The sequence below is a fragment of the Lethenteron reissneri genome, chromosome 61 (genome assembly GCF_015708825.2).
Source record: "Lethenteron reissneri isolate LAM-NWPU_2019-01 chromosome 61, ASM1570882v1, whole genome shotgun sequence".
In the NCBI taxonomy this organism is placed as follows: Eukaryota; Metazoa; Chordata; class Hyperoartia; order Petromyzontiformes; family Petromyzontidae; genus Lethenteron; species Lethenteron reissneri.
Genome location: NC_083839.1, coordinates 9,877,566 through 9,949,198, shown reverse-complemented (window position 1 = coordinate 9,949,198; position 71,633 = coordinate 9,877,566). Strand labels below are relative to the sequence as shown.

Genomic DNA, 71,633 nt, shown 5'->3' with positions numbered 1-71,633 from the left:
CTCTTGAATCATTGAGTTTCTTACCGAATTCGAAAAAAGTCTCCTCTTGTTATTTTGGTTGCCGATTCCCTGGGCTAGACAATAAATACTGGACAGTTTATACATGTGTAATGAGATAATGACATCTACTGGTTGGTAAAGGGTAGCACGGGTACAGGCACCATTATAAACATTATCCAATCCTCAAAGGGGAAGATACCGAGGCCAAAGGTGAAGGGTAGAGCTGGCCGAGAAACTCCGAGAACTGGCTAGAAAGTTCCACGCGAGGGCGTGGCCGGATGCGGAGCCTAGCCGCGCCTGCGAGAATATAAGCGGAGGCGGAGGAGGACTCGAGGTCAGTGTGTGAAGTCTTGGGTCCGGACTGCGCCGCTGCTCGCAGTCATCTCTCTCCGTCGTTCGGCCACGTGGCGGATCTCCTGCGGAGCTCCACCGCCCTCCCCGGCACGCCGTCAGCCAGCGACGAGACCGGGAGCGGACGGAACCAGCCGTGTGTTCAACCGTCTGTGTAGTCTGTAGATTGTGGGGAGCGGTAGTGTAGCGGTTAGCGCGCTGCACTACAAACCTGGCGACCTGGGTTCGATTCCCGCTCACGGCAAACATCAGTATCAATTATCTGAACCGGTCCTGGGCCTCCCCTAGGTCGACTCAGCCTCAAATGAGTACCTGGTGCGGTGTGTAAACATCGCCGCTAGGGAGACAAAGGCGGTCGGGCGTGGTGCTGGCCACCCACCCCCTCGTGTACCGTTCCGGCCTTCATAGGTGCTCGCTAACAGCACTTGCCCCTACAGTCTGTTAAGGCTACACGGGGGATATTTTTATTTGTAGTCTGTAGAACGTAACATCTAAGTGTGTACCTGGAGAGGACGCCGATAATGTTGGCCTGTGCCGTGCCGTATGTGGAATAAAGAAGAGTACCCTCTACACGACGTGTCATGGAAGTCGCTCATTACACATGCGCTGGGGTCCATAATCCTGCCAGGTGGCATCCGTGGGGGGGTTTTAATGTTTGAGTGGAGTTACATTACACGTCTAAAAGTTGGGTTGCTTGGTGATTGAGCAACACGTTTGCCACTTGGCCACTTGGCGTAGAGAGCAGTGGGTTGACAGGTCGACGCTACGAGCCACTCGTCTGCCTGGACAGCCCTTGTCGGCCACTGCTGACAACACCTTGCCCCACTGTGTGTGTGTGAAGCGTCGACACTACCAGCCACTCGTGTGCCTGGAATGAAGGCCCTTGTCGGCCACTGCTGACAGCACTTGCCCCACTGTCTGTGTGTGTGTGTGAAGGTTACTATCAACCACACCTCTGAGGCTCTACTTCTTGCTGGCCATCTCTCTCTTGGCGTTGGTCTGGCTGCAAATGTGGATACATTTTAAGCACCCAGGATTCAAAGGCAAGTTGACAACAGAAACACATTAGGTTAATGCTTATTTACTGTTCAGATTTGTATTCCAGCATTCCCAAATAAGCTGCTGTTTAATCTTGAAGCTAAGTTAGTAACATTAATTGGTATGAATGTATTTCAGTTGACTGAACATCCACATCAGTGAAAACTAATTTTAGTAACCCCAAAGGGTAGATTAAGTGACTACCATTAAACTTGATTTGAAGCTTTCGTGACTGCAGGAATTACTCTTTGGTTCTTTAGATAAAGTCACGTAGAAAGAAAATAAATTAAATTATAGAATACGACGTTTCGATTGCAACACAAGCACCCGTCATCAGGTAGAACTAAATTTGAGAGAGAGACAAAACACAGACACGGAGACACAGACAGACACACAAGCAGAGAAAGACAACACAGACACACAGAAACACACAACATAGACACACAGAGACCCAATGCCTCTGTGTCGAGGCATTGGGCCCCATCCCCCTCCCTCTCTCTATTTAAGGCCTCGACACAGAGGCATTGGGTCTCTGTGTGTCTATGTTGTGTGTCTCTGTGTGTGTGTCTCCGTGTCTGTGTTTTGTGTCTCTCTCAAATGTTTGTTCTACCTGATGATGGTTGCTTGTGTTGCAATCGAAAAGTCGTATTCTATTATTTAATTCATTTTCTTTCTACGTGACTTCACCAAAAGAACCAACGGGTGACTACCATTATTTAAAGTCAAAAGTGGTTGTTCTATGCTAAAACGTGTGTGCACGTACGCATGCACGTGGTACATAATGCTGTAATCGTCTAACTTATCCCGCACCTCACTAAATCTCGAGATTATTTCACAAGCCCCCCCCCCCACCCTCTTTGGATGTTTGATGGATTCGTTTTTTCGGGAAGAGTTTTTCACGTCAGAGAAAACTGAAGCGTGTACCTCGAGCAGTGATGGGCCACCTAGACTAGCTAAGGACCACACGAGCGGCCCTCCCTCACCTCAGTAGGCCGCAAGCTCGACATCGCGCTTGTACACTCATCGTGACCCCACGCATCACCCCTAGACACACCGAGACCAGGCCACCACGAGGAGGGGGGATCGCTCACCACTGGTGTAGTGTATAGCGCAGTGTAATGTGCATAAAGTGTAGTAATAGGTTTTTACCCTTTCAACTGGTACAAAAACTGACACCTTTATACAAGGCATCATGTTTGCAATAACCACAACACAAGCAGTCAAAATGCAAACAAAAAGAAACAACTATGATGATGATAATGATATGCACTGTCCTTGAAGTAGATTGGTCCACACCCGAGACAGCTTTTCTTAGAGCCTAGTCTCCATTGGTGTTGGACCAGATGACGCCAAAAGGCGTACAACTCAAAGACATACTCTGATAGTGCACTGTCTTTGAGTTGTACGCCTTTTGGCGTCATCTGGTCCAACACCAATGGAGACTAGGCTCTAAGAAAAGCTGTCTCGGGTGTGGACCAATCAACTTCAAGGACAGTGTCTAGTGTAGAGCAGTGATGGGCAACCTACACTAGTCATTGGGCCACACACGCAGTCCTCCCTCACCTCAGTGGGCCGCAAGCTTAACACCGTGCCTGTGCACTCATCATGATGCCATCACCCCTAGACACACCGAGACCAGGCCACAACCAGGAGGGGCTCCGCGGGACGCAGGTCGCCCAACACCACTGCCCCGGAGGGGTTGGGGCAGCACAGTGGCAACACTCGTGCCTCACGGCAAGAATTTCCTGGGTTCGATTCTTGGTTTCGGCACCTTTCTGGTGTGGAACTTGTACGTTCTCCCCCATTTTCTATACTGCAGGGTTCTCCCAGTTTCCCCCCTGTAACTAAAAACAAACATACAATGTCAATCTCGGTTTAAATTATAAAAATTACCCACAAATTACTCGCAAATAAATCATTGCTTGCTAACTAGCAAGCTAATGCTCATCGCCAAGCCTGGTGTTGAGTTACCTTGTATGTATGTATGTTGAACTTCTTTCGCACTGTACATAGCCAGTCAGGGATTTGCCATCTTAGACGTTTCGTGACGTGACAGGGCCCAATATAATGCGAGTTCAATCGCAGAACCTACACGAGCGAACTCCGGTCATCCTCATAGCATCTTTTGGCTAGCTATCAAACAAAGTTGGTCACCGCATCACGCGCTTTTGGATGCACTTCTGCGGCCGTCTGGAACACTCTTCCGATATTAGGAAGCCACTGGAGCTATGCGCTCTTAAATCATATAGATTGAAAACAGCTTTTTGTATTAAATTTGTTTTCCTTCCCCCGCACCTCCGATTAGCACGGTTGGTTACGTACGGTGTGAAATAAGTTCAACATACATACTTTTTAAACTAAACAATTTTTTATTTTACCAGGTATAGCCTACTGAGCTATATAGCTCTCTTTCAGAAGCAACCTGGCCACAATTGCTAGCCCAATGAATTGCTTAACATCATGTGGAAGTTTCGATTTAAAGCTTTCGTGACTGCAGGGATTCATCTTCTTGGTTTTTTCGGTAAAGTACGTGACTTTACCGAAAAAACCAAGAAGATCATGTGGAAGTTTATAGCAGTCAAATACTTTAAAGGCATGTTTGTAAATGTGGAGAGAAAAACCGGAGGACTTGGAGAAAAATCCACGCAAGCACGGGGAGAACAAACATGCAAACTTAAAATATGCAACAGGCGGCAGGGTCGTGATCGAACCTATGACCTCCTGTATACCAGGCAAGGTATTTAACATCTCGCCAATTACAAATGCGAGCCTCCGCCCACTGCTTGAATACATAGGATTATACAACATCGCTCAAAGTTGTATTAACGTGAACGCACGCTTCATGAAGCATGTGCTATCAGAAGGGGGTGGGGGGGATTTGTGTCGAGATCCAAACGTGCTGATGTCGTTTAACGGTAGGTCGGGACACATAGGGCACCCGAGGCTGGAGTTTGGCTCTGCGTTGTTTATGGGAAGTTGACACTGTTAGGGTTCGGTGAAATATGTTAATGCGTGATCTCCAAGGCTGTAAAACGATATGGTTGCGGTCTAAATTCAGCCGCCGAATTTTTGTTTGATGGGGGACTGCACATTTCAGAATAAGGCCTGCTTGTTATTGAGTCTCTTTGTGTAGGGATCGACGACTCCATATCAGTATCCATGTAAATTTAGCAGAGTAACCATAGTCACATACCAGGGTTTTTTTTGTAATCTTTCTGGAAATAAATTGTAATTTATTTCAATCCTTCGTCAGTCCAATCCTGGATGAAGGCCATGTCACACCTTGTCAGTCATGCAGTTTTTTTTACCAATTTTTACCATGCTGGTCAGTGCTACTTGGTGAAGTGGGTTCCAGGAAAGGTGCAGATGTCACTCTGGATTCGTGTTCGCTGGAACTAAGAGTCACTCAGGTTGCCAGGTCCATAGCGTGTTAACTGTCGCTCCCCACAATTGTAGGTAGTATACAGTACCTCGGTTAATGTTTTTAATCTATTTCATGAAAACTATTGTTCACCGAAATAACTGTTAATTGAATTCACTTATAAGTTGAAACGGAGAGCCGTTTCCACTGCCAAAACAGAAACCGTATTGTAAACAAAGCCAGTCAAGGTCTAAACGCTCAAAGGTGGCCGTCGCTGATTGGCTAAAGGTGTGTGTCAGCCCCACTTACGAGCACTCAAATTGGCTGAAATTGGCGTCGTCGTGCATAACGTAAACATTACTGTTAATCACAAAGTTAACGTTAGTCGAAACCATGGAGTCTCTATGGGAGGCGAAACGTTAACCACAAAACCCTAAACTGATAAAACTGTTAACCGAGGGACTACTGTCCAATATACTGTGGGAAATCTTGACTTAAAGCTTTCGTGACTGCAGGAATTCATATTCCTTGGGTCTGTCGGTAAAAATCACGTTGATAGGTTCAAATAAAATAACAAAAAACTAAGACATTTTGATCGCAACACAAGCGGTGGTCATCAGGAAAAAGGGGTTAGCCTCTAAAGGCAAACTGTTTATAAAGGTGTAATACGAGAGTTCACCGCCGATCGCCGATCAGTGGGATAGGCTCCGCCGCTTGGGGCCATCACCCATTCAGAGGGATGAGCCGAAGTTAGGGGCGGAGCTTAAAGGCTCTGGGGAAGTAACCATCTTGAAGGGTCGTGAGAGGGCGTGGCTGTAGGCGGGGCTTGGTGACGTAGGCTCTCCGTTTCAACTTATAAGTGAGTGTGTGGAGTCAGAGAGCGGGACCACGTCGCGGGTCTCTGGAACGCCAGCGGCCACGTGGCGGGCCGGAGGCTTTCTCCCAGCGAGCCGTCTTGTCAGCGGCACGCAGGAGAGGTTGTGAGCGAGCTGGCGCGAGAGAACACTTAACCGCGCGGGGACAGGAGTGCAGCCGTGTCAGAGAGTGCGCGGAGCTGTCCAGCTGTGAAGGAGTGAATAAACAATAAAGAAGACACAAGTTCCAGATTGTAGTCGCAGTGGTTTATTTCAAGGTTTGAAATGGGCATAGCCCAAATGTCATCAGCATGGGCGGGGCAGCTAATGTTAATGGAAGTGATGGTACTCGTAGAGGGCAACCACGGCGCTGGTGGTGGATTTCCACCAATAAAGGGCTGCCAGGTCTAAAATGGAAACATAGCCAGTTATGACTTAAACTGGTTGGTAGAGAAATCTGAAACAGGGTAGGACCAATACCTCGGCCGTGGCTGATCATTGTTTTAATGCGGTGGGCTCATACTAAATTTATTTTTCTAAGACGAAGGTACTTTGCAAATCCACTGGCTATCAACAAAGATTCGTTCATGAAGTCATCCATATATACAGACATAGACACAATTTCAACCGAGAAGATGGGTACAAACTCAGCAATCACTGGAAGGATGTTATAAACCAGTTTAAGTCATAACTGGTTATAATGTTTTCATTTTAGACCTGGCAGCCCTTTAATTGGTGGAAGCCCACCACTGGGACCATCACTGTCCACTACTACCATCACCACTCGCAGTAGCCCTTTATTGGTGGAAGCCCACTCCCAGTGCCGTCGTGGACCTCTACGAGTACCATCACCTCTCGCAGCAACCTCAACCGTCAACAGTGTGAGTGTGTAAAGCGAAGTGCAATTATTACTTGGCAGCCCTTTAATTGGTGGAAACCCACCACCAGTGCCGTGGTTGCCCTCTACGAGTACCATCACTTAGATTAACATTAGCTGCCCCGCCCATGCTGATGACACTTGGGCTACGCCCATTTAAAACCTTTATAAACAGTTTTCTTTTAGAGGCTAATGCCCTTTTCCTAATGACGACCGCTTGTGTTGCGATCGAAACGTTGTAGTTTTTTGTTATTTTCTTTGAACCTATCTACGTGACTTTACCGAAAGACCCAAAGAATATGCATGATCAGGTGCACCAGCCATTCTATGTCATTCTTAAGTAATATTCAACTGAAGTTATGATTTTGTTTTTGTTTCAGATCAGTGGACGGATACCAGTGACACTGAAGGGTATGTATGATGTTAAATGTGCTGTGTATATTCACAAGATTGGTTCAGAGACTGGGGTTGAAAGTTGGCCAGGCCATGGGGAGCTTGTTATGAGCGTGAGTACATGTTGCATCTGTTGTGGAGATTTGCCTAATGCTGTTATGACATCTAAACATAATTAAGTCACGTTTTACCCCAGAAACTCTGGCAAACAATAGAGCCACAGATAATTTTCTGAAAGGTCCTGGAATTGACGTCATAGAGCAGATTTCATTTGAGGTTCCGTCTTTCATAACCACTAGGATGCACGGACCGGGAAGTGGTTCACCCTCAGTCTTGCTGCTGAATATGTTCTCTGAGTGTAAAGCCACTTGTTATCTATTTATTTGCATTCATCTTATTTTAAATCTGGATTGAAAACGAATTTCTTTAGAACTATTTTTGTGTTTAGTTTGTTGTCCTTCCCCCGCACCTCCAATTAGCATGGTTGGCTATGGAGGGTGCAAAATAAGTTAAACTTAAATACATAGACTCACACAGAGACCCATAGACTCACATAGAGACCCAGAGTTTGGTGTCCTTCCCACGCACCTCCAATGAGCATGGTTGGCTCTTTAGAGTGCAAAAGAAGCTCAACATACATACATTCACCAGGAGTCTCAATACTTTTTCAAGAGGGGTCCTGCCAAGTTTTCGGAATAGGAGGGCGACATTGCTTTGTCTATATTCGAGTGAGTAACCTGCAGGTAATTTTTCAGCTTCAGGATGCTCGGCCATGTGTTTTTTTTAGCTATGAGAGGAAACCGGAGAACCCCGAGGAAACCCATACAGAACAGGGGGAGAGCATACACACTCCACACACAACCGAGACCCCACATGCTGTGAGGCACAAGTGTTGGCACTGTGACACCCTACCACCCAGATTTGTATGACTAATTTATGGTCAGGCTGTGACAACCTTACTATGCGTGAAACTGTACATAATTCAGAAGCCCCTAATTTTAATCTTGGATGTCCACTGTCATTTCAGTACGGTAATCCAATAGTCCTACAGCCACCTCATTTATGCCCAGCCCTGATGTATACCCAGCCCTGATGTATACCCAGCCCTGATCTATGCCCAACCCTCTTCATTTTAAGTAAAAACCAAATCCTGCCCAGCTGCTTTTGTAATCTATTGCCTGAGGGTTGTAATTTATAACAATGATTTACAGTCATATGTCAAAACATTGTAAATTAAGGCCTGCTCATGCCATGTTGTTTGCGGTTGTTGTTTGAACATACTTCAGTGCAGATTGTTGACGGGGGATGGAGAGTTGGAGTGCCTGGCACCAGTTTAGATATCACTCTTCACTGCTGTTAACTGTGGCTCAGAGGTCGCAATCGGGTACCCGATACCCGTACCCTACCCGATACCCGGCTACCCATACCCGGCCAGGTACGGGTACGGGTACCCGTTTGCGACCCTGGTGCGGCTGGGTACGGGTAAGGAATCAAAACCCGTTTGCGACCTCTGCTGTGGCTGGAATTCAAACCCAGATTGCTCGGCTCTTTGCACAATTTTCTAACCGCTGCACCACCACTCCATCCAGTTGTAATTATGTACGTATGTTGAACTTCCTTTGTGCCGTACGTAGCCAACCGTGCCACGAAAATTCACAGCAACGTGGTGTGAAAAATACGAGTCCCTTTCACGGGCGACCCTGTGTTTTTAACAATACAGTAACGTCAGGAACACCGTTGGTGTGACGTCAACATTAAGAGCCTTAGCATCAGATTATGGGGCATTACAAGAGATGTGCTAAATCTGTCGATGGCGACTTAAATGCCCAACGCAAACTTTTCCGGTTGCATGTTAGACGTGACGGCATACGCTGGCGGCACCTATGGCACGTCTGGCATCTGTGGGTTGCTCGCAGCCCCGGCCAAATCTGTAGCTACGATGCCACATGCTGAAATAAACCCATTCCTGCTGCGGAGGGAGCTGGTAGGAACGTTTTGTTGCTCGGTCAATGGCCAGGGTCAACGGCGGCGTGGTGTATTCCGCAAATATGGCCGACTGTGAGGGCGGGCACAAGCCGGCGTGAGTAGGTTAAACGTTGAGTTTTATAAGGGCACCACGGGGTGACCACACTTTTGCTATTCACTCTTTTTTTAGCCCCACCCCCTCCCAATACGTTCCATTCATTGACTACCACATTCAGATAAGCCCCTCCCTCCCTCCTCCCCCCTTAACTTGTATTTAAGAACTTGTATCTTGGAATCTTTGCCTCACTTGATACAGCAAATCTAGCTGTGACGGTCCCACCTGATGATGGAGACTTGTGTTGCCTCCGAAACGTCGTGATTTATTATTTTATTTAATTTCTATTATTATTTTTTTAATTTTATTTTTTTACCTACGTGACTTTATCGAAAAAACCTAAGAGGATGTTTTATTCATTTACCCTGTGTGTGCTGGGCATTGTGTGGTCACTACATTCACAATAATCCATAATAGAGCTTTTGGGTTAGATCGCGCAAATATATAAATGTGTCGTTAAAACCCGCCACCACCCGACACAGTCAACTAGTAATGGTTGTCACGTAAACCGAACATTTGAATTCGTCACTAGTACAGCACACCGGTGTGTTGGAGAGCCAAGCCACAACATTTACAATCTGAGTACGACGTTTCGCCAATAATTACAACTAGCTTCATCAGGCGACAGCCAGATTTGTGGACAAGTCCACCTGTTTCGTTCCTTATATAGAGGCGTAGATGTGTTGACTACCCTTCTGCGCTCTTGCACAATGTGGGGGTGGGGGGGCAGGATTACTGATGCAACGTACATTATGCGTGTACATTGTGTAAGCCCTTTGAACTTGTACTTCCTGTCTATTGTGTTTATTAAAATAGCCCTACCAACGGTAATCCCTATTGAAGTACGCTGCTCTTTGTAGGCATGCATTTCAATAATGTGTTATTTGATGATTCGCTTCCACGCAACATTAAGACGGTAGCTATCCGAACGACACTCAATTGATTTTGATAATGTTGAAGTTTCGTGCAAAACTAGCTACTACTGGCCAAGACTAATTAGAGAATCTATCGAAATTGAAAGAAATCAAAATAACTTTAACTAACCCAAAAACCTCTTATGGATGATATTGGTCGCGAAAGCCTACGTATTAAACTGATTCACAATAATGTTAAAATATAATTGATTCTCGAATTGAATCAACACTTGACTTGGGCAGCAGGGTGGCAGCGCAGCGGTAACACTCGTGTCTCACATCAGGAGGGGTCAGGGTTTGATACCCGACTCTGGTACAGTTCTGCGTGGAGTTTTTTTTTATGTTCTCCCCCTGTTTGCCGTGAAATGTATTTGGGTGCAACAATTTGTTTCCCACCGCTAAAAAGAAAACGCACACGCAATAAACTAAACCAAACTATTGTTCGTTTACCAGGCAAGGCCCACTGAGCTATATAGCTCTTTTTCAGAAGCGACCAGGCCACAAATGATAGCCCAAAAATTGGCTTATGTGGAAATGTATAGCCGACAAATACTGTGTTACTAGATGTGGAGAGAAAAACCAGAACACCCAGAGAAAAATCCACGTGACCACAGGGAGAACATGCAAACTCAAAATATACAGTCGTCAGACTTGAGATTGAATCCGCAACCTCCTGTATACCAGGTGTGGTCGTTAACATCCGGCGACCATGGCACCCCAATGTAACCGGTAGTGGCCAAACATCCCAATGCCGAAATTTACATGAAAATTACTCGATTGAGATGGTACAGGATCCTCCTGATTTCCTCAACAAAATCTCATCACGGTGGAGCGTGTTAATGGTTGCAGGCCTAGTGCAGGGATTGTTGTTGTTGATGGTTGCTGCTGCTGCTGTGTGTGTGTGTCCTGGACGCTCTGCAGCTGGGCGGGGGCACAGCCCAAGCTGCTGAGCCTCCCGGAGCTGTGCCGCAGTCTGGCCGAGTGCTGGGAGAGCCTCACAGCCTATTGCGTCGACCTCGCGCTCTACCGAGCCCAGCACCCCGACCGGGTGGGCGCACGGCACGCACGGCACACACGGCACATAGAACTCCGTGTTTAATTGTACGCACGGTCAGTGTTATAAAATGTACGAAAGCATTGTTAAACTCATTTATAAAAATAACTATTGTTCATTTGCATGCGACACTGTAATAAATTCTGTATAGTAAATAAAACAGAACACTTCCCTTAAGTGGAATGGCTCACTGTCATTGTGCACCACACGCAATGCTGAGAATCATTACATCTCGCGGAAGATCGCTCCACCAAACAAAATAGTTCCGCGGTTCGGGTCGTAAGTACGACCGGACGTTGCAAGTCGGATGGTTGAATATAATAACGTCTTATTGCGGATTCGTTTGTAAGTGCGGATGTTCGTAAGTATGGATGTTCGTATCTCGGGGACTGTGTATCTGGAAACTCCAGTTCTTAGCACAGCACAGCCGGTTCTCGGCTCCTCCCTTCAAGGAATTCACAGAGTACGCGTGGTGCAAAGTGGGATACGTCCATCACATGTCAGAGGAACATCTCGCAGCAGTTCAGTGTTGCTTCGAATGGACTTGTTTAAAACAGGATGTCTTTTGCTCTTGCATGGTCATTTTAATGTATGTGTAGCGGTTCCGATATCACTTACCACTGACGCTAGCCGTGACGGGGAATCAAACTTCGGCTTGCTGGTAAAAATACTCACTCGACGTTATGGACACGGCATGCATGACACGGACAGGCTCTCTGATTGGTACTTAATGGGCTTGAAAGGCGATTGGTTAGAAGCAGGGAATTGAAGGGAATTGGAGGAAAAATACAAAATGTAGAAAGCAGGAAACAGAAATGATTAACAGGGTGGATGGTTGGAATCCGTTAGGTAAAGTGGAAGGTGATTGGCTGGGGGGAAAACGGAAGGTCAAGGAACCTTCAGGAAATGGGCTTTAGGGATATATATAAAGGGGAAGCGAGGAGAGTTCAGGACGCTTGGAGTGGAGAGAATCCTTGAAGACCACGTGTGTCTCATGCTGAAAGAAATAAAGATTACTGTGTTGGATGTCACTACATATGTAATATGTATGTATGTTAAACTTCTTTAGCACTGTACGTAACCAACCGTGCTAATCGGAGGTGCGGGGGAAGGACAACAAACTAAACACAAAAAGCAGTTTTTAAGAAATTCGTTTTCAAATTAGATGATTTAAAAGTGCATCGCTCAAGTGGCCTCCTAATATTGGAAGGAAGAGTGTTCCAGATGGCCGCAGAAGCTCATCTGGAATTGTGCGATGCCAGTGACTGTCTTTGTTCGATGGCTAGCCAAAAGCCGCTGCGCCAATGGCCGGAGTTTAAGTGATGGTTTATGCTCCGTGACCAGATTAGCGAGGTATTGTGGTTCATTTCTGGCAAGCACTTTGTGTGTAATGAGCACGACCTTACAATGTATTCATTCTGCAACCGGTAGCCAATGCAGCGAGCATTGGACAGACACAGTTGAACTTTGCGTGTGGTCTTTACAGAGGAAACTAGTGCTTGCTTTTTTGCAGAAAAGGCACAACTTAGGCCCCGAGAGTTTCTACGGGCGTGTCTCGCTTCACGAGCGAGATGCGTTCCACCAAAGTTGCTCAGGGGAAGCAAAAACCTATAAACCGATCGTCATTTTTCCATCAACTCCCTCCTATGTTAAAGACTGGCACTGCAATTCATCCCCGAAATTTTCCACTGTTGAACAATTTATTTCACGCGTTAAATACAAATTATATTTTTTATTAAGTCATAAAACATCAAATGTAGCACTTACCACACGTGAAGAACCACAGTGCAGGATCCCCTCTGTACAGTCTTAACGGACTGTTGGGGCAAGTGCGGTTAGCGAGCACCTGTGAAGGCCGGCACGGCACATGAGGGGGTGGGTGACCAGCACCACGCACGGCTGCCTTTGTCTCCCTCGTGGTGATGTTTACACACAGCATCAGGTGCTCATTTGAGTCAACCTAGGGGGGAGGCCCAACACTGGATCAGATAATAGTCGGTGGTGTCGACCGTGGGCGGGAATTGAACTCGGGTTACCGGGTTTGTATCGCCGTGCGCTAACCGTTATACCACCACTCCCTACACCTTGCCACCCCTCCCCCAACCTACCTAGCAACTCACCCATTATAGTGCTACCACGAGGCTCTCCTCCCCCACACGGCCAATCTCGTGGGCACACAGCACAGCTGGGTAACAAACAGCCTCGGCCCTGCCGTGTGCCCCCTGCCGCGACTGGACGCATATTTTTGATCGGCCTCCTGCTTGCTAAGTGAACATTTTGCTTGTTTTGCAAACAAATTTGCTCTAAATTCGCATTTTCTCGTCATAGCGAATTCTCGTAGAAAGAGCGCTTGGTTGAGCGAGACGCGCCTGCATTATTTTTGCATGTGGAAGCGAATTGGTTCACTTTGAAAACACCTGAGAGGCATTACACTACAGAGTGGACATTTGCAGTAATCAAAATGCTTGACCGATATTTACCTTGCATTTTTGTCATTGCAGTTCTGTGCCCGCGTGTGTGTCTGCTGCCTGGGATTTGCCATCGTGGGCCACTATGTCCCAGGCATCATGATTGCGTACATCATCGGTGAGACCCTCGCAAGCCCACAGTGGCCACATGCAAAACAGATGACGCCGAGGTACAGATGGGCACACTGCCAAGCATTATCATGTGTTCTCTTGTCTTTCCTGCTTGCATTCCTACATTCCTCTGTCTTATTTCTCTTCACGTAAAAAAATATACATTTTGCTGTCTTCTCAATGTCACCTCTCTGGTGTCTGTGTGCATGTCACCCTCTCCCTCTGGTTCATGACTCAGGCACCATTCTTCGTGGAGTTTGTATGTTCTCTCTGTGCTGTGTGGGTTTCCTCCAGGTTCCATGGTTTCCTCCCACAGATAAAACCACACAGTGTAACCGGTACTGGCCAAATGTCACAAATCCTGAAAAATTACCTGCAGATGACTCAATTGGGATTACACACAGCTGTAAAATCTTATCCTGTTGCGAGAAAAAGATGGCAGGCCCTCCTGTAAGATTTCTGCGACTCGGTGAGCTAAAGAGACATTAACTACCTCGCCTGGTATGCAGGAGGGTCGTGAGTTTGATCCCAACTCTGATGCCTTTATATTTGGAGTTTGCATGTTATTCCCATGGTCACGTGGATGTTTCTTTGGGTCCTCCAGTTTTTTCTTCCGGAATTCGCAGCAACCTGGGTTTAGAGTATTTGGCTGCTATAACTTTCCTCATGATAAACCAATTAATTGGGCTGTCATTTGTGGCCAGGTTGCTTCTGAAAAAGAGCCATATAGCTCCGTGGGCCTTACCTGGTAAAATAAAAAATAGTTTAGTTTAATGGTTTCTTCGAGTGATCGTGAATCTGGATGATGCAAGGCACGAGCCAAGGATCCACAATGTAAAAATCTATTTTAGTTGCATAACGAACGTACGACTGGTCGGCGCAGGCACCTTGCGAGACCCCCTTGGGCTGCCCCCGCCGGCGGGTGACACGTTGCGTGACACATTGTGTGACGTGTGTGCAGTGGCGAGCGTGCTGCTGTGGCCGCTGGTGGTCTACCACGAGCTCATACAGAAGATGTACAACCGGATCGAGCCTGTGCTTATGAAGCTGGACTACAGCATGCGCGGGGGCATGTTGGGCCGCGGCCACGAGCAGCGTCGTGAGTTTCGCTTCTTTCTCCGCCAGCCGCCTGAGCCACACGAGCCGCGCAGCTGTGCCCTCACGTGGTGCTCCGAGGACCAGCCACTCCTTTGTGCGTTCCTGTGTTTTGGCACAGTGGTGACACTCCTACCTTACAGCAAGAAGCATCTGGCTTCGATTGACCACCACGGGCACCTTTCTGTGTGAAGTTCGTTCTCGCCCTATTCTGCAGGTCCTGGTAGGCAGCAGGTCATGGGTTCGATCCTGACTCTGATGCCTGTATATTTGGAATTTGCATATTCTCCCCATGGTCGCGTGGACTTTTGTTCGGGTCCTCTGGGTTTTCACCTTCACATTTAGAATCAACTTGTTTAGAGTATTTGGCTGCTATAAGTTTCCACATGATAATAAGCCACTTTGGTGAGCTATCATTTGGGGTCCGGTCACTTCAGAAAAAAGAGCTACATAGCTAAGTGGGGCCTTACCTGGCCAAAAATAAAAAAATTGTTTAGTTATTAGTTTAGTATTCTTTGGGTCTTTCGGTAAAGCCACGTAGACAGAAAACATTACATTTCGATCGCAACACAAGCGGTCGTCTTCAGGAAAAGGGGGGTTAGCCTCTAAAGAAAACTGCTTATAAAGGTTTGAAATGGGCGTAGCCCAAATGTCAGCAGCCAATGCCAATGCAAGTGGTGGGCAGCGACTGTGGTGGTGGTGGGCTTTCCACCAATCAGAGGGTTGCTAGGCAAAAATTAGCATGTCAATGCAAGATCGCCGACCCTTCTCCACGGTGAGTGCGCCAAGGTGGCTATGTTGATGTGAGAGATGAGCATGTTGATGTGAGAGATGAGCATGTTGATGTGAGAGATGAGCATGTTGATGTGAGAGATGAGCATGTTGATGTGAGAGATGAGCATGTTGATGTGAGAGATGAGCATGTTGATGTGAGAGATGAGCATGTTAATGTGAGAGATGAGCATGTTGATGTGAGAGATGAGCATGTTGATGTGAGAGATGAGCATGTTGATGTGAGAGATGAGCATGTTAATGTGAGAGATGAGCATATTGATGGAAGATCGCCGAGCATCCTCCATGCCGAGCATGCCAAGGTGGCTATGTTAATGTTAGAGATTAGCATGTTAATGGGAGATCGTAAAGCATCTGCCTTGAGGATGGCGCACGAGACAGCTGTGTTAGTGAGAAATGTAATCTGTTAATGTAAAAAATCAGAGAGCCGAAAATAACAACTAACATCGGAAGGTGGTAGGCTGGGAACATCACAGCCAGTTATGACTTAAACTGGTTAATAACATCCTTCCAATGATTGCTCAGTTTGTAGCCATCTTCTCGGTTGAAATTGTGTCTTATGTTTATATATCTGGATGGCTTCATAAACGAATCTTTGTTGATAGCCAGTGGGTTTGTAAAGTCTTAGAGAAATCAATTTCGTGTGTGCCCACAGCATTAAAACAATGATCAGCCACGGCTGAGGTATTGGTCCCACCGTGTTTCAGATCTGCCTTATGTTCACGAACACGGTCCGAGACATGTCGCTTAGTTTCCCCAATGTAACTACTGCCGCAGACACAACTTAGTTTGTAGACGCCGGGGTATTGCATGTCAGGGATCACATCCATCACAGATGGGATCAGATCACAAATTGTATGTACTGTGTTGAATCGAACCTGGATCTTGTGCTTGCTCATGATTTTGGAAATATTTTTGGTGACAATTGCTATGTATGACAAGGTGATGGTTTTGATTGGGTCCTCAGATGATTCTTTCCCAATGGTTGGGGTGATAGCTTTACAGATTGTGTAGCCTGAATATCCATTCATCTTGAGGGCTTGGTGTACGGGTTCCAGTTCACTGGCTAGGTGGTGATGGTCGAAAATACATTGAGCTCTATGGTGTAGAGTTGATGAGGGAATTCTTCTGGGATGGATGGTGGTGGGAGTCAAGGTTTTAGGTAGGCATCCGTATGGGTGGCTTTCCTGTAGATAGTGTGTTCCATTGAGCCATCTGGTCTCTTTTCAATTAAAACATCCACGAATGGTAACTTGCCATCCTTTTCCACCTCCATTGTGAATTTGATGGCTGGGTGTATGGAATTGTATGTGATGTGAGTGGTAGACCACCAGTCAGTTAACTCGTAACATCTGGGTCTGTCCCCTGACCTCCTGCCAGCCGACCATCGACACTTCACGTGGCCCTAAAGTGTACCTAGCATGGCACAAGCACCATGGTTACGTCACCGCCACTTGGTGGTAAATGGTGATTGTTGTTGTTGAAGTGAGTGAGGGGCATCTTCCTTCTCGGTGTAAGGCCGGAAAAGGTCCTGCCAGGCAAGATGAAGAGACGCTTGCGGAACCCCAGTGTGGTTTCAGAACGGATTCATCTTGCATAGATGTCGTATTCCTTGTCCATCTGCTACAGCAAGAGGTCTAGGGAAGTTCAACAGGACCTATTTGTCTGCTTTATTGACCTAGTCAACGCCTATGATACCTGACCCTCTGCTTACAATCATTAAGGACATATCCTTTGGTTATTTCGGTAAAGTCACGTAAATAGAAAAATAATAATAAAAAATAAAGTCAATAAAAATAATAAAAATAAAATAATAAACAAAAAAAACACTAATGTAGACTGTAGCCTGGTTATTAAGTTTGGTGAGTGTACTGGCAGTCTATCATGTACACTGTAGCAATGGTTATTAAGCTGGGTGAGTGTACTCGCAGTCTATAATGTAGACTATAGCCTGGTTTCTAAACTGGTGAGCGTATTGGCAGTCTATGATGTAGACTGTAGCAATGGTTATTAAACTGAGTGAGCCTACTGGCAGTAGACTTATTCTTTTTTCTTTCAGTAATTGACAAGAAAACACAAATCAAGTCATGACCCAAAGTGGTTGATGATATCTTTCCAATGATTGCTGAGTTTATAACCATCCTCTCGGTTGAAATTGTATCTGTATATATGGATGGCTTCATGAACGAATCTTTGTTGATAGCCAGTAGGCTTGCAAAGTACCATCGTCTTCGAGAAAGGACCTCCACGATGGTTGGTAGGCCCCGATAAAGCTGTGTGGACGGGACTCAGAGCCATTCCCTGTTTACCTTGGGGTGCAACAGGGATGTCTTCTGGCTTCTACATTTTTTTTGATGGGAATTTCCATCTAGTACGGATACAATGGGAGGCTGATCAATGCCCAGGCACAGTCAAGGCATAGCTCCCTATTGGCCAACCATATTATGTATGCTGATGATTTGGTTATTTCTGCCCACGCTGAAAAGGAGTTGGAGGCGCTGCTGCCAAACCTGGAGCATACTACTAAGAGGTGGGGCCTCGGCATCAGCCCTACAAAAACAAATCAGCTGCCTGGGTATTTTGTGCCATCCAACACTCTACCAAACTCAACTCCATATGAGTGATGGGGCAGTTGTGAAGAGAGTGGAGGAGTTCCCATACCTGGACAGTGTATTTATGACGAGGTCTCACTCTGAAGCAGTTGAGTGGCATTATCGTTTCACTAACTGCGTAATGCTGTGTGGAAGCTACCTGGCATGTCGCTCCATACAAAGCTCCAGGTCTTCTTAACCACAGTTATGCCCTCACTTCTCTATGCTTGTGAAACCTAGACCCCTTTAAAGAAACATCTGCGCCAGTTTGAAACATTCAGGCTGGCCTGGTATGACCCATTCTGGTTTAACCAGACTGGATTGTGTAATGAGCTTACAGATTCTGGAGACAGTCCCATCAACAACCTCCTTCAGCAGGCGAGGCTGCATTGAATAGGTCATGTAGTCCGCATGCCGAAACAGATTTTGTTTGGCTGGATAGAGGGGGCTAAACGGGCGCGGCACGGGCCAGAGAAGAGATGGAGGATGCAGAGCTGCGTGGACTTGCCGATGACTGATACTAAGTGTCAAGATCAGCCTCTATGGAGGAGGCTTGTGAAGGATGCTCCTGGGCAGTTGGAGGCAGTCACCCTCCAACAACAGCAGAGGGGAGAGAAGCAACACTCACAACAATGAGTGGAGCGCCGGGTGGTTAAAACAGAGAAAGTTGGCGCTGGGAAGCAGAAGCGGTGCATCTGCCACTCATTTCAGTCAATCAATCCATGGCACCTGGGTCTGTCCCGTGACCTCCTGTCAGCAAACCTTCGACACTTCACGTGGCCTCAAGGTGCACCAAGCCTGGAAACAAGCTCTGCAGTCACGTCACTGCCACTTAATGGCAATTGGCAGCTGTTGTATATGCAGTTTTATGGGGAGTGATGGTGTAGTGAGGAGCGCAAAGTGCTATGAACCTGGTGACCTGAGTGTGATTCCCGCTCATGGTCAACATCGGTGACGAATATCTGAACCGGGCCTGGACCTCCCTTCGGTCGACTCAGTCTAAATGAGTAACTGGTGCGATGTGTAAACATCGCCACTGGGGAGACAAAGGCGGCCGTGAGTGGGGCCGGCCACCCACCCCCTCATGTGCCATGCCAGTCTTCATCAGTGCTCGATAACAGCACTTGCCCCAACTGTCCGTTACAGGATATATGCAGGATCTTTGTCTTTGCTTGGAGTTTATATGTTCTCACCCTGCTCTGCGTGATTTTCCTCTGGGTTCCCCAGTTTTCTCCTGTAGCTAAAAAACACAATGTTACTGGTGTTGGCCAAACATTAAAATGTTGAAAAATTGTAAATTACTCATTTGGGAGTAGCGAAATCGGCTCCCTATTGACATGGACCCTCCTGAGCAAGAGATACTCAGCGGTGCTTTCCTGGGGAAACAAGTGCAATCATAATAATAATCACAATTATATAAAAATAGTAAATGACACGGGGCTCCTGTACGTTTTTGCTTGCAATGTCTGCAGGTGTGCGGAAGGAAAAGACCGACGGGAATGAGCCCACAGCCGAGACGGACAGTGACAGCGAGGGAGAACTGTCCAATTACTGCACAAAGGTACCCATCTCTGACAGCAGCTACGCTGCCCGCACTGATGTATGTATGCATGTGTGTCTGTATGTTGAGCTCACACAATCCTTGAAAGATCTGGACACGTTCCCATAAGTGAGCTCCTCTGGCAGGCAAGGCTGCGATGGCTGGGTCATGTAGCCCGCATGCCCAGCCCCACCGCATGCCCAAGTAGCTTCCATTTAGCAGGATAGAGGGGTCTAAACGGGCATGACATGGGCTGGAGAAGAGATGGACTGATGCGGAGCTGAGTGGACTTGCCAACGACTGGTACCATAGATGTAAAGATCAGCTTGTATGGAGGAGGCTCGTGAAGGATGCTACTGGGCAGCTGGAGGCAGTCGTCCTCCAGCAACAACAGAGAGCAGAGGAGTGACGCTCACAACAACGAGCTAAGCACTGGGTGACTAAAATACAGCAAGTTGGCACAGTAAGGGTACAGCTGGTGCATCTACCAGTCATCTCAGTCAGCCAACCCATGGCACCTGGGTCTGTCCCGAGACCTCCTGTCAGTGAGCCCTTGACACTTCATGTGGCAAAATTTCGATTTGAAGCTTTCGTGACTGCAGGGATTCATCTTCTTGGTTCTTTCGGTAAAGTCACGTAGAAGGGAAGTAATAAAATAATAAAAATAAAACATAATAAAATAATTCTCACGACGTTTCGGCCACAACGCAAGCAGTCGTCCTCAGGTGAAAACCAGGTCTGTCGAGGCGACAGCGTCTGAATGGCCATTCAGACAGACCTGGTTTTCACCTGAAGACGGCTGCTTGCATTGTGGCCGAAACGTCGTGAGAATTATTTTATGTTTTATTTTTATTATTTTATTACTTCCCTTCTACGTGACTACCGAAAGAACCAAGAAGACTTCATGTGGCCTCAAAGGGCGACTGGCACAGGCGCTGTGTTGACATCACCGTCACTTAGTGGCGAATGGCGGGTATTGGTATGTTGAACTACTTTGGCACCGTACATAGCCAACCGTTCTAATCAGAGGTGCGGTGTGTGTGTGTCTGTATGTTGAACTACTTTGGCACCATACGTAGCCAACCATGCTAATCGGAGGTGTGGGGGAAGGCCAAGAAACTAAACACAAAAAGCAGTTGTCAATCTAGATGATGATTTAAAATGCACAGTTCGAGTGGCTACCTAATATTCGAAGGAAGGGCGTTCCAGATGGCCGCAGAAGCGCATCTGAAAGTGCGAAATGCGGTAGCCGTCTCTGTTCCATGGCTCGCCAACAGCTGCTGCTAAGCGAGGATGACCGGAGTTGTGATGATGGTGGTTTATGCTCCTCAACGATAAAAATTGCAGCCAGGTTTGCCTCTGATCTGGCTCCAACTTTGGTTGAATCATCCAATTCATAGATCTTAACCCTTTCCCATTCCAATGGCATACACGTACGCCATCAGTTTTTCTTCCGATTCCAGAATCGGAAGTCAAAGGCCCAATGGGAGGGCTTGTGGCACAGTTTTTGCGCCAGCTATCGTAGAGTGCGGTCGTGTCCCTACGGTTCACTGCGGTGAGTAACAACGTCCTTAAAAACAATGGTGCTGCTACTACGCTTCTCTAAATAAAATGCTCACTGCTTGCGCATTCCAAATTAAGCCGTGAGCGGGACAACCCACCTTGCAACTTGCAGTCGGCCTCGGATCGGGAAAGGGGTTAATATCACACTGCTCTATTAGATTTGAGAAATCCCTCAAAAGAGCAAGGCTGCACATGAAGCGGCTGCTCAAACAGTCCGATGTCGTTCTGTGTTCCACCCTGCACTCTCCTGCTGCTGCTGCTTCCCCGCAGTTAAATTTGCGCTTCGCTGGCATCCGTCTTGAGAGCGGAGCCTTCAGAGCTCGGCTAGACAGCAGTGCAAACCCAATCGCTCTGTAGTTATCGGTGATGAGACTAAGACTGCTACGTGAAAATATTAAAATCTGCTACGTTAAATAAATGGGCTTCATTTCATGCACATAAAATAATCATCTTCACTAACCTGCATCTGTTCCTCCGATAAAACAACCCCCATCTCTTCTGCCCTCTCCCAGCCTACTGCTACTGCTTGCCCCCGGCCCTCAAGCTACGACCAGGCCTACCCTAACCCCTATCACTACCCCTCTCGCTACCCCAACCCCAATCACTACCCCATCCCCTATGACTATCACTACACAAACCCCTCCTTAACTGTCACTCCACTCATGATTTCAACCAAGTGCCTTAGAATAAGGCGCTGCGATATACATCTATACTAAGCTAAACTATATTCTTGGTTCTTTCGGTAAAGTCACGTAGACTTTACCGAAAGAACCAAGAATATGACTCCCTGCAGTCACGAAAGCTTTAAATCAAAATTTAAGCTAAACTATCTTATTTACCATGTAAAGTCCACTGAGCTATTAGCTTTTTTCAGAAGTGACTTGGCCACAAGCAATAGCTTAACGAAGTGCCTTATTGCGTGGGAATTTATAGTCACAGCCAAGTATTTTAAACGCGTGTTGATTCTTAACGTGGAGGGAAAAACCGGAGTACCCGGAGAAAAATACACGTGATGACGGGAAAAGAGAGAGCGAAGATGCAAACTCGAAACATACATATTAGGGTCAGGATTTAACCCATGTCCTGTATACCATGCGAGGTATGTAACATCTCCTAGCCACCGGGACGCCCCCCCCCTTCCGTTGAGTAGAAGACTTCCAACCGTGTGTCCCCCCCCCCCACTGTGCGTATGGTCCAGGTAGACGTGAAGCGCACGGCGCTGGCGCTCTCCATCACAGACTCGGAGCTCTCCGATGAGGAGGCCTCCATCCTGGAGAGCGAGGGCTTCACGCTGTCCCGAGGCAGCACCCCTCCACCGCCCGCCGATCACTCCCAAGAAGGTCTGCTCCCGCTCTTCAGCCTGGCTCAGAGTCCTTCTGCGGATCACTCTCACAGTGTTTACTTACGGGGTGCCGCGGGTAGCTCGGAGATGTTAACCACCTCGCCTGGCATACAGGAGGTCGTTGGTTATGATCCCAACCCTGACGCCCATGGTCGCATGGATTTTTATCCGGGTCCTCCGGTTTTTCCCCCTCCACATTTACAATCAGCATCACGAATTTAGAGTATTTGACTGCTATAAATTTCCACGTGATGATAAGACAATCCATTGAGCTATCATTTGTGGTCAGATCGCTTCTGTAGAAGAGTGACAGTATATAGCTCAATGGACCTTACCCACTTAAAAAAAAGTTTTATTTTGACTGGAGGAATATGCTGTTACATCATCTGGGCAGCAAGGTGGCGGCTCAGTGGTCACTCTTGTGCCTTGTAGAAAGAAGATCCTGGGTTTGATTACCCACTCGGGTGCCTCTCTGCGTCAAGTTTTGCGTGTCCTCCCCCTGTTGCGCATGGAATTTATCCATGTTCATTGGATTCTTCCCATCACTCATTTTAAAGAGTTCAGTATTACCCCCGGTTTACGACTTTGGAGGGATGCATTCCTGGAAGGTGCGACAACAAATATCGAAACGACATCAATCGAAAGTGTTTTAACAGGGGTAGTGGTGGTGGCGGAGGCGAAGGCTGAGAGGTGACGGATACCGACAAAGGGCGGATGACGACGATGCTGTCAGTGACGTTAAGTGTGTGGGGTGGTTGAGGCGATGCTAATTGGGTAGCAATTTTAATGTTAAAGCGACAACGTGTTTATGAAATGACGTCAAGGGTGGAGGAGACGTAAACCGGGGTATCATTGTGCAACGTAACATTTCATTTTTTGACACCCGACATCGAGCCCCCCCCCCATTGCTGTGAAAATTTGACAGGGATCTTCCTGAAAAAAAAGAGGCTTGAGACTCGGTGCGAGCCTTTCCTGTCTAAACTAACATCATGGCAACAATGGTAATTATAATAACAACAACAGGCGTGCAATTGTTATTGATGCTGCACCAATGCTCTTGCTTGAATTGCTCCCTGTGAAGATTTCGATCTACAAAACAACCCGGAGGACTCGCCCCACTGCCGGGCAAAGGGGCAGCAGAGCGGCTATGGCGCTCACGGTGGTCGTGGTGCTCCCGGGACTCCTGGTGGTCGTGCTGCCAGCACAGCCGAGGTGTTGGCTGCAGGGCGCCACGGGGAAATGCCGCCCGCACCCGCCCTCCGCTTCGACGACACCCACTTCAATGAGCATGACTCTGGCGGCACCGCCGCCAGCACCGCCCCTCCTCTGCCGCGGCGGCCACCTGTGGCCATCCAAGAGCTGGGTGAGGCCATGGCCAAGGAGATCCTGCGGTTCGCGGAGCCCCGGGGTACGCAGGCCCAGTCTCCCGATGTAAAGGAACACAGCTGGGAAATCGCAGGAAGCGGGAGCGGCACCGCAGCAATGTGCTGTGCTGCTGCCGCCGCAAGAAATATTGCCGGAGTCGGAATCGGCGGAGAAGCAAGCATCGGCGCGTGGCACGCTGAAGAAGGAAGCGGCGCCAAATCACCAGGCGATGTGGTGCCAGAGATCCTGACCGCGATGAGAGGTGGCGACAGTCCTGCGGTGGCAGCCCGAGCCGGAGAGGAAACCGGAGCCGGTGCCGGAGCCGGAGGCAACTCTGCAGCCATGGGTGGTGGTGCCGAATCTGCGGGCCACGCGGCGTTGCCGGAAAGCAGCCGTGGACGAGAGGGGGGTGAGGCCGTGGCCGGAGTCCCCGGCGGTACCGCCGGGGTGGGAGGCCGAGCCAATGTGGGAGCTTCCAGGGGTGGCAGTGACGAGGCGGACACCATGGCAACAGCGGACACCACAGTGGTACCGCTGTCCACTCTGGCAGACGCCGAGGGGGACGACTTTGAGGTGGTGGATGAGTCGGAGGTGGAGCGGCTGGGAGCCGAGATGCGGTCGTCGGGAATCGGCGTGGAGGAAACCGGAAGCACCGGCTTCTTCTCTGGCTTCCTGGGGTGACGTCCGGCACTGCTCTGGCCATCCCGCCGCTACCTTCCCCCCACCCCGCCTGCTCCTCCCTGCCCCCACCCACCCCCCCGCCTCCTGCTCCCCCCTGCCCCCCGCCCACTCCCGTGAATGTCTCCACTCATGATTCCCTCTTTCTCTCTTATTCCTCTTTTTTTCATACCACGTTTGGTCACAAGTAGCAGGCGAATTCACACAACACAGGGAGAGGAATACCACTGATACAGCCAGGTCTCTGAAACGTCGGCCTTTTATTTTATACGTATATTTGTGCACCTTTGCTGAAGCAGAACTTCGGCAACTAAATTTGCGAGTGACCCTCTCAACGAAGTAAAATCACTTCAAAATTCCTTCCCTGCCATAGCTTTCCACACAGTTGTCACTATGGTCTAACACCGCAGGACTTTATAGTGTTTGATTTTTTTCTTTCTCTCTTTCTCACACAGGCAGTAGATCTCCAGAGTTGTATCTACTAAATATGGGAACCCACGCCGACGCAAGTGAAACATGGAAAAGTAACGGCGGCGCTATGTTAACGTCAATTGCAATTCATATTGTTGCGTATCGAGCGGCCGTGGAGAGCCTAGCCAGAGTGACCTGCATGCAATTCGTCATGCCGGAGGTCCGCAGGAGTTGTTCCTAAACACCCGTGTTTTACTTCTGCGTAAAACGTTAAGTAGCCTTGGCACTAATGGCAACAAACATATATATTGATGGGGCTCCGGGGTGGCTAGGAGATGTTAACTACCTCGTGTGGTATACAGAAGGTCGTGTGTTCAATCCTGACCCTGACGCCTGCTGCTGTATATTTGGAGTTTGTGTGTCTCTCCCCCCGTGGTCGCGTGGATTTTTCTCTGAGTCCTCTGGTTTTTCCTCCAAAATAATGAACATTACGAGTATTTGGCTGCTATACGTTTCCACGTGATAAGCCACTTCATTGAGCTATCATTTGTGATAGCCGGGTCGCTTCTGAAAAAGAGCTACATAGATCATTGGGCCTTACCTGGTAAAATAAAAAGTTTAGTTTTAAACGTAGGGAATAAAAATCTGTAAAGAAATTAGACAAAGCTTTTGTGAGCTCTCTATATAAATCAGATACCGTGTTTCATCTCATTGAGCTGTTTTAAAATTTTATGATAAAAAAACATGTATTTTTCGTCACTGCTTAAAATATGAAATGCATTCCTGCTGGCTCCTAGGAAAGACTTTTAACTTGGTGAGCGTTATGTTGTACTTACATTAACAAAAACGAGATTTTTGACGTTCATATTTTCAAGCCAGAATATAACTTAATATCACGTCTCATCCCACCCTGATAAGCATTCAGCACTGAGCTAGTTTTCTTCAAGGGAAAGATTTTAACACTTGCACGTATAAAAATGTACTTGTGTGTGTGTATAATAATAGTATCGTCACAAATCTAATAGCGTAAGGCTATCACAAAGTTTCACACACGTAGTCTGCAGTCGTTTCACCGTTAACGGCGATGTTGCTGCTGCGTGTGATCCCAATTAAGATATTTGAGATCTAATTTTCTAAATGTGGCAAATTTGGACCATGGCACCACTGGCACCGCTGGCACACGATGACCTACTGCTCTTTTCGTTTGACGTCAACAGGATCTTTAACACGTAGGCTTTCGCGACCAATATTATCCATAAAAGAGGAATAATATTGGTCAGGAAAGCTCTGTCTGTCGCCTGATGAGGCTGGTTGTAATTTCCAGTGAAACGTCACTGTAGTCGAATAGTAAATGTTGTGGTTTTACTCTCCAACACACCGGTGTGCTGAACTAGTAACTAATTGGCACGTTTTGTTAACGTGATAAACGTTACAAATTCGCTGTCGGGTGGTGATGAATTTAAGGACCTTTATATTTACGTCATCTAACCCACTCTGAAGTTGGCGCCATTTGGTACACTGTCATTAATTCACCCGCGGTGTTATCGAGGGTGGCTGACCAGATTCAAACCTTCATCCTCTGCTACCGCTGGCGACCACCCCGCTGCTGGGCCGTGTCACCGCCCCGACGTGTGTGTTTGCAACGCTCGTAACGAGCGTAACGTTATGAAGATAATTAGGGCCTGCAGATAAGGCTAGCGCTGTGTTTATGCACGCACAGAATGCGTCCACAAACCTTGCTTCGTTGCTCGCAAGATGCCATGTCCCTATGCGGGGATACTGCTGCTGCTGTCACCACCACCATCACAACAACGACTCCTTTAGTGGCCTTGAGTTGAGGTGGTTATGAATTTACCACTCTTACCGTGACCACGTTCGCTTAACTCCAGGAACGCGAACAGTGACCCACACACACACAACTGAGATGCACCAACAGTGGCATAACACAGCAATGCATGTTGACGTGTATACAGTTTGCCAATGAAGTAAAACAACCCCTGCTTAAATGTTGCACACTGAACATAGCAAATATCAGCTCTGTATTGTAATTGCAGACGTATAACTATCAATGGGGTTTGAAACATACACCACCCAATCTATACTCTTGTAAATAAAGTGGCAGTACAATATAACATGTTACATAGCGAGAGTTGTGTTATAGTGTATTTGGTTTATATACTGTGTGTGGATTTCTGTTAAACGGGACTACACTTGGAATAGCAAAATATCAAGTCAAAATATTTCAAATGGAATTTTAATAATTGCACGCCCGTTTCAACGTGTACAGGTACCACTCATCTTGCGGTGTGCGCATTCTACAATGCGCAGGGACTGCACTTGCCCGTGCCAACAATGCGCACACGGCAGCAGAGAATGGGGAGGGTGCTTCCATTTATCCAGCTACTGCACACTGGGCAAGGCTCTCATCCTCCAGCCATTGCGTGAACGAAAATCCGAGTTTTTCGCGCGCTCCCTTGTGGTAGGGACTTCATATGCGGCTAACACAATGGGGACTGTCGAAGCGTTGCCGCAAGTCAGGGGCTCGGCAACCTGCGGTTTGTAAATCGTCAGTCCGCTTGTGTCACACGCAACAGCTTCAGTGGTGTGGATTCCGTGAAGATGCAGCCTGACTAGCTACTCAGAGCAGATGTTACTGGTTGGAACCTAGTTACACCAGCCCACAGGGGATTATTGTGTCCGTCGTGCATGGGAGGGGTGGGGCTGGGTGGAGAGGGGAGGGTGGGTAGAGTGGGGCTGGGTGGGGAGGGTGGGGCTGGGTGGGGAGGGTCTGGGTGGGGAGGGTGGGGAGGGTCTGGGTGGCGAGGGTGGGGAGGGGCTGGGGGGGTGGGTGGGGAGGGACTGGCCACCCCGTGGTGCCCTTATTAAACTCAACGTTTAACCTACTCACGCCGGCTTGTGCCCCCCCTGACAGTCGGGAATATTTGCGGAATACACCACGCCACTGTTGACCCTGGCCATTGACCGAGCAACTCAACGTTCCTACCAGCTCCGTCCGCAGGAATGTGTTTAAAATACATGTATTATATTGCACCATAAATATATCGAAATTTACAATCGCAGTGTGCAGGATCTTGTGCAAAACAACCCGTGTAATCTATAGCGAGAGCATGGCCCGGCAACCGGTGGCTCCAGAGCCGTGCACGGCTTTTTAAGGGACTGCTTCGAGACGTTATTTATTAAGGACCACCACCGTCTTGTATTCACGTTGCATTGTGCGGCTCTGGAAATCTTGAGTTTTTTTACCGAATTCGATAAAAAAAATCTCTATCTATGGGACCTTTTTTACCAGTATCAAAAATGATGAAAAATTAAGAATAGGTTTTGCCCTTGCTGGCAATAAAACAGGAGGTGTTAAGATGTTCAAACACCAAACAGATACCTATTGCAAGGCATCACGTCTGCATGAACCACACATACTTGTGGCAAAACATGCAAATAGTAAACCTCTGATAATACATGCATTGTCTTTGAAACTTTTTTGATATTGGCAAAAAGGTATCCCATAGATATAACTGCTCAACCCGAGATATAAGTGCTCTGATACTTGCATTGTCTTTGTACAGTTCGCCTATTGGCGTTCTCTGGTCTAACGCTGGTGGAGGGACGAGGCCATAAAGAAGGTTGTCTCTGGTGTAGGCCAATCAGGTTCAAGATGCAAATATCAGAGCATTGCCAGAAAGGATAAAACCTCTTATTTTTCCTCATAATGTCTTTTATTAGTTATTTCGGTAAAGTCACGTAGAAGGGAAATAATACAATGAAAAAAATATAAAACAATAAAATTCTCACGATGTTTCGGTTGCAACACAAGCAATCATCATCAGAAAATGTTCAAATTTTCTTGCTGTGGATGTCACACCGGATGATGATTGCTTGTGTTGCAGTCGAAACGTCGTGAGAATTTTATTGTTTTATATTATTTTATTATTTCCCTTCTACGTGACTTTACCGAAAGAACCAAGAATATGAATCCCTGCAGTCACGAAAGCTTTAAATAAAAAATGTCTCATTGTTATTTTGGTTGCCGACCCCTGCCATAAGTGATCAATCACGAGCGTTAATGAGTCACCTTTGGCATTTAGGCCCAGGGTGCAGTCCAAACAAAGATCCCCCATCTAGTCTTTAACAGACTTCGGGAAAGTGCTGTTAGCGACCAGTACCCATGAAGGCCGGCACGGCACACGAGGGGGTGGGTGGCCAGCATCATGCCTGACCACCTTTGCCTCTCCAGTGGCGAAGTTTACGCACTGCACGAGGTACTCACTTGAGGGTGAGTCGACCGAGGGGAGGCCCAGGACCGGTTCAGATAATCGTCACTGGTATTGATGGCCGTGAGTGAGAAACGCGTGTGCCCGGGTTCCTAGCACAGCGCATTAACCACTGTGGCCCCGGTCCCCACACAGGATGCAGTCTAAACGCGGGCACACTTGCGATTCGATCCCAGCCCATTCAGAGAAATTAGGCATTGACAAGTTAATGTCACCCACAAATGACAGTCAATTGTATGAGTAAAATAGGGAAAACCCCTATTATTATAAGTGTATGAGTAGTTTTTTTGTTGCTAAAGTTTGCCTATGATGTATTGTGTTTACACGGTTTGGTGTGATAAATAAAAAAACATACTTTACATTTCCTCCACCTGCAAAACGCGTTTTATACGTTAAGAGCCATCGCAACGTCGTCCACTACGATCAGCGTCCTCCGCACAGATAGAATTGTATCTTAGGTCAGTGGGAAGAACTATGCAAGTCTTTTACTCAGCGGAAGTGGGGGGGGGGGGGGCGCCCCGGTGGTTAGGAGATGTTAAGTACCTCGCCTGGTATACAGGAGGTTGTGGGTTCGATCTCAACCCTGACGCCTGCTGTATATTTGGAAATTGCATGTTATCCCCGTGGTCGAGTGGATTTTTCTCCGGGTCCTCCGGTTTTTCCCTCCACATTCAGAATTAACATGTGTTTAGATTATTCGGCTGTTATACATTTCTACATGATACGGAACTTCGTTGAGCTATTATAATTTGTGATCCAGGTCACTTCTGGGCCTTACCTGATAAAATGAAAAAGATTTTTGTATGAATAAAATTGTCTCGGCCTCGCTGCGCGCTGCGTTGCACCACTATCCAAGTAGTTCACCTCGCATTCAATAAACCTTCAAAGCCAGGGTGAACATCTGACTCCAACGTATTTAATTAATAAAACGAGATCACACTGATGGAAAAACGGAGCACAAAATACATCATCTGTTAATACTTGCAATATAAATACAATGAATGGACACTATAGCATCATAACATTGTCTTAGATAACATGAATCTCAACAATAGGTCCTGGATGTACCAGGCACCTACATTAGCACTGAATAGCTATACAACAAGAGAATAAGTTAATGTGTTAAATTGGGTCACTTTGTGTAATCACCATACTGCAGCCAAATGTACAGCACTGCACATAACACTGAACTGTGGATGGAGATACTTCTTCATCCTTGCTCTCAAGAATACATTAAAGTTACATGGGCACACGTCTGGCTCGACTTATCCAACTACAAATAACATTCACAATAATGCACTGCTGTAGTGAAAGCAGGTGCCACCACAGTATACACTGCTCTAATCATACCAGGTACCACCACAGTATGCACTGCTGTAATCATAGCTACCACCACAATATGCACTGCTGTAATGGTGGTGCCACAGCACCGGAGCTACTCCACCGTCGCTGCCATCTTCTTGCACCCCTCCACACGAACGCACGCACACCCCCACTAAACACACACACGCACCCACGTAGGGTTTCGTGGGGGGGGGGGGGGGGTCACCTCGTATCATGGGTTTTTATCCGAGGGGCCCCGAGCGGGGATGTCCTACGGTTTCCCAGTGCCAGGAGATTGGCCGACCCTCCCTCCCCCCAGGCAAAATTGCATTGCAGCCCCCGTGAATTGGCTTAAAATTGTATGGGCACAACGAAGCTCACCGGGCTAACCGCAATAAGACACTCAGAGCACGGGGAAGGGGCCAGGGGGGCAGGGGGCGGGATATTACGTGGGCAGCACAGATGTAATACCGTTGACGACTCTTGACGCCGGAGTTGGAGGCACACGGGTTTAGTTCACAGCACAACAGTGGGCATATAACACTCGAGGGGGTATCGGCCCCCTCACCCAGCTAGCTGGGAATACACACGCTAGCTACCCTAGCCTGCCTCTTAGTCCTCCACTAACGGGCTAGGGGAGGCTATCTGGCCCGACACTGGTAAGTCGGGCCCGGTACCCGGAGTCCCAGACCTGCTCTGACAAAAGCACCGGCTCTGGCTCTCGGAACCACGCCGCTGGCTCGATCCTGTTCGGCCCTGATAAGGACGTCGAACTAGGGGAGTCCAGGGCTTCTAGCTAAGATGTCTTCAGTCTTCTCGTTAGCTTAACATTTTCCCCCCGAGCCCTCTGACACATCCCCTTTTATACTCAACCCCCGCTGAGGGGTGGGGCCCCGGGCTGCCCGGTGCGGACGTCGTTGAGAGCACCCCCCCGTGCACTCACGTAGCCCCGCCCACTGTGTTTGTTTCCCATAAGCTGCCATGCATAACGGCTCTCTCTCTAACACCCCTACATCACCCCCCCCCCCCCCCCCCCGCATAGCTTGCAGCCGTCCCGGCTGCCAACATACAAAAAAAACGACAATAAAAGCGCATTTACCCCCTGACCGCGCGTGTGCCTCACTATTTTTTAAACAATAACAAGAACAACAACAAGAACGCAACATCAAGAAGAGAAACAACCCGACGCACCCCCCCGAATAAATACGAATTCCGTAAAACAGCATACATACGATTTGCAGGGAACCCACCACACACCCAACACATGGTGAGCCCAACGCATACGCATCCAATGAGCGGGGAACACACCATTCATACAACACACAATGAACACAACCTATGTACACATCTTCCGTCCTCACAACAGTCTGCGCATTTTAGCGCGCGTCCTTGCAGCGGGCCCCTCACACGGGGTAACCCCGGGTGGCGGACCGTCCTGTGGCAACAGTCCGTCTTGGGGTGAGTCCTCATCCGACGCCGCGTGACCCTTGGCATCCCTAGGAGGGGTGATCGGGCGTGAGCCCGTCACTCCTGATGCACCTGGAGGTGGCACAGCCGGCAAGGCATTAGGTGAGAGCGACGGAGACGGACCCAGTGAGTCGGCCGACCCCCCACATGTTTGGCCACGCGTGTGAAGTGGGGATGTGTACTGCGACGCATGGTTTTAATCTAGAGGGGTGCACGAACCACCGCCGCTTTCCCCATTTGATACGCACGCACTGCGGTCGCAACACCTCAACTACCTCCACAGGGCCCCGCCACGGCCGCACCAGCTTAGAGGAGGTTGCTAATGGCACCTGGGGACAGTGCAGCCATGCCTTGTCCCCCGGCTTCCACTGCAGCATGTGCGCCCGACCCCGTCTGAGTCGCTCGTTCGCTTTCTGACGGAGGTCAGAGTTTTGTATGGCAGCATCCCGTACCTCTGTCAATTTGGCCAAATTAAATTTCACATGGTCAGCCAATTTAGTTTTTCCCTGAGGCGCGGAAATCTGCAGCTGGGCACGAACAGGCGGGTCAGGTTCGCGGCCGTACATGAGGTAGAAGGGTGAAAATCCCGTAGCTGCGTGGGGGGCCATCCGGTACGCCGCCAATACCCCTTGAATTTGCAAGTCCCAATCGGTCTGTGAGTCCGACACCTGCTGTGACAACATTGACGTGATGGTCCGATGCAGACGCTCGACCATCCCGTCAGTCTGCGGGTGATACGGGGAGGTACGAATTTTCTTCGTGCCCAGGAGCTCACAGACTTCTTTGAGCAATTTACCGGAAAATTTTTTGCCCTGGTCGGTCAGCAGCCGCTCCGGAGCACCTTTGTCCAGGACATAACCCTGAACAAAGGCCTCCACGATGGCTGCTGCCGACTGGTTGGCAAGGGGCCAGGCCATAGGCCAGCGCGTGAAATACTCCACACCCGTCAACAAATATCTATTGCCCCTGGGTGTGGCGGGGAATGGGCCCAAAATATCCAGCGCGACGAGTTCGTTAACTCTGGACACTTTGATTGACTGCAAGGGTGGGTTAGACACACGTGCTGGCGGTTTTCGTTGCGCGCACCGAGGGCATGACCCCAGTAAATCCCCGACATCCTTCGTCATGCCTGGCCAAAAAAAATCGAGTTGGAGTAAGGCGAGGGTCTTTTGGGTCCCCAGGTGTAGGAGGCGCTCATGTGCGGCCCACACCGCCTTTCCCCGCAACCCCGAAGGGACCACCAGCCGATGTCGATGGGATTTCCAGTCCCAATGCATCAGCAGACCATGCACCAATTCCCATGCGTCGGCATCACCCCTGCCCTGCCCAGCACAGCCGACGCGACGACGCAACCCGAGGAGAGAGGTATCCTCCATCTGGAGGCGCCCCCATTCATTGACGGGCAACCCCAACAGGGAATCTTTCCCTGTTGTGCGATTGAATTAGGAACCAATGTTTCGTCGTCGCCGGCGGCCGCCAGGACCGGAACCGGTATGTCCCCTGCTGGCCTGCAACGTCCCGACCCCAGGAGGCATGCACATTCGGAGGTGGTTGGCATGCGCGACAGAGCGTCCGCATTGGTGTGGCGAACGCCCTTACGGTAGGTGGTTTCAAAATCAAAATCCTGGAGGATCTCCAACCATCGGGACAATTGTCCCGATGGCTGTTGAACTCGCAGGGCGTACTGCAGTGCCGCATGATCTGTGCGGACGGTGAAATGCCGACCGTACAGATATGGGCGATACTGTTGGATGAAATAGACAATTGCCAACAGTTCCCGACGGGTGACACAATATCTTTGCTCCGCCGGAGACAACACCCGACTGCCGTACGCAACCACCCGTTCCACGCCGTCAACCACCTGGGAAAGCACGCCCCCAATACCCGTGTTGCTCGCATCGGTGTCGAGCAAAAAAGGCTTAGAAAAATCGGGGTAAATCAAGGGAGGAGCTTTTACCAGGGCGTCCCGAAGGGAGCAGAAAGCAGCCTCCTCCTCCTGACCCCAGTGGAACCGAACCCCTTTTGATGTTAAAGCGTGTAGGGGTTTCGCAATCGTCGCAAAATCTGCGACGAACCGTCGGTAATACGACGCGAAGCCAATGAAACTCCTGACCTCTCCCACCGAGGTGGGAGTCGGCCAGGAGCTGACGCACTGCGTTTTGGCGGGATCGGTAGCAATACCTGAGCGCCCCACGATGTGTCCCAAATAACGCACCGAATCGCGTAACAGATGACATTTTTGGGGTTTGAATTTCAAATTAGCAGCCCGCATCTTTAGGAAAACCGCCCGCAACCTCTGGAGATGTTCGTCAAAAGTTTTACTAAAGACGATAACGTCATCCAAATAAATCAGGCACGAATCCCATTGCAATCCAGCCAAAACCAATTCCATCAAACGCTGGAAAGTTGCCGGCGCTGAGTGGAGTCCCATCGGCAACCGGTTGAATTGGAACAGGCCGTGCGGTGTACGGAAAGCAGTTTTAGGCTTTGAATCATCGTCCAGAGGAAGCTGCCAGAATCCCGAAGATAAATCCAATGTGGAGAAGAATCGCGCTCCCGCCAAGGCGTCCAGCGATTCGTCCATCCGTGGGAGCGGGTATGCGTCGGCAACCGAAATTTTGTTAAGGCGCCGAAAATCAACGCAAAACCGCAACGAGCCGTCCTGCTTTTTAACCAGGACAATCGGCGCTCCCCAAGGGCTGGTGGAAGGAGAAATAATGTCGGCGGCTAACATGTCATCAATAGCCGATTTGACATGATCCTTTTCGGCGGAACTTAACCAAAACGGATTCTGGCGTATTGGCGCGCTGTCACCCGTATCAATATGGTGACGCAGCAGATGAGTGCAACCCAAATCGTATTTGTCCCGACTGAAAACGTCGGAAAATTCCCGCAGTAGCGTTTTAAGCTGTTGACGCTCTGAATTTGACAGGTCCGTCGATCCCGCACAAAGCGCCTCGAGCCACCCTTCATCGCTGTCCGAATGTGGTCGCGGCGCAGGGACAGCACTCACGTGATTCGCGACAGGTTCCTCACAGGGCACCGGCGTCGCGTGAGCAAGCACGGTCCCCTGCGGGACCACCACCGTCTGCGAGCCCACATTGAGGACCGCGATGAAGGGGTCTCCGTCCCCTCTTACTATGGTCTGGGCCGGAAGTAAATGAGGTCCACTAACCCCGGCCCTAGATGGCCCCAGCAGAACCCCTTGGGCCCCAATGCCCTTAGCGAAGGGCCGCCGAAGTTTCAAAGGAACCAACATTTGTGCCCCCGGAGGAACGCACACCGTTCTATCTACAAACGCCGGCACCGTTGCGAACGCTGTCCGACTCGTACCGGGGGATGGCAGAAACGCCATGCGTCGGCCCGACGGGAGCTCAATGCATCCCTGGTCGATTAATATCCTAATCGGTATTTTGGCCAGGAAGTCCGTCCCCAGCAGGCACGGAACCGCCAGCGAGGAGGAAACAAAAATCGGCCCAGACAATTTAATATCCCCGATACAAATTTGGGCTCGAATCTGTCCGATGATGCCAAGTGAGCCCCCGTTAGCAGCAAAGAATGGCACGTTAACAGGCATCAAAGGACGGCTCTGGGCAGGGAGAATATTGTAAATTAACTCCGAAATAATGGTCGCCGATGCTCCTGTATCGACCAGGATGCGCACCTCGACCCTGTCGATGTGCCCCACAACGGCCGACGACCCCGACGACGCGGCTACAACACGATGGGCCAACACGGACCACGGGCTGGGTTCAATCTGAGTACCCAGAGTGGTGCGTGTTGGTGCGATGGTGCGCGATATTGGCCCCCCAATCGGTGCGGTGTATGAGTGTGTGGCGGGTGTGTGCGTGGGCCAAACATGTGAGGTGCCGCGACTCGCCGGGTTATGATGATGGAGCTTGGGAAGAGGGCCGGCGTCCCGTCGAGGTGTCGTCCCGCGCTGCCGAGGAGAGCGGCACCCCGAGGCGACATGGCCCTGGATGCCGCAGTTGTAGCAGCGCGGGAGCGCTGGTGACGACGACGGATGATCGGGATGGCTCGAGCCGCCCCGGTCCGCCCGTACTCCCGCTCCCTGCTGCCGTTGATGGTCGATGGCGCAGATCTCCTCCGCCGGGAGGGTGGCTGCGGCCACGGTACGCCCGCTCGCCGCCTTGCTGGCCTTGCGTCGTTGCACGAGCAGGTTTGCGTGGAGGAGTCATGCCGCTTGGAGGGAGCACATCTCCGCGTCGTCCTGTGCGACAATGACGATCTCCAAGTCGTCCGCCAGCAGGAGTATCTTCTCCGTAACCATGGCGTCGACACCTTCGTTGTCCATCCGTGGAAAGGCCGCCTTTGCCAGTGCCAGGAGGCTTGTGCGGTACGCCAGAGGCGACTCCTTTGCCCCCCGCTGGCGATCGTAGAAGAGTTGGCGACAGTCTGACGGCGGACCGTAAACTGCAGCCAGCACCTGCATCGCCGTCTGCAGCAAAGAGCACCTCTCCTTCGGTGCCGATGTTAAAGTGGCGAGGGCGTCGCTGTCGAGGAGTGCTGGCAGCGCGCGGAGAGCCTCGGCGTCCGTCCACTTCGCCATCTCCTGGTGAGCGAGGAAGCGCCGCTGGAAGCCGCCCCAGTCGCCTTCCTCGCCCACAAATTCTTTGAGTGGAGGCAGTCGCTGATGTAGCGCAGCGGCTGCCGCAGAAGGTCGCCCTTCCTCGTTCCCCTCACCCGGCTCTGCTTCGGCACGCACGACCGATGGCATCGCCGGTCGCACCCGTGGTGACGTCCCGTCCTTTGGCGATGACGCGGCAGGTACTGTATGCCCGCCGTTGGACGCGATGCTCAGGCCAGCCACGCCCTCAACTGCAGCTGCGGTGATGGCGGGATTTTCAAATTGGTGTTCCGCCGAAATGGCGGGAAGGCGCTGTGGTCGTCGGCTTTCGTCGCCCCGTGGCGGTCCAGCAGCCCCCAGCTGAGTGATGTGGTCCAGCATGCTGGCAGCGGCGTGCAGCAGCTCCATCAGCTTGGCGTGCGCCTGCCTCAGCCCCTCTGCCGACACCTCCCCACCCTCCTGTTGCTGCGGCGTAGCCGTATCTGGCCCCGACTGCTCCGTGCTCTCTTCACCCGTCCCGGGCTCTCCGACTGCAGCGGTGTCCTCCGCCCCCGGTATCCTGACTCGAGCTGTCCGGCGCGTGTCCATGTTCGTAGATTTTTACTTCTGACACCAGATGTAATACCGTTGACGACTCTTGACGCCGGAGTTGGAGGCACACGGGTTTATTTCACAGCACAACAGTGGGCATATAACACTCGAGGGGGTATCGGCCCCCTCACCCGGCTAGCTGGGAATACACACACTAGCTACCCTAGCCTGCCTCTTAGTCCTCCACTAACGGGCTAGGGGAGGCTATCTGGCCCGACACTGGTAAGTCGGGCCCGGTACCCGGAGTCCCAGACCTGCTCTGACAAAAGCACCGGCTCTGGCTCTCGGAACCACGCCGCTGGCTCGATCCTGTTCGGCCCTGATAAGGACTTCGAACTAGGGGAGTCCAGGGCTTTTAGCTAAGATGTCTTCAGTCTTCTCGTTAGCTTAACATTTCCCCCCCGAGCCCTCTGACACATCCCCTTTTATACTCAACCCCCGCTGAAGGGTGGGGCCCCGGGCTGCCCGGTGCGGACGTCGTTGAGAGCACCCCCCCGTGCACTCACGTAGCCCCGCCCACTGTGTTTGTTTCCCATAAGCTGCCATGCATAACGGCTCTCTCTCTAACACCCCTACACAGACAAGGAGGTGGGAGGAAAGTTCCTGGACCCACTGCAGATGTGTATTCCACAGGACGGCCACCCCGATCAAACCGGTTGAGTCTGGGGTGGGGAGGATGAATGCGTAGACAATGGATCGAGGCATAATGGAAAGCAACGCTCCAGGTCGGGGTGGGGCATCGGTTTTAAATCAAAAGGTAGGCGCTCGATTGGCTGCGCAGGATAACACCACGTGACCCTGGATCTTTGGATTCTGAGAGCATAAAAGGAGGGGGCAGAAAAACGTTAAGGAGTTCTCTTCCAGCCGTTCAGCTGCCCGGTCTGATTCCCAGCCGCTCGCAGCATCCGAGAGGCGCTGGCGAGTGCTGCTACGACTCGACCCCAGGCAGAGACCTCTCGTACCCTCGTCCCGTAGGGTTTTCTTGCAGTCGCGCCGGTAATAAGAGAGCGTGGGAGTAGCGTGGGATCGGCGCGCATTCACTGATAAACGATCGCGGAGTTTCGCGTGCAGGTGTGAACAACGGATTAACGCGCAAATCTTATCCTCGATTCGATCGCCGTTGTGCTTGTGCCGCGCTTACCGTGCGCGTTTGCATAATGGATTAACGCGCGAGTATTGTCATCAATAGCTCGCCATGGTGCTGGGGATTAGCGCGCGCATACGGCCATCGGCTATATTTGCCACGGGGGAATTAGCGTGTGATCACCTGTACCCACGTGTTTGCACTCGCCCATGCGCGTTTGCACCGGGAATTAACGCGCGAATCTTATCATCCTTAATTCACTGTGGTGCTTGCGCTCGTGCGCGTGCTTACACAGCGCGCTTTACGCACTGTTTCCGCATAGCGACGATAGCGCTCAGCGGTGCAACGTGCCAATATTATTATCTACCCGATATTCATTGTGCCCGGTGCGTGCGAGTGAGGCTGCCGTGCGGGGTGACTCCTTGACTGCGCCCGCGGCCGCCGCGCTACTTTTAGCGTGAGTAGTAGGGAGCCCCACGAGCGGTCACGCGCATGCACGCCGCCACCGCAGCACGAGTGGTGGTTTATTCATATTTTGCTATTTTGTTTAAGCGCGAAGCGTGGTGAGCAGCGTGCACCCGCACGGGTATGCGTGTGCAAGTAGCCACCTCGATCAGTGGAGGGTTTACGTGGGGAGTGTGTGGGATAACCCGAGGTAGCGGGGAGCCTGCCACGAGTCATGCCCCACAGAGAGGATGTGGAGTCGGCGAGGCCAATGACCCGATCGGCGGCAGCGCGGCGGGAAGAAGGGGAGGAGGAAGGGGAGAGGAGGGGAGCATCGGCCCCCACACATGCAGCCACCTCCGCATTAGTGGTGGTGTACGTGTGGAGTGTGTGGGATAACTCCGGGAGGTGGTGAGCCAGGCAATTAGCCATGCCCCTCAGAGAGGGCACTGGTGCGAGGGGGTCGATCACCCGATCGGCGGGGTCCCGACGAGAAGTGGCCGGGAGGAGGGGGGAGTGGAGGAGGTGGGCGTCAGCCCCCACATAATCATAGCAGGTACCATGTATACGGTCTTCGAAAAATAAATACATTTATGCTAATTAGGAAGGTGTAATTGTATGAGGTTATGCAAGTATATGTAATTATGCTAATGTACGTAATTATGATAATTAGGCTTGGCTTCGTTGTCTAGGGTTGTATTATACAGGTAGGAATAATGTTCCACACTGCCCACCAGGGATTTATTGTCTGTCTGACTGTCTGTTTGTCGTGCATAAATAAATATATAATACACACAGCTCTTTGATTGGTGAAGACCTTACAAACAGCTCTTTGATTGGTGGAGACCTACTGCCGGGTACGGGGAGGGGAGGTGCCTAAGGGAGGAGGGTCAGGGGAGGGGCCTAAGGGAGGGGGGTAATGGGAGGGGCCTAAGCAAGGGAGAGGGGCCGATAGTTAAGGGGGCTGGCTACCTGGCTGGCTGCCTGGCTACCTCAAGTCAAGTTATCTTTTATACAGGTAGGAACAACAGGTTCCACACTCCCCACCAGGGATTATTTGTCTGTCTGTCGTGCACGAATGCGCTGTCCAACCAAGTTCCTACCTGCCCACTCCGAAGGAACGTGTTCAATCGGGATAATACAATGATTCTTGCTATAACTTTTACTGATTGTCTTGGTGTGTTTTATGTCAGATCTCACCGCAGGAAACACTTCGTAAAAATAAGATTATGCATGAATTGAGGAAGGCACCACTTAGACTCTTCTATGTTAAGCAACTTTAATATCTAAAAACACTCTAACATGCGAACACTTAAGCTCGGAATTGTCAACACAGTACTCCTCGAGACGTCCTATTCATTGATCCGTGCAAATAACCCTCAATGGTTACGTTTGTTAACTGAGCATAAAACAATCGGCTAATCCCTCAGAGTAAAGCGAGCATACACGGCGATGGGAAAAAGTCGTTAAAATTAATGTGACAATATTCATACGAACAGTAATAAAAAAACATGTGCCTAAAGCAAAAGTAGTCATCAATTAATTCATTGGTAAGATTATGCAATTAACGAAAACGAATGACTAAAATACTTTTAAACGACCGTATTCATGTAACTCAACGGGCACCAATGCTTTTCACGATCAGCTAATATTTAACGCACCACCTTGGAATGGCACCCCTTTTCAAAACACAAAGATCACTTTTTGGAACTATCTTATTCGTCCCGATATGCGTGTAGTGTGCGTGTGTCTTCTTTGCCACTTGTTGAATTGGCGGTTTACGCGGTACAGCGTTCCTCGTACTGATAATACCTCAGGTTCCTAGCAGGGCCGTTGGGACAGCGTGTGTGTGTATTGGCTGCGCCGAGACTCTTCCTCTTGGCTGTGCCAGCTCTCTCCACTGCTGGTTGGTAGTTGAGTTTGTGCGATGATGCCGTCATCAGTGCTCGCAGCTCGTCTGCTGGTCGCCGTTCACTCTTGTGAGGAAGCTCTTTTACCTTGGCGTGCAGCTGCCAGCTTCGCGCGGGCACCCAATGGTGCCTCTTCCATCCTTACTTCAGGCTGCGCCAGCTCTCTCCGTGATGCCTCTCCCGCCCTTCCTTCAGGCTCTTTCCACTGCTTCGTGCTCTCCGCCCTTCTTCCAAGAGGGCTCCTGCTCTGAGCTGCCTGTCGCTGGCTGGATCACTCTCTCTCAAAACTCGTAAATTGTATTAGCTCCTTTTTAGCTTCTCACAACTCTAGCTTAGCATAATACAGCTTATCGCAGTCCTCGACTCAGCAAGCGACTCAACATAAGGGTAGATGTAGAATAAAACTTACAGCGATACTCTGTCGGTCCATGCCGAACTCGGCTCTTACCAATACATCGGTCCCTTCTCTCTGCGAGACACGACACCCATGGTTGATCTCGAGGCCATGCACTGGAGCCTGCCCCTCGCAGCACTAATTGTGTGTGTTCTTGCTTATGTAATGAGTGGCTCCGACACGGTAAGTAACTTCAAGTGTTTTATTTCTAAATCTTTGGTACAGCCACCTCTCTCTCTCAGCGGATGTCGACCCGCTCTCGTGGCTGCGCTGCCTCGCGCCACGTGGCGCTCACCCCACTTGCTAATACACCGCTGGCTGGCGGCGTGCCGAGCCGCTACGTGGCAGGTGGAGATGGCGGGGCAGCAGTTACGGGGAGCTCCTCTTGATCTTACAACACCGACCCCGAACGTTGCTGTACCGCCGGCTTATATTCCCTCCCTGGAGACTAAGCCCCGCCTCTGGCCACGCCCCTCCTGGAACCTTCGGGAACGTTCCAGAGGCTTCCCTGCTACTGTAGATCTGCCCAATCACCTTTACCCCAGATATAATGGCTACTATGGATAAACCGTGGACTGCAAAAGTAATGTAACCCCCACAATAATTCAGTAGATGGCGCTCTATTATTACACTTATATCTGAAATTCTCCCACCTCGGCTCGCCTTCTCACAAAGGACCGGAATTCCTTTGGTTTCACTCTCAGCCTGTGGAAACAGCTGTTTGTGCGGTGTACATGTGTGTGTCTGTTCTAATTTTATTGAATTAATCTGTTAAGTCACATGAAGGCCTGGTTCCTGTCCCCTTCTTCAAGCCATCTCGCCATCTGTGGAAACAGATGCTTTCATGATAATAGGTGTTTCCCCTTTTTTCTGGCAACAAAACAGGTGTTAAGATCTAGATTAGAAGTTTTCTTGACTGCAGGGATCCATACTCTTTGGTTCTTTCGGTAAAGTCACGTAGGTATAAAATAAATTAAATCACGACGTTTCGGGCGCAACACAAGCGTCCGTCATCAGGTGGGACAACCACAGCAATAAACAATTGCTGAAGTGGGCAAAAGGGCTGCTGTAACAAGAGGCTATATAGGCAAGAGAGGGGGCGAGGAGCGGAGGAGAGACAGAGAGGGGGGTGTGGAGCGCTGCTAGAGGGATTAGGAAACGAGCAAGGCAAAAGTGAGAGGGGGAGGAGCCAGGGAGGAGAGCTAGAGAGGGGGGTGTGGGGTAGGGGGAGTGGGGCGCTACGAGAGGGATTAGGAAAAGAGCAAGGCAAAAGTGAGAGGGGGGGAGGAGCCAGGGAGGAGAGATAGAGAGGGGGGGTGGAGCGCTGCTAGAGGGATTGGGAAACGAGCAAGGCAAAAGTGAGCGGGGCTGGGAGTGGGAGGCTAAAGAAACTGGAGATGTGGATATGAAGGCAACACCATAAAGCAGTAAGGTTTAACCTGGTTAATAACATCCTTCCAATGATTGCTCAATTTGTATCCATCTTCTCGGTTGAAGTTATGTCTGTTTATATATCTGGATGGCTTCATGAACAAACCTTTGATAGTAGCCCGAAGGTTTGCAGAGTACCTTGGTCTCGGAAACAACATCATGAGAGCCCACGGCGTTATAGCAATGGTCCAGCCACGTCGGAGGTATTGGTTCTGCCGTGTTTCAGATCTGACTTGTGCTCGCGAACACGGTTCGAGATATGTCGTTTCGTTTCCCCAATGTAACACCTACCACAGGTGCAACTTAGTTTGTAGACTCCAGGATATTGCATGTCAGGAATGACATCCTTCACAGATGGGATTAGATCACAGATTTTGTGTACTGTACTGAATCGGACCTGGAGCTTGTGTTTGTTTAAGATTTTGGAAATATTTTTGGTAACGCCTATGTATGGTAACGTGATGGTTTTGATTGACGTCTCAGGGTGTTGTTTCTCCATGGTTAGAGAAACAGCTTTGCCAATAATGCGGTCCGAGTACCCATTCATCTTGAGGGCCTGGTGTACGTGTTCCAGTTCACTGGCTAGGTGGTGTTGGTCAGAAATGCAGTGGGCCCTATGGTGTAGTGTTTTGATGAGGGAATTATTCTGTGCCAGATGGTGGTGGGAATCAGGTTTCAGATCGGAATCTGTGTAGGTGGCTTTGCTGTAGACGAGCCATCAGGTATCTTCTCAAACATAACATCCAGGAATGGTAGCTTACCATCCTTCTCCACTTCCATGGTCAATTTGATGGATGGGTGTATGGAATTAATGTGGTTGAGAAATTGGTTCAATGCTGGCAGGCCATGTGGCCAAATGACAAAAGTGTCATCTACATATATCTTCCACAAGGAACGACGTCGGGTGGATGTCTGGATGGCATCTGTTTCAAAATTTTCCATGAAAACATTCGTTATCACTGGTAATAAGGGGGAACCCATGGGGGTACCTTCATTTTGCTTGTAGAAAGTACCATTCCAGGTGAAGTAAGTGTTAGTAAGGCAGTGCCTAACCAGAGTAGGAACATCAGGATTCCGTTAATGTTGGACTAAATCTTCAATTATTTTTAAGGTGTGAGGCACAGGAACTTTGGTGAACAGAGAAACTACATCGAAGCTGACGAGAAAATAATCTGGGGACAGTGAAATGCCCTTGATTAGAGAGACCAAGTGAGCTGAGTTATGTACTGCCGAGGTAGTCTTGCCAGTGAATGGAAGCAAGGTATCAGACAGAAAACGGGCCAGTTTGGAGGGAGGTGAGTTGATAGTGGAAACGCTGGGCCAAAGTGGAGTGCCCTATTTATGGATCTTAAAAAAACCATAGAATCTGGGTGGTCTAGCAGCAGGTTTTAGGGAGAGCCATTTGACTGGTTCGATTAGAGAAGTCTAACTGGTAACGATATTGTTGGTTTTTGTAGCCAGGCTGTTAGCAGGCTCTTTGTTGATTTTGGTGTGACTGCCATCATTAAGAACGTCCTGGATTTTGTTGTTGTATGTGTAATGCGAGCGTAAATGGGAAGGCCGGATGTGATGATCCGAGAGGGAGGAGTCAGGGTCACATGGGAGAGAGGTTATAGGAGGGAGCCCGGAAGAGATCAGGGCCAGTCGATGGAGTGAAGAGGCGGGACCACGTTGGGTGGCCGCCGCGCCATCAGCCACGTGGCTGATGGGGCTTGGGACACCGTCAGCCAGGCGCACGGGGCTAGCGGAGTGGCTAGCGGAGCGTGCGGAGTGCACGGGGCTAGCGGAGTGGCTAGCGGAGCGGCTAGCGGAGCATGTGGGGCGCGTGAGAGACGACGCTGGTCCGAGGAGGAGGCCAGCGGGGTGCGGAGGAGAAGAACCTACATAAAGGATCAACGGAGAGTGACATCGTGTGTGAAGGAGTCCTTTATTATGTGGTTTTATCCATGATGACAGTAGCATTGTCCTTGTCGGCCGAGAGGATGACTGTCATCTCTCTTTTTCAAATTTGCGAGTTCAGAGCACTCGTCTTTGCTGATGTTACTAATGGGTTTCTTAGCATTTTTAAGGGTGGTGGCAATTTCAGATCTAGCAACGTCTGTCGGGATGTGTCCCAAGCCTTTGAGGGCTACGTCGACCTGGGATATTATATCCACTGGGATGTTTAGGGGTGACTGCGAAATTCAACCCTTTAGCTAGTACCGATTTTAGGCTGTCGGAAATTGGAATGTTACTCTGATTGATGACAATCTTGTTAACATCTAAATTTTTAACGTGTGTACCTGGCTTCTTTTTTGACAGGTTGATTTTGCGATCAAGTTAACTTATCAATGTCAACATTTGGTTGACATTGAATTAGCAGAGAAGACTGTCATGTTATCTACATGGTTCCAATCAGAAGTGGACATTTTATCTGTTAATTTCAAGTGTGATTGTAAGAGTCTTGTTCAAATGATCAAGTTCAAATCGGAGCAATCTTATTCTCTCTGAGATTAGTGATAGGCTGGCTTTAAACAAGATCCGTTTAGCGTTAGAAGTGACAGCAGCAGATGTGAGTGTAAATGTGATCGGTATTACCTTGTTATCGCGGCATCTCTTGAGGAAGGTGAGCGACTCGATTAGTTGAGCCTTCTTGTCTCGAGTCTTTTAAAAGCTCTAACGTTTGTGTGAAAACCCTCCCCCCGTAGAGGCGGTTTAATCTAGATTAAAAGTTTTCGTGACTGCAGGGATCCATACTCTTTGGATCTTTCGGTAAAGTCACGTAGGTAAAAAATAAAATAAATTAAATCACGACGTGTCGGGAGGGACTTTGTTGTGCGCACAGACCACGCGGCCCTCAAACACTCCTTGCGTGTTGACCAGCCATCCGGCCAGCTTTCTCGCTGGCTGGAAATACTGCAGGAGTATTCCTTTACAGTTTACAGTAACCTATAGGAAGGGCTTGAGGCACTGCAATGCAGATGCGCTGTCTCGCCTGCCACCGAGCGAGCAGTGTGCGTGTTCAATGGGTGCTGGCAGGTGTAAGCCATCTGCGGCTGGATCACCACAGGTGGTTGCGGCGATAGGCGACGCAGCACCAGCCGAGGTCGCTGCACCTAGAGACGGTACGTTGGGCCTCACACACGCTGAGTGGAGACGGCTGCAGATAGAGGACGTCTCACTATTAAATTTGCGGCACCGCGTTGGGACTAGAGGCAGTAAGACTGTCCCGGTGGGGGTGTCCCTTATAGTCCTTCACGAAGGCCTTTTAGTGAGGTGGGATGAGAGCTGCAGCGCTATTGTATTGTGGTCCCCACTGCTCTGCGAAGCAAAGTCACTCGGGTGGTGCCCAAAAAACGAATGCACCTCGGATTTCCTAAAATTTTGCTAACATTTTTTGAAATATTATTTGTTCTTTCAGTAAAGTCACGTAGATAGACAAATATAAATATAGTGAATACATAAAAAAAAAAGTTTCGATCACGTGGTGGTTTTTATTTATATAATTTTTATTATTTTTATTCGCTTTATTATAATTTTTTTCTACGTGACTTTACCAAAAGAACCAAATAATATGAATTCCTGCAGTCATCTAGGGGAAAGGTCACAGAAGGGGCCCATCGAGAAGCCCCGGGAACCCGCTAGTATGTTCCAGAAAGGAGGCGTGGCCGGGGCGGAGCAAGGCCACGCTGGGAGTATAAGAGGGGCCCCTGTGCGGGACCTCGTGGTTGTTACTGGAAGTGGGATCCCCGTTGTGCTGCTTGAGTTCATTGTCGTCACCATCTCCTCGTCGTCGTCTCCGTCTTCACCATCCCGGGGCACTGTTAGACAGCCTACCAACTGTTCGAACTAAGTAGTGCCACCGACAATAGAAGGTCTTAATAATAATAGTGTGCACCCATGTAGGGTGTGTGTTATCCCGATGGTGCTTGTTAAATAAAAAGTTCCTCCAGTTATTACTGTCTCAGAGTTGAGTCACTCCACAAGCACAGCCACACGAGACAGTATTCCCACCTTACAAGTCTGTGACTTAAAATTAAACTACAAACTTTTTCTTATTTCACCAGGTAAGGCCCACTGAGCTGTGTAGCTCTTTTTTAGAAGCGACCTGGCCACAAATTATAGCTCAACAAAGTTTCTTATCACGTGGACATTTATGGCAGCCAAATACTCTAAACGCATGTTGATTCTAAATGAAGTAAAAACAGGAGGACCTGGAAAAAAAAATCAACACGACCACGGGGAGAACATGCAAACTCTAAACAGGCCTCAGGGTCAGTATCGGACCCCGACCTCCTGCATACCAGGCGAGATAGTTAACATCTCGCCACCACTTAAAGCTAAGTATGGCGCACACATTTATTGTTGGCAATGGTGTTCACACTTAATTAGTTGCTACCAGACAGCTAGATTTACGTGGCAAACTGGATTCATTGCAGATGGACAATAGTGTACGGTCAATGAAACAAGCAAGACGGGAATGAAAAATAGATGCAGGCCGACTTGGATTACCGCGGATTTGAAAAGGCAGTTCCGGATCTTCATTCTGTTGTCATCTTTTTTAAATAAATAAGTCAACACACGGTTGAAAACAAGAGAAAGAGATGCTGTATTAAACTTACTTTCCTCTTCATAATGAACAACACACCAGTTCCAATGTCTGTATACGAACGGAGCACAAAAGTGGTTTTAAATTAATGCTTCAGTTATTCAGGACGATTCTGTGGCCAACCCATTTGACCACCATAACAAACGCGGGTAATAAAAGTTCGCAGGAAGTTATAAAATGTGGCTTTAATTGAGCACCCTAAAATATGCGATTTACATATGACCATTGACAACACATTGTGCATGCTACACCTGCTGCTGTGTACAAACTACCGACAGAAAAACGCCAAGTTCAACCCCAAACTTTAATACTGATCCGCTGTGCTTTGAATTCAGTCTTGCCTCACGATTGCTCACGTATATATATATTTTTACGTAAGAAATGTGTAAACAAAAATATGCGTTTCATCGTGCGCGTACATACATGGTACACGGACAGAACGGTTAAATACTGGTATGGTATTCCCTCGTTATTCACGAACTTGTCTATCCCCGATTCACATCTGGGACTCTACACGACTGCACTAAGAGAAAGTGATGAGAGATAAAGTGATGAGCGATAAAGTGATGAGAGAATTTGCTGTTCACGAGCATCTCGAGAACGTATCCCTCATGGCGAGAAACGAGGGTCTACTGTGCACGACAGCGCGCCTCCCCAGAGTGCGAATTCGCAGAAACGCGATTCATGTTGTCGGGGTGTACTTGGCACTCGGGCTACGCATCTCTCAGTGTCACGGGCGAGGCCGAGCCGTCGTAGATCTGCCGCCGGTTGTCCGCATCACGTGCACGCTGCTGCAAGCAGCCAACAGAATCCTTGATGTCCTGAAATTACTCTTTTATTAGGTAAAATTTCTAAGTAGTATTCGTTTTCATCTGAATTATTTATTATTATTAAGTACATGTATACGTATTAATGTATATATCCAAGGCTAAATAATTAAATAGAAGACTGAATTTTTCTTCGGTAACGCACACACACGTGGACCATGTCAACGGGACAATAGGCTGTTGAGCGCGATTCGACTCCATCGCGCGCGATGCGAGGCGCACCTGTGTTCTGTTCTGTTGACCAGGAGAGCCTCACCGAGTCTCAAGGCTCTTTCCTTGAGGGTCTTGCCAAAGTGTTCACAGTATGGGGGCGACGCTGCTGTTGCTGTGCGTAATCTGCAAATTTGACTAATTTGCAGCAACATTTTTTAGCATTTGGGCGTGGTTTGGCAAGCAGTTATATATATCGTGTGTGTGTTGTTTGTTTATAGCGATGGGAGGAAGGACAGCCCGGAGGAACCGTTGCCAGGAGGCAGCGCGAGTGTCACCACCCCACCGCCCCCATAAACCGGCTCGTGCTCAGTTTCCACGAGCTTCGAGATGGTGCTGGTGTAGTGTGGGCATCACGGACGGGGTGAACGCATACTGCGATTAGCACGGTCGGCTTCGCATGCGGCAAAAGACATACATTCAACATACAGTAACATACATAACATATCAAGATTGTTCCAATATTAAATTGGACCTCAAAGTCACGACTGTTCTCTCGGTGGGTTGAGGAGGAACGAGAGAGCCTGGGTGTGCATCCCTGGGCACCATCTTGAATTGGGGTACCGTGTTGGTGTGATGTTAACTACCTCGCCTGGTAAGCAGGTCAACATACGTACAATGCCATCCATTCCCACGGCGCTAGCCGGGCAGCACGTCTCCCGCTTACCCCAAAAGCCGGGGACCACCCGCCCCAGCGTGCTCTCCGCTCCAAGCTGAACCGTACACGCGTGGCACTGGGGAAGAGTGGCTACCGGTCCGCGACGTCACGGGGGCAAGCCAGAAAGGGGCGCACAGCGCTGCCACGTTCACGTGCATTACTTAGCTTCCCGGCCGGTCAGGGCTAAGTGTTAAAAACACCCAAGTTGCTGTGCGGGGAAAATACCAAGACGTCAATTTTCTTAACATAACCCACGACCAAATCAACATCTTCTAAAGCACACGCTCGTTAGTTAAGAATAGGTTCACACTCGCAGCCAAATCTAGGAACGTGTGAAGCGTGTTCAGCGTACATTTTATTTAGAGAAGCGTAGTAGTGCCCGTAGTTTTTTAAGACGTTACTCACCGCAGAGAACTGTAGCGACACGACCGCCCCCTCTCTATAATAGCTGGCGCTAAAACTGTGCAACACGCCCCGCTCCTGTGTGGCCTTCTGAGAGCCTCGGTAATGATAAAGTCGCTTTATTTTTAGTAGAAAACCGATGACGTACACCTAAGTCATCATCAGAATGGGAAAAGGGGTTTAGGTCACATCGCACCACCCACTCCTGTGACTGCAGGATGCAGGGGATGGAGACCACATGGCCTCAACGTCGCTCCCTGGCCTGGCACAGCCTGGGTCCCCCAGTCGTCGTGGACAAAAAAAAATTCAACTGGAAAAACTATAGTATTATTGTTGTTACTATGCTTGTTTACCTAGGAATGTCTCACCGAGTCTCAAGGCTCTTTTTCAAGATGTTCCTGGCCAAGTTACCACAGTAACGGGGCAATGTTGCTGCTGCATGTAATCCCCATCGAGTCATACTTGCAAGTAATTATTCAGGATTGGGGATGTTTGGCCAATACCGGATAGATTCAATAGTTTATTTTATTTTGGTTTCAGCTCTGGGAGGACACTGTGGATCCTCAAGACCGGAGGAAATCAATGCAGGACAGAGGGAGAGTAAAATGGCGCCATGGTGGCTAGATGTTAACTACCTCGCCTGGTAGACAGGTCGTGGGTTTGATCCTGAAGCTGACACCTGCTGTATATCTAGAGTATATATGTCTCTCTCCTTGTGGTCATGTGGAATTTTGTCCGGGTCCTCCGGTTTTTCCCTCCACATTTAGAAACAAGAGTTTTAAGGATTTGGCTGCTATACATTTCCACATGATGATAATAAGCCACTTCGTTAAGCTATCATTTGTGATAGCCAGGTCGCTTCTGAAAAAGAGATATACAGCTCAGTGGGCTCGTACCTGGTGAATTAAAAAAAAATTGTTTTAGTTTTAACTCCACGTGGAAAAGTGCCCCTGTTGGGAATCAAACCCAGTTGCTCATTGTTGTGAGGCACGAGCGCTAGCATTGCACCATCATGCTGGCTTCATATATTCCTATCGCACCAAAATCATCAGTTTGGTTTCACATATTCCACATTGACCTAGCGAGCGTTATTGTCTTAACCGATGTGTTACATCAACACAGCATTTTAAAAGGCTTGAAGCCAACGTCAACAGCAATACTGCCTCAGAATAGTATATTTGAACATTCTGTATGCTAATGTCCATTAGAAAATACAAATGTAAGCAGTAACAATGCTTTAAAGAGACATGACAGCAAAACTTAACTTATTAACAGGCAAATACATAGAAAACTATTGACATAAATACTATATGCATTATGCATTACTATGCGCTATGGTGCAAAGTCTGTGTATAAACTATGCGTTGTAAATAGGGGCAGACGAAATATTCGACATTTAGGCACATAGGATGATGCATGTGTGTGTACGTAAAGAGATAATTCGGTTATATAAATTCTTCTGTGTAAATGTATATGGACACACACATACGTGCATGTATGTTACACTAACGTGCATATTACAATACATGGATTTACAGCAACTACTGCTGTGGCATTGTATTTAGCTGGGAACCTTAACGAAATCTTCATCTGCAATTTTAACCAAAACTGTAGATGTGTGTACTTAACATTTTGAAACTGCTCAAATACCAAAGCTGCTGCAACCCACGGCTCATTTTGTAAGCGATTTAACGGTTAATCGACAGCTCGCTAACACATGCACGCTTGTTGTGGTCCAATATTGGCAGAGTTGTTACGGACGAGAACACAGAATTTGGCCTTCGGGCAATCAAGAAACCGGGATAATGGAGGAAGGGGTGGCGGGAGGGGACATCTAGAAAATGGAAATTAGAGCACCATGGACCTCATCCCGAAGATCGAGGCCAAATTTTGAAAGCTGCGGTCAATGCAAAGCACGACACTTTGTGCGTTGGTGAGAGGGAACACAGGATGGAATTAGCAATGGAATTAGCGACTGCAATGTGCATGACGTTTCAGCGGACGTTGAGAAAGCTCCATTCCCTTGGCTGGAGCCGAGCCAAAGGACTTCGGTGTGAATGGCTTTCGCTTGCGGATGGCCTGCAGCAATAGCTGCGAAGAAGCGCATTCCCCGTTTGCGTGGCACCTTCGACCGTAAACTCTGCCGCCGCCAAACATATGGCACGGGCGAGTTCAAAAACGGCAAATCTATTCGCGAGTGCAGCTCTTAAAAAAATTAAGACACTTTCAACGAAAAATGTAAAACAATTGTAAACGCACGAATGGCCGCGCACACGAAAGAAATGTAGGGGCACGTGGAAGGAACGGTTCACAGGAGCATCACCGAAGGCGGTGGCGGGTTGTTGTTTTTCACGAGGAGGCATTTTAGCGGAAGGCTGGCGGAGCACGATGGTTCTAGTGAGCCACGAAGCTCGCAATGAACGCGAGTGCAGGTAGCGTGACCACGACATTGCCAGCTGAATTCGCAACTTCCGTGCGGTGGATTCATTCAAGGGCTTGGCTAACGATGGGGAACCACGGCATGGTGCGGCCATAATTGACAGGTCCCAGGACATGGGAATGAGCTGCAATGAAACCGTACGTTATCCACCAGGCAGAACAAGAACAAATACAGCGATACCCCTCTGGTTCACGTCGGGAGAGGATGCGTTCCTGAAAGGCGCGACGACTAATATCTAAACGGCATAAATCAAAGTGATTAACAGGGGTAGTAGTCGTAGTGGGTGGTGGTGGCAAAGGCCGAGAGGCGATGGATACGGGACGGACGATGCCGTCAGCGACGTTAAATGTTTGGGGGTTGAGGTGACGTTCATCGGGTAGCGGTGGTGATAAAGTTATTATTCAGTATTACATTTATACGTATTTTGTATGTATCCAGGCCTAAAATAATGAAATTATCCTAAATTTTTCTTCAGTAAGGCACACCCCCATAACATGTACAATGTCTATGAGGATTAGGCTTCGTACAGCGCGATTCGTCTTAGGTGGCGTCTTTCAGCAACGCGTGTTGCGTGTCGTGCGAGGCGCGCCTCTTACTCTGCTTGTTTAACCAGCAAAGCCAATTTGCTAAACCAACATAACAAGGCGGCAGACGTAAATCGGGGTGTTACCGAATCTTCACGCTTTTAATCTTTACATTTTCAGACACGTTTTAAATGGGCATGTAGGTGTTTAAAAATGGCTCGACCAAAAAACGTGGAGAAAACGATATCTCATCAAATATTTCTACATCACATGTCTCTCTCGAATGAAAACTCATAAATATAACTCGTGAAAAATGTAAGTACAAAAAGAGAGAATATGATTCTGAAAAAATAACAAAGGCAGGAAAATAGCAAAAAAAGTATTACGAAATAAATAATAAATTAAAAAAAATCAAAGACCTTAAAATTACAAGGAATCCATGCCTGAAATGTAATGTATGTGCTTTGTCCTTCATTTCTTTCTATGCTGGCTGCGAACGATTAATGTTGGCCTTGCCATCACACCCTTTATCACCAAGTCAACCTACTCTACAGATATACAAATACTTTATCTGTAATAACGTCTTGTCATTTACAATATAAAAAAGTAATACTGGAACAATTCAGTTCCGAACAGAGCAAAGATTCTCTCTTAACCCTTTCCTGTTCCGAGATGCACTGCAAGCTTGCAGGGTAGGTGGGGTTCCGTTCACCGCTGAATGTCGGAACGCGCGAGTGATTCAGCGTTAATTTTATTTAGAGAGTTGTAGTAACACCGTTGATTTGTAAAGACGTTGTTACTCACCGCAGAGAACCATAGCGATACGACGGCCAAACTGTGCCACGCACCCCTCCCACCGTGGCCTTGTGGGAGCCTCGCTGTCGATAAAGTTACTTTATTTTAGTTTTTCTCTCGGTCCCGTTCCGAAAATGTACACTTATGTATGCGTACGTCATCGGGATGGGAAATGGTTTATGCTGATATGTAGAAGTAAATGATCGATGCGATTCTGCTGGGGTCTGACAAGCCATCTCCTGCATGGCTGGTGACCTGCGAGCGCCGAGTATTTTTGCCGTGCTCCTCCCCGTGTCTCTGCAGCAGCTGACTCATGTGAAGGGAAAACACGCGTGTAACCGTGGCGTGTGCCGACGTGACGTGAGTTTAAACGGTGGCTCGCATGTATGTATGTATGTTGTATGTACGTTGTATGTTCAAGTTATTTTGCACCGTACGTAGCCAAACGTAGGTGCGGGGGAAAGGACAACATACTAAACACAAAAATCTAGTTCTAAAAGAAATTAGTTTATCAATCTAGATGATTTAAAAGTGCATAGCTCCAGTGGCTTCCTCATGTCGGAAGGAAGAGGCGTTCCAGACGGCCGCAGAAGCACATCCAGATAGCGCTCACGCACCTGAAAGTAGGGGGGGCACCATGACCACTCCAACAAGGGTGTGTGCCGAAACGTAGGTGGAATCGCCAAATTGGGTAACATCCCACGGGACGGGAGCGTCAGGCGCGTCCGAGTCACAGGGATCGTCAGGCGTGTCCCAGGCACATGGACTGCACGCAAAGCCTTGCCCTAGCTTGGCCCTGCAGCAGTCCACGACGAGTCGAAGCGAATCCGAGGGGACTACTCGCAATCATCCGGCTCGCAATCCGGCCCTGGCAATAATTCACTTGGCAGGGAGGACTGAGGCTTGGGCCCTGATGACGGCTACCGGACGATGCCATTGGAGGGCCGGTCAGGCGGAGCGCGCGACTCCACGGAGTCCGGGTCCCTCTTGGCTGGGTCCAGCAGCGATGAGGCGAGCGAGGAGAGGGCGTTGGCAAACGCGTCCACCACCTGCGGCAACGGTGGCGACAGGGGTTTAGCGAAACAGTTAATTCTCCTGTAGCGGCTTAAGTTTTCATATCGTGGATTGGATATAACGCGATGGAATGTATTAGGGAACACGTTTTTTGCGTAATGCATATGCTTATTGGATGTACAACTCGATCGAATGAAACTACGTCACGTGAGTAGGAATAAGCGGTCGTGTCCTGCCTCGGCTTGGCATCGCACAAGGCGTTAGGATGCTGCTGGATACTTCTAGATGCTACCCACGCGCCTTAGTCTTTGTTCAGTCTGCTTTAGCCTCTATATTATATATCATTTATTGTAACGTGATTTTTACAGAACGTGGTGTTCTTGAGGAACGCAACTATACTGCATTATAGGAGAACGGACTGTACGTACGTACAAGAGGAGCGGCTCCCACGCACACCCAAAACATCGCCGGGCAACCATCGGTCACTTTGGACGAGTCACACTACCCCACGATTGCACAAAAAGTCACATCCGGGGTGCCCTCCCCCACCTTCCTTCACCTGCTGAGCCACGCGTGTACGACGGCGCTGGCTCCGTTGGCGCTCGCGCTCGTTCCGCCGCGCCTCCCTCCGCAGGAAGCGCATCGTCTCCTGGTGACAGAGCAGGATCATGCGGCCATCGGCGGAGAGATCCTCCCAGCGCACCTGCGGGAACTGACCTGCGGGGGACGAGCGGCGGGATGAGTTAACCTCCTCGCCTCGGGACACGGGGCTGTCGAGCGTAACGAGGCTTTGCAACAGAGATGTCCCCTTCCCCCCGCACTTCCAATTAGTACGGTTGACTACGTATGGTGGTTTAACACGTAGTAGGCTTTCGCGACCAATATTATCCACGAGAGGTTTTTTTTGGGCGAGATGGGGTAAATATAAATGTGTCGTTAATCCCGCCACCACGCGACACAGCCCAATTAGTAAGGTTTTGTCACGTAAAACAACGTGCCAATTAGTTACGAGTTCAGAGTAAACAACCCTCAACATTTACAATTCGAGTATTTATAATTTATAATAACCAGCCTCATCAGTGGATAGTCAGAATTGTGACTTTGAGGAGGAAGACTTGGAGCTATTATGGCTTGAAATAAGTTCAACACACATACATACGTACAGACTACAAGCGAAAAAACTAAAACTAAGAGTAAAACTTATTATAAACTAATTTTTTTTCCAGGTAAGGCCCACTGAGCTATGTAATTTTTTTTCAGAAATGACGGGGTCACACGTGATAGCTTAACTAAGTGGCTTATCATCACGTGGAAATGTATAGCAACCAAATACTATAAACGCCTGATGTTGATTCTAAATGCGGCCGGATAAACCGGAGGACGCGGGAAAAAAATCTATGCAAGCAGAGAGAGAGAGAAAAGCAAACTCCAAATATACAGCAGACGTCAGGCTCGAGATCGAACCCACGACCTCCTGCACACCAGGCAAGGCAATTAACATCTCCTAGCTACCACCGACAACCCCGATGAGTGTACGCCACTCTCATGGGTTGGGGGAGCGGCTCAGAGATTAGTGTGCCGCATGGTATCCCGCGCAGGAATTTTAAAACGTGTGGGGATTTTCCTCCAGGACAAAGGGCGCCGTGAGGAACCGGCGTTGTAAGGAGCGCGGCGCTACAAGAGGTTGCGACGGAAGAGGCGGGAACGGCGCTCACCCCGTGGTGGGTGGGGGAGCCGGTCTCGGAACCGGTGAGCGCCGCCTCCCTCTGCCGACTTGCGCGAGCGGTGCAGCAGCAACGAGGAGGAGGGAGAGGAGAAGGGCGATGGTGGCCGCGCGTCCCAGCTGCCACCACCTCCGCCGCCACCACTGCCGTCGTTCGCAGGGGCCACGTCGGCCCACTCCGGATCCACCGTGTTCACAACGGGCTGACCGTCATCCTCCAGCTCTGAGTAGCCCTCCTCCTCTTCCTCCTCCTCCTCCTCTTCATCCTCCTCTTCCTCCTCCTCCTCCTCAAAGTCATCTACCTGTGTGGTAGGGATAGCCCCCACATCAGCCATCTCGTCTCTTCCTACTAGCTAAGGGCCCTGCTCAAGAACGCTTTGTTAAGAGTTGCAATTATGTCATTTAACATGCAATGTTGAGAACGTTCGTTAATCCCAATGATAATTATGGGAATTCCATTGTTTTACCATGATAGCCTTCTTGAACCTAAACAGGTATTTTCTTAAATATCCAATGGAGTTTATATTAACCAATTCCATATCTTATGAAACAAAATGATGGATGAATTCAACAAACAATGAGTAACTAAGGTTCAGGGTATGTGAAAAAGTAAGTGAGCCCCTGGTTTCATTTGCTCAATTAAGATAATTAAAATCAGGTGTTTAAATAATTAGGTAGATCTTCAAGGGTGAGTTTGGGATGCACAACCCTATATAAAGATCAGGAACTTTGTGAGTTTGGTCTTCACCATACAGGTGTGTGTGGAAACAAGCCATGCCACGATCAAAATAAATCTCTAAGGACTTCAGAAAAAAAGAGTTATTGATGCTCATCAGTCCAGAAAGGGTTACAAAACTATTTCTAAGCATTTCGGGCTGGACCAATCCACTGTCAGACCGATTGTCTACAAATTGAGAAAGTTCAAGATCACAGTCACTCTAGCCTGGAGCAGTCTTCGTTCCAAAATCTCTCCAAGAACAAATCGGAAAATCATCAAGGAATCACAAAGAACCCCAGAGAAACATCCAATGATCTGCAGGCCACTCTCGCCTCGGCTAATGTGAATGTTCATGACTCAACTGAAGAATTGTGTTCATGGATGGATAGCCAAGAGAAAACCACTACTCTCCAAAATAAACATTGCTGCCCATCTGAAGTTCACCAAAGAGCACAAAGATGATCAATAAGACTTCTGGAACAATTTATCTGGACAGACGAGTCAAAGGTAGAACGTTTTGGCCTAGAGAAACATTCTGTTTGGTGAAAAGCAAACACTGTTTTAGAACAGAAGAACCTCATCCTAACCGTCAAGCATGGTAGTGGGAATGTGATGGTTTGGGGCTGCTTTGCTGCCTCAAGACCTGTATGGCTTGCCATCATTGACACAACCATGAATTCTTCATTGTATCAGAAGATTCTAGAGGAGAATGTCAGGCCATCCCCTTTGTGAGCTGAAGCTGAACCAAAAGTGGGTCTTTCAGCAAGACAATCATCCTAAACATAAAAGTAGATCTACAAAAGAATAGCTGCAGAAGAAGAAATTTAGCATTTTACAATGGCCTAGTCAAAGTCCGGACCTAAACCCCATCGAATTGTCGTGGCAGAACCTGAAGGGAGCTGTCCATGCAAGGTAACCCTCAAATGTCACCGAGTTGAAGGAGTTCTGTAAGGAGGAATGGGCCAAAATTTCTCAAATCCGATGTGAGAGACTGACCAACGGTTCCAAAAAACGCTTAGTTGCAGCCATTGCTGCCCAAGGGGTGTCACCAGTTATTGAATCTAAAGGTTCACATACTATACTTTTTCACACGTCGTTATTGAATGCAGAATCATTTGAGGTTAAATAAACGTTGAATGAGTATCATGTTTTGTGTCATTTGTTTAATCAGGTTATCTTTATTATATTACTAGCTTTACTACCCGGCTTTGCCCAGGACTTGGATGCACCACACCTGGCCGCCTTTGTCTCCCCAGTGACGATGTTCACACACCACACCAGTTACTCGTTTGAGGCTGAGTCGACCTAGGGGAGGCCCAGGACCGATTCAAATAGTCGTCACCGGTGGTGGGCGTGAGCGGGAATGGAACTCGGGTCGCTGGGTTCGTAGCGCGGCGTGCTAACAACGACACTACAATGCGTTACGCTTTCACATGCGCGGGTCACATGACAGATTTGACGTCACAGCTCACTTGCCGTGCAAAAAATATATACATTATTGAGCTCCCTGCCCAAAAAAAACACACAAGTGTATTTTAATAATTTTTGCATGGTGTACAGTCTGGTAAGTACCCACATGGCAAATTTCAAGTTTGTTGCATATATATGGAGATTAGGACTTAGATTAAAATCTAATAACATTTTAAGTTTGAAATATGTAAAATATGTGAAAATCCTAAGGGGTTCACAAACTTTTTCTCGGCAATGTACGTCTTCTGTAATCAACATGCTCCTATTTCTCTAAGCTTGCATCTCTTCATGCCTTGTTGCACACTTTTACATTTTTGTCCCATTTTGTTTGTGAATGACCATGTTTACGGTCCCCATTTCCTAGCAGGCAGTACACACCAATTACAAACTTGCTTCTTTAGGCACATCGGAATATTCCTTTTCATTATCACGTTTAGCTTTTCCGAAAAACACACAACTCCAACCTATCTCATGTCTGCCTCTTAATTTCGATGATTCCGGTCTGCCTTAAGTATTTGTCCGAGGTACACATTATACCGCGATTTCAAATTTTGCCCCTTCTGACAGATGCCTCTGATTGTTTATACAAATTAGTTGTACACGACCTTTGCTTTTGGCTCTCATTTATCCTGAGGTAACATTTACAGCACTACACGTTAAAATCATGATCTCAACATGACATCCAATCTAGCCATTGTTTTCTGCACGAATATTTATGGCTTTGTCTCCAATCCAATTGTCAGAAAATATCCTCTCTCATGCTGCTACGAATAAATCTGGTGGAAGGCGTGTCACCTGGTCTGACTCCCCTGGTACTACGTATTTCTAGAACGTTTATTGCAGTCTCAATAAAACACGTTTTTACTCTCTGGTTCTTTCGTAATCAACCAGGCAAGATGCTGACTGTTGTGTTAGCCGACTCTCTGTGTTGGATTGCATTGTATTTCTAAGTTCACTAAGTTTGTTTTCTACCTGATGACGATTACTTGTGTTGCAATCGAAACGTCGTATTCTATTATTTAATTTATTTTCTTTCTACGTGACTTTACCAAAAGAACCAAAGAGCAATTCCTCCAGTCACGAAAGCTTCAACTCACGTTTTTACTGTTAAAATTAAGCCAATGGGCTTCTACTTCTCTGTGCAAAGTGATTTTGAGTCAGGGCTGAAGTGTTATTCATCCCCTAGTGTGCTCCCCCTTGCCACTGCCCATGTAGTGTGGCGGTTAGCCTACGCTGCGCTACAAACCCGGCGACCCGAGTTCGATTCGCGCTTACGGCCACCACCAGTGACGAAATATCTGAACCAGTTTTCTGGCCCTCCCCCTTGGTCGACTCGGCCTCAAATGAGTATGCTGGTGCGGTGTAAACATCGCCACTCGGGAGACAAAGGCAGCCGGGCGTGTTGCTGGCCACCCACCTCCTCGTGTACCGTGACGGCCTTCATAGGTGCTTGCTAACAGCATTTCCCCCAACAACTGATTAAAGGTTATATGGGACATATTTGTCTGACAATACAGCGCTAGTATATTGTCTCAGTCTGTGAAATTGTCTCGGCATGAAGTCTTCAGACACACAGTGTACCAGTTGTTGAAAACTGTGTGACTGGGCAGGACTGGACATGTTCACCATATACAAGCCGATTGTTAACAAGCATGGTTCTGTGGAATTGGATTGCATGTTAGCAGAAATGTGTAATCTAGTGGTGCATTTACAAGTTCATCCCTATGAACTAAGGCATGGATTTCGATTTAAAGCTTTCGTGACTGCAGGGATTCATCTTCTTGGTTCTTTCGGTAAAGTCACGTAGAAGGGAAGTAATAAAATAATAAAAATAAAACATAATAAAACAATTCTCACGACGTTTCGGCCACAACGCAAGCAGCCGTCCTCAGGTGAAAACCAGGTCCGTCGAGGCGACAGAGTCTGAATGAAACAGCACACGAGCTTGGAGCATATATATAAGCTGGGCGCATTGACAAAGGAATTTGCATATCAAAAGGAATTTAGCATATTTATGGGAAATGCAGGAATGTGATTAGTACTGCATATGCATGTGCATTATGCAGGATTAACAGCATCAAAGGGAGCTGCAGTTACTGCTGCTGCTGCAGTTGCTGCTGCTGCAGTTTCTGCTGCTGCTGCAGTTGCTGCTGCTGCTGCAGTTGCTGCTGCTGCTGTTACTGCTGCTGCTGCACTTGCTGCTGCTGCTGCAGTTGATGCCTTATCCATTTTAATATAACACTATGTATTATTCTACCCACCCTAATGTGTATCACACTGCTATATGTTTACTATACAATTACGACACCATACATTACTCTGCACACTGCACCATGCCAGTGAGTGGAACGCGGTCTGAAAGTCACCGTAAACGTGAACACAATCAGTTAAGATCCGAAATGGTTTATTACGTCCTTCCAATGATTGCTAAGCCAGAATCCATCTTCTCGGTTGAAATTGTCTCTGTGTTTGTATATGTGGATCGCCTCATGAACGAATCTCTCATGATAGCCAGATGGCTTGCAGAGAACCTCTGTCTTGGAGAAGTCAATATCATGTGAGCCCACTGAGTTGTAACAGTGATCTGCCACGGCTGAGGTGTTTGTCCTACCGTGTTTCAGGTCTGCCTTATGTTCACGGATGCGGTCCGAGACATGTCGTTTGGTTTCTCCAATGTAACTGCTACCACAGAGGCAACTTAGTTTGTAGACGCCAGGGTACTGTATGTCTGGAACCACATCTTTAACAGACGGGACCAGATCACGGATTTTATGTACTGTGTTGAATCGGACCTGGATCTTGTGTTTAATCAGGATTTTGGAGATCTTTTTGGACCACTTTTTTGCGAGTGCAAGTTATGTTTTTTGGTTTTCAACGTGGTGTCCAGGTGATAACTAATTTATATATAACTGCTTGTTGCATTTACTTTTTTGTCCTTCCTCCCGAACCTCCGATTAGCATGGTTGGCTACGTACGGTGCGAAATAAGTTCAGCGTGCATACATAGACTCACATAGAGACCCATAGTTTGTTGTCCATTCCCCCGAACCTCTGATGAGCACGGTTGGCTATGTACGGTGCGAAACAAGTTCAACGTACATACATAGACTCACACAGAGACCCATAGACTCACATAGAGACCCATCGTTTCTTGTCCTTCCCTGCCAAACCTCCGCTGAGCATAATTGGCTAGGTATAGTGTGAAAGAAGTTCAACGTACATACATACATACTCACACATAGATAGACTCGCATAGAGACCCATAGTTTGTTGTCCTTCCCCCCCAAACCTCTGATTAGTACGGTTGGCTAAGTACATTGGGAAATAGTTGAACATACACACATAGACTTGTACAGTCGTGGATTTTTTTACAATGTGCACAACGTACCTCAGAATCATCCTCGGACTCCTCCTCATCCGTCTCGATGTAGGACGACTCTTGGTGCTGGGCCGAGCGCGTCGAGCAGTCCAACTGTGACCCCGACGGGCCCGGAGTCACCCCGAAATCTCAAGTAAAAAAAATCATAAAAGATCAAAAGAATAACATGAGGTGGTTGCCTGACTCAACAAGCGATAACAATGTATGTTACAGTCCGTTATCCTTTTAACGCAGTGGTAGTTGCGTTCCTGAAGAACACTGTCAATGGGAAAACAGGGTCCTGGTTTATGACGATCTGATTTACAACAATAGGTTTTCAGGAATGCGTTGGGGAGCGCCCGTAGAGCGCTAATGCCTCGCACTCATTTTTTGCAATTGTCGAGTGGTGCGACTTGTCCAGTGACTGACGGTTGCCCGGTGATGTTTTGGGTGTGCGTGGAAGCGGCTCTTCTTCTTGTACGTACGTACAGTCCGTTCTCCTATAATGCGGTGGTAGTAAGTAGTTACATTCCTGAAGAAGTCCGCGTTATGGAAAAATCGCGTCATAATAAAGCACAGTCCGCGATAATACGCGAGGTGGGTAATGCAGGCTGACCAAAGACTGAGGCGTGTGGGTAGCATTTAGAAGCATCCAGCAGCATCCCAATGCCTTGTGTGATGCTACGCCGAGACAGCCGCACAACCGCTTATTCCTACTAGCGCGATGTAGTTCTGTTCACTCAATCGCGTTATATTCAATTCGCATCCGCGTAAAAAAATATGCGTTCCCTAATACATTCATCATGTTATGTATCTAATTTCTGTCATGAAAACAACACACGTTATAGAAGAACGGACTGTATGTATGTTGAACTTCTTGTACGATAGGGAACGCACCAGAAGAGTGAGCGGAATCCCTGAGATCCTGGGTTTGAGGTCAGGAGTCATATTCGTTATAAATCCAAGCTCTTAGGTGCACAAAAAAAACTGTGGAATTTATTTTCACTTATTTCAGTGAAGCATGGGTTACCTGGAAAAAGAGATAAATCCATTCACAAATAATAAATTGATGCATGAAAATTGTGACTAATAAGAGTATATTTAGTAATTGCACCCTTCTTATAAAGCACAGCTATCACCAAGGCAGTAGTTTCACACTACATATGGAAATGATGTTGCTATCTAATCGCAATTGAGTAAGATGCACGTTAATTTTGTTAAAATCTGTACCGTTTCGCCGGCACACAATGGCCTACTCTACTTCAAATGACATCACAGGAGAGTTAACCTCCACTGTGAAGTAAACAGCATTATATTTTACGGTTAATCCACACACTGCAGTATTAACCAAGGTCACCAGTTAGATTTGAACTAATGACCTCTGCAAGAAGCGGCGAAAAGTAACAAAAAACAGGCATAAAATTACATTTATAAATCGGAATGGCTTTTCTCATCAATTTAACACAAAAAATTAGAGATGTTTTGGACAGGCATTCCAACTATACTCCTCACCTAAAATGTACACCACCTATATCACTTTTCACAATACAAAAATAAGAGCATAAATATTAAAACGATTGAATAATAAATAAATACAAAATTATTATCCTTTTCAGGGAACTCTCCAAAAGATCCTGCTGCATGTTGGATTGCTGCTGCCACTACAGGGACACCGTGACACTGTCGTGGATGGGTGACGACGCAGCTTTCCCTAGTGGTTTCTCATTTCATGATCTCACGGTGCGTGGGGCCGGAGTGAAATTTCGTTCACGTGGAAAATCTGATTTCGTTCATCGAAAAGTGTCCACAATTTAGTAGTAGGTTTATACCCTTCAAACTGGTACAAAACTGACACCTTTATACAAGGCATCATGTTTGCAATAACCACAACACAAGTAGTCAAAATGCAAACAAAAAGAAACAACTCTGATGATAATAATATGCACTGTCCTTGAAGTTGATTGGTCCACACCAATCTTTTTGTTTGCATTTTGACTACATGTGTTGTGGTTATTGCAAACATGATGCCTTGTATAAAGGTGTCAGTTTTGTACCAGTTTAAAGGGTAAAAACCTACTACTATATTTTACCACTGGTAAAGGAGGTCTCAGTGTCCACAATTTGTCGACTGCGTGAACGCAAAATTCCGTAAAACCGAACGCTCGTAAAATCGAGGGATGACCCCCACGTACGAAGTCTCAACATACGAACGAATATACGAACGAAGCTTTCAGGGAGGGGAGAACAACTTTGCGTAGCCGAGCCACCATAACCGTGAACTCTCGTTAAAAGAGTCACAAAAAAAGTCCGTGCTTTACCGGCGTCGTCGTGGAAGCTGTGGTCCCCGCGCGCCGCCAATGGAGAGAAGGGACGCAGCAGCTCGTGGGGCCGTGGGTCGGAGGGCCCCCTCCGTGAGCCCAGCAGCTCCTCCATCTCGGCCATGTAGGGGAACGTGGGCAGCCCCTCGGGGCTCCCCAACGCCCTCGCCTTAGCCGCCAGGAACTTCTCCTTGAGCTTCTTCCACTTCTCGCGCACCTGCGGGATGGTGCGGTAGATGCCGCGCGCCGACAGCAGCTGCCGCACCTGGCCTCGCCCCCAAAACAAACAAAAAAACGATGACACAGAACGCATCATCATCCGCCGCGTGAGGGGTTGTAATGCACGTTGAACGCTAAAAATAATTGATATCTTCACGAGTGGCGTATTTCGTGCAGGCAGTGGGGTGGCACGTGCCAGTAGTTCACGCTTGAGCCTCACAGCAACAAGGCCCAGGGTTTGATTCCCAACACCTTCTCTGTGTGGAGTTTTGTACGTGCTCCTCCTGTTCTGCGTGGAATTTCTCCAGGTTCCCTCCATAGCTAACGTTAACGTACAATGTTAACGGTATTGGCCAAGCATCCTGATGCTGAAATTTAACATGCGAGCGACTCACGTGGGATCACACACAGAGCAGCAGCATCGCCCCCTGCTGCTATAATCTGGCAGGACCCTCCTGAAAAAAAGTCCTGAGACTCTGAGGTGTACGTTTTTATGTTGAGCTTCTTTCACACCATATGTAGCTAACCGTGCTATTCGGAGGTGCGGGGGAAGGACAAACTAAACAAAAAAAAAACAGTTCTAGAAATATTTGTTATAATCTAGATGATTTAAAAGTGCATAGCTCCAGTGGCTTCCTAATAACGGAAGAGCGTTCCAGACGGCCGCAGAAGAGCATCTGAAAGCGCAACGATGCAGTGACTTTGTTCGATGGCCAGCCAAAAGCCGAACTTAAGATGCCACTTTTATTTTGATGTTGTTGTTAAACATTCCCCCCCACCCCTCCGCTTGCCTGCTCGAAGATGGCGAAGTTTCGCTGCCTCTTTTTGTCCAGTTCCGCCACGACGCCGAGGTCGGATATGATCGCGATGATGGCTCTCGACTCGTCGGCCGACCAGTACACGGGCTGTCGGTATCGAGTGCGCGGCTTCTTCTTGGTGGCCATACTCGGATCGCGATGGGATTCCTGAAACCCCCCACGGCCACAAGTTGTGCGCGCCACGCGGTTCAAGCACCGTTCCTCATCCGTGGAGCGTCTCCAGTCGGAGCCTTGATTTCGACTGGACGAATCCGATGAGCTATGAAGCTCTGTTGCACAGGGTGTCCCAGCAGGGGCTGGCTGAGAAAGTTACAATGCAAAAAAAACAAGCCGAGAGAAGTGTAAAGAATAGGAAAGCTAAGCAAGTCACTACAAATTACATTTTTAAAAAATCTATCAAGAATATAAGTACAAATTGAAGAAGCACATCAATTGCTGCCGATTTTTCAACACCAAATGCCAGCTTGGACAAAGCAGCAAAAAACAACCAAAACAGTCCCAGATCACACCAAGACAACTCTTGCGGCAACAATGCAAAGTGCGTGTTTTAATTACAGTAATCAGGAGTCGCGGCCACGTTCTATCCACTGCTGGGACGCCAAGGCTGGTGCTGTGACAGCAGCTGTCAGCGGCGCGGCTACATTCCCCACTGCGGATAGGCGCGCCTCGCACGCCATTGGTCCACTCGAGTCCACTCGCTCGCCTCCCATTGGCTAAGGTCGCGCGCGAGCGGTGGCTGCAGCGCCTCGGCCAATCGCAATGCGCGATTCCGCCGGCCGCGCCGAACGACTCGAGGGAATCTAATTCGGTGAACACTCCCCCACTCACTCACACGATCACCCACCCGCCTACACCCACTCACCCACTCACTAGGCCTGCTCACCCACTCACTAGGCCTGCTCACCCACTCACGAGGCCTGCTCACCCACTCACGAGGCCTGCTCACCCACTCACCTACTCACTAGGCCTGCTCACCCACTCACCCACTCACGAGGCCTGCTCACCCACTCACCCACTCACGAGGCCTGCTCACCCACTCACCCACTCACGAGGCCTGCTCACCCACTCACCCACTCACTAGGCCTGCTCACCCACTCACTAGGGCTGCTCACCCACTCACGAGGCCTGCTCACCCACTCACCTACTCACTAGGCCTGCTCACCCACTCACCCACTCACGAGGCCTGCTCACCCACTCACCCACTCACGAGGCCTGCTCACCCACTCACCCACTCACGAGGCCTGCTCACCCACTCACCCACTCACTAGGCCTACTCACCCACTCACTAGGCCTGCTCACCCACTCACGAGGCCTGCTCACCCACTCACCCACTCACGAGGCCTGCTCACCCACTCACCCACTCACGAGGCCTGCTCACCCACTCACCCACTCACTAGGCCTGCTCACCCACTCATCCACTCACTAGGCCTGCTCACCCACTCACCCACTCACTAGGCCTGCTCACCCACTCACGAGGCCTGCTCACCCACTCACCCACTCACTAGGCCTACTCACCCACTCACTAGGCCTGCTCACCCACTCACGAGGCCTGCTCACCCACTCACGAGGCCTGCTCACCCACTCATCCACTCACTAGGCCTGCTCACGCCACTCACCCACTCACTAGGCCTGCTCACCCCACTCACCCACTCACGAGGCCTGCTCACCCACTCACTAGGCCTACTCACAACCACTCACTAGGCCTGCTCACCCACTCACCCACTCACGAGGCCTGCTCACCCACTCACCCACTCACTAGGCCTGCTCACCACTTCACCCACTCACTAGGCCTGCTCACCCACTCACCCACTCACGAGGCCTGCTCACCCACTCACCCCTCACGAGGCCTGCTCACCCACTCACCCACTCACGAGGCCTGCTCACCCACTCACGAGGCCTGCTCACACCACTCACCCACTCACGAGGCCTGCTCACCCACTCACCACTCACGAGGCCTGCTCCCCACTTCACCCACTCACGAGGCCTGCTCACCCACTCACCCACTCACGAGGCCTGCTCACCCACTCACCCACTCACGAGGCCTGCTCACCCACTCACCCACTCACGAGGCCTGCTCACCCACTCACGCGCCGGCCCGCGCGAGCCTCACCTGCCGGCAGCAGAGCGCTCGCCGCGTCCCGCCTCAAGGCGTCCCATGTCGAGTCGAGAGCTGGCAACGAGCGACGCGATCGGGCCTCATCATGTCGCCCTCGGAAATTCTCTCTCGGCGCCCGGCGCGGGGGGTGCGGGTCTCTCCACCGTCGCCTTCGAAACGGCCGCTCCGGCCGCTCCTGCCGCCGCCGCCTCCGTGGGCGACCGAAGCAGGCCGTGACGTCACGGCGCGCCGGCGTTGGCGCCGCCATCTTGCTTGGGGAGGAGGGGCTGTGACGTCACCATTGGTGACGTCACAGCCCCCTAACAAGATGGCCGCGCGGCCTCGCATCCGGTTCACATCGCGAGTTGAGCCCGGCTGGGACGTCTTCAACACTAACAAGAGCTTCGTAGTTAATCGGACTCCTCCGGGATAAAACATGTAAAGATTCTGACTCGTCTACGAGGAGGCAAGCGCCCGAGTTAGCGATTCCATCGCTAAGTCCATTGTCACGATTTTGGGACATCGATTCTATTCGTATAATAGGCGGTCCCCGCGTTTACGACACCACGGCGTTCCTGTAAACCGCGCCGTCGTAAATATGACCCTACATTACCATCGTAGAAAAATCACTTGCCGATGCGTGGTTTTTTTACTTTTATGGGCCATATTCAACAGGGTTTAATAGGTAAACACCCAAAAGTTCAAGTTAATTTATTAGGTATAGCCCTGTGAGCCATTCGGCTCTTGAATCGGGTGCAACCGCAACATACAAAAACATTAACAAAAAACATCTTAAAGTGAATGTGACTAAGTGCAAACAGAAAATTAAAAAAATACTTTGAATAACAACTCGGTGCCAAGTTCACATCGGAAACGATGCGTTCGGAGTCGTGTCGGAAGGGCGTCGTAAGTAGATCCTGTTGGCATTTAACGTCGTAAATGTGGACCGTCGTAAACCAGAGACCACCTGTTCAGTTTCTTTAAGCTCACGACGCTGGAATGCGGTGTAGTACCGATTTATGTTACACTTGATAACCCACTCATTTCAAATGGGTAACAGAATTCACTGTCAGTTGGCCACCTGAACAAATGTACTGGCAAGCTAAATATTTGGTCTGGGCTCATAACGTTTTCTTTTTTTTACAATGTGATTGACCTCGGCGCTCTTTTTCACCCAATACTTTGGCCACGTGTAGTTTCTAATTGTTTTCATGTTTTTGTTGTTGCTTTAATCAGGTGTCTATGGTGTAACCAGGTCTCCTTCGAAATGCGTTTCACCTGTGCAAAAATTAACTTAAGGCCAAATGCACAGGGAGTTATTGTGGCCTCGATGATGCTATGTGCGTGAGAGCCCACAGAGGGCGTGTATATATCTTCCCTTTTGGAGCCTCTCCCCAGCCATGACAACATCATTATCGTCATCATCATTACCTTCCCAGCGATAGTAAATGAGGCGTGGATCCGGCACAGACACTTTTCCACGTGGGCTGGAGGAAAAAAGCATGTCAGCTTGCTCCGCAGAGCCCCTGATCTGTTGTAATTGCTGTAGTGGAGGCGGCTGAAGGGGAGCTTTCGATAATAAAAGTCCCGGGTGCAATCTCTGAGAGCAGAGTGGATTTTCTTTGTATTATTAAAATCTAAAGCTCCTATACACTTAGGATGGACATGGGCTCACCACGTGGAGCCGTAGGGCTTGACTGCTGTAAGCAGCAGGATATAAAACATGCGGTGATCAGGAAGCAATAGGTGGGAATTACGTTTTATGCACAAAAGCTGTAAACCCCCACACACGATGCTGACCGAGGTGACAGCAGTCGCAAATCATGATGACTGTGGTATTCTCCACCCTGCGAGATGGATCGCATTGCTTATGGAAGGTTTTGTGGCGGTGGTGATTTGCTCTGCTTTCAATTGTTCAAAAGGCAGGGATATTTTTTAATCGCTGTACTCATTTTAGTTCTGTATTTTTCACCATCTGGGAGATCATGGGTCGTCTGTTTTACAAGGCAGACCTGGCTGTAATAACAGTACGCATGTAAGGACAGTTGTAAATATTTGGCATTATTTGTGGAATACATTTTCTGATGTACACTACAAAGTTTCTAATAATGGCCATATTTGCACAATGTACAGGCGGTCCCCGCTTTTACGACGTGTTCCTGGGCACATTTTCGTAAATCTGATCCACAGACAGTAGAAACATCACTTGTTGATGTTTTTTCATTTTATCAGCCACATTTAACAGGGTTTAATAGAACATCCACAAAACCACTTGAGAAGAACAAAAGCGGCACGCCAAGTCACATCGGAAACCATATGACTGTTCAAATATGTTCGGAGTCATGTCGGATAATGCGTTATAAATAAAGTTTCTGCGTCGTAACATATATACATAGTGGCATTTGTTCGTTATAAATTGATCAGTTGTAAACCGGAGACCGCCTGTAATAAAAAAAAAATGCCAAAAGTTAAAATCAAACGTTGGCAGAATGTACACCTGTAATAAAACTCGTTGAGGCGACTTCTGGAATCCGTCTTTTATTCAACTTGTGTTACAGCTTTCCTTCACGCTGCTGACAGGCAGCGTGAGAGGGACAGATAGAGAGAGAGACACACTGCAACGTGGCAACCCGGAGCCCCGCTCCCGCGTGGCCCCCTTCCTCTGTTCGTTCCCGTTCTGACCCCGTGACGTTTGTCTCCACCCCTATTTAATACCCAGGTCACGTGGTACGTTTCCACCAATCCTGGTTAGCCTCCATGGAATATTCCAGACCCCCTCGTAAGCTGCCGGGACCACGCCCCTGACTCATCTCCCCATTGGCTGTGGCCAAAGCCAGCAGAACCAATCCCTACTTACAGCTGTCACCTAACCATTACGTCAGGGCCACGCCCCTAGGCTTCCCCCCATTGGCTATAAACCAGGACCGGTAGAGCCAATCATCATGACGAGTTGTGATACGTTATTGAGCCGGATATATCCTCACATTACACACCTATTGTGCTTCCATTTGGTATAGCCATGAAATACTTCTGGAACCGTGGCGTCACAAATCCTTCAATGTGGGATCCCGAGAAGAGATCCCTGCCACCCCACGAGTGCACAGGGAATGGCTCTGACCCATGCCTCATTGCTTTACATGGGCCAGAAACCTTGGGATTCATTCACGACTTACTTCTTGTGCTTTTGCGATAAGTCTACTAATCGAAATAAATAACTCAAATTGCATTTAACTTTCTTTTAATGATCAATAATTCGGACCTCTTTAATATTGCGTAGCCCCGAATGTTGCCTCGCGACAGTGGACAACCCCATACAATACGCACACTTAATGGTCAGGCCCTGCCTATCACCTTCCGTCCAGCGGCACATGTGGGAACAGACAGAAGACCTGTTTGTTCAATAATGTTATACAATTGGAGTAATCGAAGCTGTAATTGGTAGCGTAATAGTTCGCTTAAAGAATGATCAGATAGCCCATCGCTAGTTATTTCCTTGGGGTGATGTGGAGAGGTTGGGACAGATTAGTGATTTACTTTGTAGAAATATTCCATTTTCTTTGCAGGAGTAGCCTCTACCACTAGATGCCTGTACCAACTGGACCGTGCCAACTGAGCCTGAGTGCAAGTAGGGCGGCAGATGCGAGTATTGACTAATACATTTTCATCATTTTCCTGTATCAGCATTGTGTTAATTTAAAGCAAGGTTATATATGTTATGTATATTTGCAGCCCTTTTACACACCTACAGTGAGGGAAACAAGTATTTGATCCCCTGCTGATTTTGTACGTTTGCCCACTGACAAAGAAATGATCAGTCTATAATTTTAATGGTAGGTTTATTTGAACAGTGACAGACAGATTAACAACAAAAAAATCCAGCAAAACGCATGTCAAAAATTTTATAAATTGATTTGCATATTAATGAGGGAAATAAGTATTTGACCCCCTCTCAATCAGAAAGATTTCTGGCTCCCAGGTGTCTTTTATACAGATAACGAGCTGAGATTACGAGCACACTCTTAAAGGGAATGCTCCTACATCATGGGATCTCCTTTGCCAGTACCAAAATATACTAATAGGGGTTTTCCCCTTTTTTCTGGCAACAAAACTGACACCTTTTGCAAGGAATCATGCTTACATTAACCACAATACCTGCAGTCAAATGCAAACAAACAAAAACAATACTCTGATAATTTATGCATTGTCTTTGAAACGGATTGGTCCACACCAGAGACAGCTTTCTTTGGAGCCTAGTCTCATATGGTTTTCGACCAGATGACGCCAAAAGGCGCACAGTTCAAAGACAATGCAATACCAGAGTAATGAGAGCTCGGGGTGAGCAGCTACATCATGGGATCTCCTTTGCCAGTACCAAAATATACTAATAGGGGTTTTCCCCTTTTTTTCTGGCAACAAAACTGACACCTTTTGCAAGGAATCATGCTTACATTAACCACAATACCTGCAGTCAAATGCAAACAAAAAACAATACTCTGATAATTTATCAGAGTATTGTAGTATTGTTTTTTGTTTGCATTTGACTGCAGGTATTGTGGTTAATGTAAGCATGATTCCTTGCAAAAGGTGTCAGTTTTGTTGCCAGAAAAACAGGGGAAAAACCCTATTAGTATATTTTGGTACTGGCAAAGGAGATCCCATGATGTAGCTGCTCACCCCGAGCTCTCATTACTCTGGTATTGCGTTGTCTTTGAACTGTGCGCCTTTTGGCGTCATCTGGTCGAACACCATATGAGACTAGGCTCCAAAGAAAGCTGTCTCTGGTGTGGACCAATCAGTTTCAAAGACAATGCATAAATTATCAGAGTATTGTTTTTTGTTTGCATTTGACTGCAGGTATTGTGGTTAATGTAAGCATGAGTCCTTGCAAAAGGTGTCAGTTTTGTTGCCAGAAAAAAGGGGAAAACCCCTATTAGGAGTGCTCCTAGTCTCAGCTTGTTACCTGTATAAAAGACACCTGTTCACAGAAGCAATCAATCAATCAGATTCCAAACTCTCCACCATGGCCAAGACCAAAGAGCTCTCCAAGAATGTCAGGGA

At 48.6% G+C, this 71,633-nt stretch overlaps 2 protein-coding genes and 1 long non-coding RNA gene across 5 annotated transcripts; 2 read left to right on the top strand and 1 right to left on the bottom strand.

Moving 5' to 3' along the window:
- Positions 1-326: 326 nt before the first annotated feature.
- LOC133358217 (reticulophagy regulator 2-like) lies at positions 327-27,588 on the top strand. Its single transcript, XM_061576461.1, has 10 exons — positions 327-487; positions 1,288-1,394; positions 6,862-6,892; positions 10,790-10,916; positions 13,424-13,508; positions 14,463-14,600; positions 19,452-19,540; positions 22,281-22,422; positions 23,506-24,466; positions 24,923-27,588. Exons 2-10 carry the CDS (start codon positions 1,361-1,363, stop codon positions 24,927-24,929), a joined length of 1,614 nt encoding a protein of 537 aa, XP_061432445.1. The 5' UTR covers positions 327-487; positions 1,288-1,360; the 3' UTR covers positions 24,930-27,588.
- Positions 27,589-46,133: 18,545 nt separating this feature from the next.
- LOC133358315 (uncharacterized) lies at positions 46,134-55,601 on the top strand. Of its 2 annotated transcripts, none has more exons than XR_009757046.1 (3): positions 46,134-46,445; positions 48,246-48,413; positions 55,488-55,601. It is a non-coding gene; the product is annotated as an uncharacterized LOC133358315 (long non-coding RNA). The 2 variants fall into 2 exon arrangements; XR_009757047.1 differs by lacking the exon at positions 55,488-55,601 and adding an exon at positions 54,226-54,401.
- LOC133358314 (uncharacterized) lies at positions 46,964-66,808 on the bottom strand. Of its 2 annotated transcripts, none has more exons than XM_061576568.1 (7): positions 66,591-66,808; positions 64,454-64,780; positions 63,444-63,708; positions 61,156-61,274; positions 55,573-55,882; positions 54,417-54,574; positions 46,964-53,892 (listed from the first exon to the last, which is right to left on the bottom strand). In XM_061576568.1, the coding sequence occupies exons 2-7, from the start codon at positions 64,604-64,606 to the stop codon at positions 53,764-53,766; spliced, it is 1,134 nt and encodes a 377-aa protein (XP_061432552.1). In that variant the 5' UTR covers positions 64,607-64,780; positions 66,591-66,808; the 3' UTR covers positions 46,964-53,763. The 2 variants fall into 2 exon arrangements, with proteins under 2 accessions (XP_061432552.1, XP_061432553.1); XM_061576569.1 differs by having other exon boundaries at positions 64,454-64,776.
- Between the last annotated feature and the right edge of the window lie 4,825 nt (positions 66,809-71,633).

What these genes read in the sequence shown, in the direction of transcription:
- LOC133358217 (XM_061576461.1), top strand. Translation starts at nt 1,361, where the DNA reads ATGTGGATACATTTTAAGCACCCAGGATTCAAAG. An exon ending in CATGATTGCGTACATCATCG is followed by an intron (nt 13,509 to 14,462) that starts GTGAGACCCTCG and finishes ACGTGTGTGCAG; the next exon opens with TGGCGAGCGTGCTGCTGTGG. An exon ending in CCGCGGCCACGAGCAGCGTC is followed by an intron (nt 14,601 to 19,451) that starts GTGAGTTTCGCT and finishes CAATGTCTGCAG; the next exon opens with GTGTGCGGAAGGAAAAGACC.
- LOC133358314 (XM_061576568.1), bottom strand. Translation starts at nt 64,606, where the DNA reads ATGGCCACCAAGAAGAAGCCGCGCACTCGATACCGACAGCCCGTGTAC. An exon ending in ACTTCGCCATCTTCGAGCAG is followed by an intron (nt 63,709 to 64,453) that starts GCAAGCGGAGGG and finishes GGGCGAGGCCAG; the next exon opens with GTGCGGCAGCTGCTGTCGGC. An exon ending in GCTCCCCCACCCACCACGGG is followed by an intron (nt 54,575 to 55,572) that starts GTGAGCGCCGTT and finishes CGTCCCCCGCAG; the next exon opens with GTCAGTTCCCGCAGGTGCGC.